Raw genomic sequence first — 72,089 nt, forward strand, 5'->3', positions numbered from 1 at the left:
GAAGTGTTGACTGACCGTGGTGATTCACCCCGACAAAAGAACCACAAACCAAATTATACCTGAAACAAATTACCATGGTCCAGAATGCAAAATCATTAGTTACACCTTAACAAATGCTTCGCATACACCCAATGAAACAGCCAATATACACCTCTGATGCGGATTAGTAAAAATAAATTAATTTCGCATCATAAACAGGGGCAGTTTGTTACCTGTTTGTATTGTAGGTGGTGTCGAATGAAATGACGTCTCCGAAATACTCAAAGGCGGCTCTGCTTCTTGCATCGGCCCAAAAAGCCAGCTTAATCGATTGATCCTCTTCAAGTTGGAGCTCAAAAAAGAAATTCGGATTCTTCTCTTTCATTCTTAACAAATATTTCCCGAATTCCTTTGCATCTTCTTGTTCGGAAACATTCCGCACTTCCCTGGTAATGTAATTCCTCACGTCCTTTTCGATAAAATTTAACTCGCGGTGACCCCCGGCAGCAGCAACAAATGATTGGTAGGTTTTGCTTGGTCTGATACCGGCCTCCTCGTTGTTCTCTATCATACGACGAATGGACATGCTTAGTTCCCTGTGCTGTTTGAGCATCTCTGCTTTGCTTGGACAGCAGGGGTGTGAATGATCCAGCACAACCTTTGAAATGATCCAAGCACCGACATCCTTCAATGTGTGTATCTAAATTCTTGCAGGACAGTTTAGACCGGCTGTCGGATTGGTCTTCTCGGTCGGAGATATTTTAGATTTCCATTTTCCCTCTCTGCTACATGTAATCAGTTGGTTCTTAATCTCGTTTCCCTTCCTATTTGTGCACCGAACTCTTGTAAAGAAACCTGCAGCCTTGGCATAGTTCCTGTAAAATTTTCCAGCATCTTCAAGGGTGGTAAAGGTCATTCCGATCTTTGGAACAAGCTCGTCATCAACAACCGAGAGAGGCTGCAAAATACAGTGTCAGAACTGTGAATACACCCATAGATATGATTCAAATACACCCAATCATGTCTAATACGATACACCCGAACCGCAACAACTCAACTACAGAATGATTTTTAAAGCCATAAACTGTAAATACGCAGGCTGCAGAATACACCATCTCAAAAACTAAAAACACACCCAATCATGTCTGATATAATACACCTGAACAACAACAAGTCAATTAAAATAACAAAAAACCAGTAAAGTGTAGATACACCCACACTTCTAGCTAAAATACACCCAAACAAGAATTGATCTACACCCGAGCGTCTGCTACAAATTCCAGGTAATTAATCACAACTAATACATTGAATCGACAGATTCAGGTAAACGTGTTACTTTCACAGTCAATGTTCAGCAATTTTTCAACTACACAATGCTATACAAATTACTGAAAAAAATTCATACTAATCCTATGTAAATCAAACCTCAGGAACTTCATTAGATTCTGACTCATAATCCACTTCGCCTGCATTCAGCTGAGAATCTGAGGTTGAATGATCCATTATCTTCAAAACGAGATTAAACTTTGATTTCAGAAAACAACAAATCAAAAATAGAAAACGAAGGTCGAGTTGCAGAGAGAGAAAAAGGTAACCTAAACGAAGAAGATGCTAGTGAGAAAAAGAGAGGAAAAGAACGATGGAGAAGAAGGAGGGAAGACGCGCGAGAAGAAGAACAACGAAATCTCAAAATAACGAAAACGAAAAAGGAAAGAAATATTTTAAATCTGGTAGTTAGATATACGCGCGATGTTATATAGCGCGTGTAATCAACGTACCTGAAGCAGCGCATATTTTGATTTTATTGTTTAATGAACTTGTAAAGCATACAAGTCATTAGGGCTTGTATGCAGAGCTTTTTCGTTTTTAATATTTTTAAATTATAAAATATTTATAATAATAATTACTATATATATTTTTTATTTAAATTTTAATAAAAAAAATTTTATATAATTTTACGTATTACCCCGTGCAGAACACGAGAACATACACTAATTTAATTAATTTATTAACTTAACACATTTATTATATATGAATCCCACTATCTTGATTAATAATATATTTTTTTTTCTAAAATCCCAATATAATTTTAGAGGATTCTGATGCTTTTACTTTTATTATTAAAACTTTACCCAACGGATAAAATCGCCCAAATAAGCTTACACTCAAAAATTGAAGCTGGAAGCAGAGTTTTTTTTTTTATTCTTATTATAAAAAAAATAGCTGCAGTGTCTCAGATCAGATCAGAGAACAAGACGAAGAAACAAGGAAACAACGCAATTCAATTTCCCCCTTTCCAATCTAAAATCCTCTTTCTCAAACCCACCTAGTCCCAAAGTTGAGTGGTAAAAGGTGCAACAATGCTAAAAGGCAGATTCTCGTTATTCGGGGCTTCTTCTAACTCAATCAACACCAACACCAAGAATTATTCATCATTATCGAAGGGTGAAGAACTGCGTCCAAAACTGAATCTCGAAACGGATAGGCAAGTATATAGGCCTGGTGATCCAGTCGTTGTGACCATTCAGATCTCAAACCCGTCCAATGAGTACTCTTTTCTCATGGAAAGGCTCGGTTTTGAGATCAAAGGGATTGAGAAATTGGACACTCAGTGGTTCGCTACACCGAAGCCTCTTCCTGGTTCTAAGCAAAGGAGAGGTTCGTTCTTTCCCTCATTCGTTCATTCCTTTGCAACATTGAATTTCAGAGTTTTTCTTGTTTCAGTCTTAACTGCAAATTAGTGATTATTGTTATTATTGGTGTTTTTGATTCATGTAGTAAGCTACACCTTAGTGGGATAAGGCATAGTTGTTGTTCGAGGGTTAGAATTTAGAAGTTCAATAGATTCTTAACTAATCTGGCTAGAGCCATTTGTGTTGCCGAATTGGATGTGTATTACTTGCTCAATTATAGCTTTTTCTTTTTTCTTTTTTTATCTTTTTGGGTCTGGGAATGTTTTCTACTACTTACACTGTTAATTGAATTTTTGCCTTTTTGTTTCAGGTGAAAATGTGTTTTTGGATGCCTCAACACCAGTCTTAGTGGCAAATCAGATTGTTAATTTTGGAAGAAGCAAATCATGTACGTGGCGTTCTAGATTTAAATATATATATGCTCTTCAATTTATTTTCTTCTTTGCTTCTTTAATCCTTCTTCATTCTAGCAGAATAAATCCAAAATTGTTATTGATGATTTTCGGTACCTAGCTCCTGTAGTTAGACAACTTAGAAGAATGGCACAACAAAGATGAACTCTTTGTTCCTATCTAAAAGCATGTCATAAACCATCTCTTTTAAATGCTTAAGCTTTTTTATGAAGGCAAATGAATGCATCTATATATCTATAACACAATTCTTATTAAAGGCTTTTCAATGTAAAATGTGCTTGAATTTGGAAGCTTGTGGACCATTTGTTTGTAATAGCAGTTAGGATTGGAAGTTTAGAAAACTTCATTTCATTCCAAATTCCAACATTACCGAGGAAACTCGAACCTTTATCCATAAATTCAAATAATAGATTATGATGATTCTTAACACTTGGGGCACTATCCATGAGAAAGAGGGGTGGGAGAACACAAGGTCAGCACGTAGGAGAGTGTTATAAAAGGATATATACAAGAGTTGAAATTTGATAAGTGATAATACACGATTCTGAATTGTTGACTATTCATGTGAATAATTGGTCCTCTCTATGATGTATTTGACTAGTGCAAAAATTTCATTCCTTTCTTCAATGCATCATTTATTTGGAATAAGATACGGTGGCTCACATCTATTTGTGCAGAGCTAGTGGCCTTTTTCTTTTTCAAGATTTTCTCTAGATTTAGCTAGTATACCTGCACAGTGATCACATACCTGATTACTTGAAGATGCCATCAGGAATGGATCCAGAAAAGTTGGAAAAAAAAGAAAAAGGGGGGGGGGGTGGTAAAAATATATATCAATAGCTTTGGTGGTGGAAATGGTGGTAGCAAGGGAAGGGGAAATAGAGAATAAGATTTTTTTATAATAACATTTTTTACCCCTTAACTTTTCTGAACTGCTTCAATTTAATTCTCATGTTTCTGGATGGAAAATGGTAAAACTTGAAATGAAAAAGTTGACCAATCTTTGATGGGGAGGTAAAACTGAAACTATTTAGAAACATTGGGGACAAAATCATTGAACTGTTTTCTTTAAGCTTGAACTCTGGAATTTTCTTGAATGTATCCCTTTGCATGTTGCCTACTTATAAGACTACCTTTGTAAACGTCATGATTTAATGGTTGTCTTATTTTAATTGGTGAAGGTTGATTGTATGGGGCATTGTTGATTGCAGATGTTGTACGAATGCTGCTGCCTGACACTATTCCTCCGTCGTACAAGGGTTCAAATATTCGTTATTTGTACTATGTTAGAACTGCATTAATGGGAGGGTGGCTAGTGCTTGAAAACGGGCAGTCTCGTCCAGAGACCACAAATGATGTTAATGATTTGGTTGGTTTTCGAATGAATTCCTGACATATGCTGAAATGCTTGTGCATCACTTTATTTTCATGCTGAGTTATGGTTCTGATGTTGGCATATCTTTTTTGGTTTTTGCATTGTCAGGAAAATGTTTGCCTTTCCCCCATGTTTTATTTTTATTTTATATAATTCAAGCTTTATTAGAGAGCTAATAATAGCAGGAGAGGGAAAGCTCTAGCATGCCATGATGATTTGCACTCATTTTAAGCAATTCCATGGGAGTAGTATGTCATTCTTATTGGGGGATGATTATCAGTCTTATTTATAGATTAGGTGGAAAGTAGCCCAATTGATAGAGGTAGATAGACATGGAGAGAACCTATATATGAAAACCACTAAGGAGATTTTAATTTTAATTGTTGGTCTACCATTACAAGTTTGTTAGTTTCAATGCGAAACCATTGAGGTGCAATCTTGTTTTGTAATCATGAGCCATATGCCAAATTAATGTATAGGCAGGTGGCTTTTGGCCTCAGGTTATGAATTTGAAAAAATGTTGCTAGACTCTTTGCTCAACAATACTATGAAGTTTTCTCATGATATCTGCAGTGCATAAAAATCATGTAGTGGGGGTGCATGAAAATATTAAATTGCAAAAATGTTTTTTATCTTTTAGAGCAATATACAAATCAGCTCCTAAGGAATTTTAATTACCAAATCAGTCTCCAAATTTTTATTTCATAGCTAGTTGGTTCCCATATCAACTTGTTCGTCTATATGGAGGGACTGACTTGAGAATTTTAAAAAATTCTTAGGGACTTTCATATGTTTATTAAATAACAATGGAAACTAATTTGTCTAAACTTTCATATGTTAAGCAGAATATGACATGGGGCTGATTTGCCTAACAAAATAAAATGTTGGGGGATTGATTTGGTTAATTAAATTCATTGGAGCTAAATATCCAACTAAAATTTCTTCTGACTGATATGAAATATTACTCTATTTTTCATTTTATAACATTGTAACATATTTTGATATTGTTGCTTTTACATATTTTTTAAGTTGTTTACTTTCACTTTTGCAGGAAGTACGTGTTCCATTACAAATATGGATAAACCAGAAAATCAATGGCTTTCAATCTGATGAAGGTTACCTGAATAACTAACTTGTTTTTCTATTTCCTATGCATTGTAAACCTGCTAATAGTTTCTGACTTCCATTAACATTTTATTTTCTCAAATTATTGAAGTTAAAAATCAATAGTGATTGATCATTTTACTGCTATCTGTTAGCATATGAGAATGTTATTCATTTGACAAGTTTATTACTTGATTTTGATTTTTGAATGTTAGTGTGGTATTTTCTCATACTTCTTTCAGTTTTTTATTGCTTCTGCTCCTTGCTCTAGATTTTGATTATTATGAATTTTTTTTTTTTACTTTGATTCCGTTTCATTGCTTTTGGTGTGTTGTGGAAACACCTGCATACTAATACTTATATATAGATATATCTTGTTTTTTCAGATATTGTTCCTCCAACTATTATCCAACCGGATTTATTTTGGAAAGAGGTGGATGCAGATGCTGATTGGGTATGCTATTGGTGATATTTTTTAATTGGGTAATTTAAACTTATCTGTGGTGTAGCCTAAACTCATTTGTCACCCTTTCTTTAAATAATCTGGTTTATTTGTTTTTGTAATTGTCAAATATTTTGTGTGCAATATGTGAAATGACTTGATAAATTATGCTCTAAACTGGTTATCTATGGACTATGGGATTTTGGTTAGAAAACAAAGTGGTCCAATGTACAGTTGTTACTATGGGGAGTTTAGATGTACACAACTTTTATCTTCGCAAGCAGTGTCTTTTCAGGAATTGAATCCAGTTGCTATTACACCAAGGTTCAGCTGATTTTGGTTATAAAGAAAGAAAAAACAATGCTCTTTGTTTGGGAAAGTGGGATATAAAGAATGTGAGTAGTGACTAGCTAGGGAAAAAAATTGGGTCATAAATTTATGATTCTCTTGCTTCTATATTTGTTATTTTACAATGCTATTGCATCTCTAAGTTTGTTTTCCTTAAATGTATTATTTTGCTTTTGATAGAAAGAAAAACATTAATGAGAAAGAAATAGTACCAAGGGAGAGGATAAAATATTGTTCAAAGAGTGAAGCAAAATAGAATGTGCAAAATAAATTTAGCTACTTGACCAGGCTGGCAGCATGCAAATCTCTCAGCACACAAGAGTTAGGTTGGTTTATATTTCTTGTTTCCAAAATTAATTAGAAAAATAAAACATTATTTCCAATTTTCCCTGTTTCCAGCATTTTGTAAAGGGTACACTGAAACAAAATTTTGCAACTTCCATTGTTTTCTTCACAAAATCTTGAAACAGGCAGGTTTGAAAATAGAATTTTTATAATGAGTTTTGAAAATAGAAAATGAACATATCTAACAGAGCGAGACCACTGCAGAAATACTCTATCTCAAATGTGGCAAAAGTTTTCTTACAGTAGCAACCGTTGTATCCTGATATTGTTCTATTTTTTCCCTTTTATTTAATGGGCTCTTGTCCTTTGTTGTATCCCTTCATTCATGTTGGAAGTTTGAATGTAAACTTTTTCTATAGTCATCCTTCTTCCTATAAGGATTCAGTGCTTGTTAAACTGTATTATATATTTCAAATCCTCCTCTGAGAACTATTTATTCTTCTTGTTTCTGGTTTTATGCAAATCCCTCACTTGGCATACACTTCTGTAATGCATTCACGTTAACTTAACCCCATGCTATCTTTTTTTCAACACAATAGATATAACATAGAATCATTTCTGTCCAGGTTAGAGCAAATGATTATTATGATGCTGCTGAGGAGGACTATGACAGCTCAAGGGATGATGTGTCCTCTGTTTCTTCTTTTAATTATAACCCCACTAAAGAAAATCTTTACAGAGGGTTTGGAAGTTCATTATCATTACGATCTTCTTCTGCAAGATCATTGAACAGAGAATCTTTTGCTCTAGAAGGTCATCGAACAAGTTTATCTTCAAATATAGCACTTCCTCGACTTTCTGTTGCTGAGGTGTTATCTGATCCTGGTGCCGGTGAGTTAGTTACCCTATACCTGTACTCAGATAGGACAGTTTGTTTGAAACTGCTTATTGTTCTGTTGACAAAGCAATCAGTTACAAGAAGTTTCAAATTATGCTGGTTTATTAGTGTCTCATAGATACGTGTCATCTTTTGCTATTGCTTTCTCCAAGGACCTGCTTTGCCAAATAATATTTCGTTTAACAGATGTCTTATCAAACCAGAAATCACTTGCTATTGCCTCACCAAGTGAGCAACAGAAGTACAGGAAACCATTTTCTGCAGATGATGATGCTGGAGTATCCACGTCACCAGAAGCGGGAGCGAATGAGTCTTTAGCATGTAAATTGATAAATTTTCTTCACTTCGAGTTGATTTTGATATCCAAGGATACATTTTGGATATTAACATTCAATATAGATTCTGCTTAAGCTAATCTGTTTCATACATTTTCCACAGCAGAAGGCTTCACTAGAGGAAGGTCTTATAACATCAAACTGGATGATCAAGTTTTGCTTAAATTTTCACCAAAAAATTCTGATGCAACTTATTACTTCAGTGATATGGTAATGATAGCCTTAATAGAGTTTGATACATCCTGTGCACTTGTTGGAATCTCTAATCACAAACAACTTGTTGCAGATAGGTGGGACTCTTACTTTCTTTCATGAAGAAGGAGCTAGGAGATGCCTTGAGGTGATTGGCCTGTTGTGAGCTTTATTTAAACTAATAACCAACCAATTATTCAGCACGATTGATGCAATGGAAGGAATTTATTATTATAATGATCATTTTGTAGATCTCAGTAACATTGGAAACTTCAGAAACTATAAGTAGGCGATTTATTCACCCTTCTAGGAGGAATTCCCCGACAATAACCAAGGTATGTACTTACTGCTCAAGCTTTTTTGAATCCATGTTAACTTTTGTATGTGTCACTGTTAAATGTCATCAAAAAATAAAATTTCCTTCTTTGATTGAACTCGCTCTTGTTTATTTAATTGTCTCCCTTTAGCCTCTCTTGGTATAAACCTCCTCAAGAGATGCTACTATTGCTTTCTCCCAAGTGAACTTTTGTAAATATGTAGTTACATGTACTTGTGATTATAGGCTTAATGGCTTATACACTTAACATTCTATGCGGATGCGGTGCTTTTTTGGGTCTTGTTGGCACTTTTACTTCTCAATATTCACAACTGTAAAGCATTCCTCATCATGTAGCAGTTTTATAGGGACTCTGATCGCAAATTGCAGATGAAGCAATTCTTTATTTTGTTCTACTTACATATTAACAGTATCTGTCTGCATTATGTTATGTCCTCCGTCTTGACTTTTGGCTTGTGTTCTGATTTTTCATGGAATATCCAGAAAGAAAAAGCAATGAGATCTTGATTTAACTAGTGGAAAACTGAATCTATGAGCATTTAATATTTCAAAATGATACCGAAATCTGATTCTGACAATTATGTTCTCAACTTTGCTTTTAGATTCAGAGCGACCATCATGAGGTTGTTGCAGATTTGGTGCAGACAAGCTTCTTGTTTTCTATTCCAATGGATGGTCCAATGTCCTTCTCCACTTCCCATGTATCTGTGCAATGGGTTCTTCGTTTTGAGTTCTTCACAACTCCAAAGAACGTGGATTGGAGAAGGTATGTGTTTCCCATCTATGAAGGCTTAGCATATACTTTAATATTTTTAATGTATTTTTTAAAATAATTAATTGGAATCAATATGTTCTGTAACATAATTTTCTAGGAATTAAAATATAAAAGTAAAATATTATGAACCATCCCCGGACCCTGCGTTAACGCAAGATGCTTGTACACCGGGCTGTCCTCTCCTGCCCTCCCCCCCAAAAAAATGAACCAAGGGTTTTGGAAGGTTAATAAAAAACTCCTGAAACCCTTACCCCTCGAAAAATAAAATTCATCAACAATGTCAAACCCTCCAATGCCCTTCTCTTTCCTTTAGAACCTCTCCTAAACCAAATTCGTGAACACATCTTAAATGTCCAGTCCTGGGCACGAGGAGTGCCTTTTACATTCTCCATTACTCAAGGATATGACCAACATAACTTCTATGAATATTTTGGCAGCCGACTTGTTTCAGAGATAGATTCTCATCTTGATCTACATTCTTAAGAAAACCTACTAGTCATTTTCATTTCTGTTTATCCTTCATGTATTGTTATAGAGACAATTTGTTTCAAAATGCAGCTTGGGGATGGTTTATGTAGCCTGCATGGAGTAAATTTGCATAAATACGGACAATGAACTAATAATATCCTTATTGATTCTATTATATCCTAATTGCAGATACTAAAATAATATTTGCTGAATCTAACATTGTATCGGTTAAACTTGTATTGTTTCTGAGCCACAGATATGAGCATCCACTTCTGATTGAGGGAAGGGATAAAACTGAATGGATTCTTCCAATTACTGTGCATGCTCCACCGAGTAGAGCTCTTCATTCCGGCACAAGAAATGATAAGCATTTTTCATTGGATCCTTCATGGGGGCACAATTGACAAAAGGTATTAATGAATCCTTATCCAATCTTGTTTTCCGTTTCGTTAGCTGATGAATCTAAGTTAAAGGTCCACATTTCTGCAATTACTTTAATAAAAAGGTTTAGTTGTGTTAGAGTTTCCATAGTTTTTACCCAATTTTCAATTTAGTTCTATAGTTTAGAAGTTTCTAATAAAGCCTTTATGGATCCCAATTCTGTAGTGTAGATCATCCAATAAGATGTTTTTAGTTTGGTTGTCATTCAATAATTGATTTTGGTATTAATTTGTTTTATGCAGCAACAAAGAAGGAAGCTGAAACGTGTGCAGCCTTACCATCTTTGTCTTTAAGTATCATTCCAAGCTTTATCTTTTTCTTGTACAAAATTTTTACAGGAGCCAAAGTTGGCACAATTTGGCATCATTGGTTAACTCTGAAATTGCCAGATTCTTTCAGCATAGTATTTCTGCTTTCTTTGACCTCCTCCTTTCTTTCTTTCTTTCTTTCTTTCTTTCTTTATGGGTTTGGTGTTGACTTGATTACGTCCCATACTCAATTAGATGTTGATTCTCCACCCCCCCCCCCCTTTCCCCCACCACCACCATTTTTTTAGCTTTATCTTACTGGTAAAGGATGATAAATTCCAGTTGTGATAAAAATAACGATTTGTTGCTTAGCGTGGTAAATTGTATTGATGATCAATTCCAGATGTGATAAAAATAATTGATTTGTTGCTTAGCTTATTTAATGTTTTTTTTCCCCAAAGTTACAAATATTTTACGAACAATCCAACCTCCTTTTCTTTCCTGTTATTTTCTTTGTTGGATACCTCAACGAAGATTCTATAATTATCTTAATGTGATTTTGGTACTTGGTATGTTATAAAAGTGATATTTTTATTTAAAATATAGAAAAGTCAAGGGGGTTAGCAATTTTTTTAAATTATAACCAGCATGTAACCAGTAAAAAAAAGTGAGCCATTGGATGAAATCTCATACCAATCTCACACCATTAAAATTATTATTGATGATTATTTGATGGCTACAAATCACAAAAGTTGCTGGTCCCTAGTATTCTTCCTAAAATATATCTAAATAAATAAATCATACTTTTAACATAAGTATCTTTGTGAGAAGATATTTTTGGCATTTTTATTGAAGTAGGTTTTTTTTTTTTTCAGTTTTTGGTTGGAACCCACCTACTTATTAAAAACTGAACATATTCATCTTGGTTAGGAAATGTTGGAATGTGCTAAATTTTCCTTCATTAATCTATCATTATTTTAATATCATTTAAATATGTCATGATTTGTTTACTTTTACTTTCACGTGAATAATTTAATTTAAAATTGATTAATTTTCCACTCCTAATACTTGGTGAAAATAAATTATGAAATGTCAGTATAAAATTATCCCAATGGTGCATATACTTGTCAAGTAGATAATTAATTTGACTCTATTTTGGGGCTTAATCCGTTGTTAATGAAAGAGATGTATTGTTTTCATTATTTTTATTAATAAAACTTAAGAGATTGAGATGGAAAATGCTGAGATAGGTTTACTTAATACAAGTTGAAGGAAAAAAAATGGACATTGAATCGTATGTTAAATTTATTTGTCACCTTAGTGTTATTTTTATATAACCTGCACAGTAAAAAATTTGTATGACATAAGGGGAAAGACAATATCAATCCCCCATAAGAAAGGTTTAAATGTAATTTAGTATGTAAATTAGATAAACAAATTTTAAATTCTTATAATATATTAAATATTTAAAATTAAATTATCTATATCTACTAACATTTATAAAAAAAAAAAAACTATTAATTGTTTATACATATATGTAAGTTTAGAAAATCTGTTTAATTTCTTCAAGCTATTTTTTAGTAGACCCAATCTTAGAGGTGGAGATACTAAACTTTTTCCCAAAACAAACTTATAATGAGCAATAGACCTAAGTTGGAAGTAGAGATTTTTTAGTTGACAAATTTCCTTCCTTACTTCACAAGTTATGTTGTCTAATAAAATTGTTTAATGGGGACATTAAATTAAAAAGGCAATATTTTTGTTTGAGTTATGCTAAAAAATTTTAGCAAATAATTATTATACATATTCATCCAATCATTTTATGAAGTTTACTTTGTAATAATGACTTCATAGTATAGTACTTTATATTTATTTATAGGTTTAATTACTCTACTGGTCCTTATAGTTTCACAAAATTTTCAATTAGGTCCCTATATTTTTTTTTCTTTTAATTGAGTCCTTGCATCAAATTTTTTTTTAAATTGAGTCCCTACACTTTTTTTTTCTTTTTATTTAGGTCCCTGTACCAATTTTTTTTTAGTTGGGTCCCTATAAAATTAAGCCAATTACTACTAAGAGGGACTTAATTGAAAAAAAAAATTTGGTGCATGGACTCAATTAAAAAGAAAAAAAGTATAGGGACCTAATTGAAAATTTCACGAAACTATAGGGACCAACAAAGTAATTAAACATTTTTTATAATAATAGTTTCATATTTTCTATATATAAATTAACACAATGAATACTCAATTAGAATTAATTTTTTATGTTCTCATTAATTCATAGAATTTATTACATTACATAAATTGTAAGATATAACTACTAACACAAATAACTTATGATAATTTAGATATAATGTATAATTAATACAATTTTTATAATATTAATTTTATATCTTTAAATATCATAAACAAATAAACTTAATAGCTGAAATAATATTTAATTTAGTCACATAAAAAAGACTAATTATTAATTATTTAAATTTTAATAAGAGGATTTATTTTTAATGGCCTAAACCCATGATGAATACTTGCTTGCCATATTTTCTCAATGCTAAACATAGCATCTCCACACTCATTAACATCCCATTTTTCTAAGGCATGCAATATCCCTGCAATACGCCATGCACTCATCACCCTTCTTGGCAGCCAATTCTGCAATTGAATTTTGAAATTTAGTTACCGATAAATAATATATTCTAACTTGATTCATATTTATAATCAAATTTAAAAAATAATATAATCAAAATAAATTTATATTTATATTTAAAATATAATAAAAGTTTAAAAATATAACATTGGCTGATTAATAATAACTTTATTCATTATTAAAAAATATGTGAAACACATACACATACATAATATCTAGTGATAGATTTTTTGTTTTTGTAGAGCGTTTTTGATAGTCAAAATATAAATAAAAAATAATTATATTATATACACACAAAAATTAGCCGTTAAATTAGCTAATTATATAAAATACATGTTAAAATATAAAATATACATTGAAAATAGATTAAATCACATATATTTATATACAAATATACGATAATTAATTTGGTAGCTGATTTTTAAGTATGAATTATACCATTTCTGAATATCAAAATAACGGATTCGATATAACTAGCATATTATGTCATAACTCATAAGAACAAATAAATGTTAGCTAAACCTTAAAAGTTATTACAAGACTTACCTCACAGGAATGTACGTTAACTAAAGAAGAGGGAGCTAGCATGGATGGTGTGGTATGATAGAAACAATCTTTGCGAAGTTTCTTTGGAGGAAATTGGGTAAAAGGTATGAACAATGTTCCTTTTGGTGCCTTTTTCTGTTCAGCCTCGTTAATTTGATCTCCTACTAACCATATCTGCAAATTAAATTTGAAACCAGATACATGATTTTCATAATACATTTTAATTTAATTTCCGTTTCTCATGGAATTAACTGATTTTTGTTTTAATTACTCTACTGGTTCTTATGATTTCATCGAATTTTCAATTAGGTTCTTATATTTTTTTCTTTTCAATTAGTCCTATATCATATCAGATTTTGTAATTAGGTCATTGCTGTCACAAAAACATTGAAATCAACTGAATATTCTGTTAATCAAAATAGAATATTCAGTCAATTGTTAGACATGCTCATTTTATTTAACGAAATATTCCGTTAATTCCAATGTTTTTGTCACGACAAGGAATTAATTGCAAAATCTGATATGATATAGGAACCTAATTGAAAAGAAAAAAGTATAAGAATTTAATTAAAAATTCATAAAATTATGAGGATTGACGGAATAATTAAATCTTGATTTCTTTTTTCTTCATGTACCTTTGCAGTGTAGGATCCTGGGAAAACCAAATTCTTTTTGGACTCAGAGCAGAGCTTTGATTGAAGATTATCATAATCATCCTTGTACATTGTTGTAACCTGAAAAGAATTGCATGGAATAGCAATGAAGGAATCCAACTTGTTTTTTCTTGTTTTTTAAATGCACGTTGAATATGAATATATATTGATTATAATAACAAGATTATTGCAAAGATCAAAGTAATAATGTAACGTACCTTGGTACCCCTTTCACATAAAGCACTGACAATAGCATATGAAATCTTGGTAAGTTTACCAGAAAGAAGCACTTGAGTTGTTTCTTTGGGAATGTTATTAAGAACAATAGCCACAACTAAGCTACTTCCATCAACAATCTTTATCTTAAGCTGCGGATAGCTCTTTATGTAAATCTCACCAAGTTTATTAAGCTTATCTCCCTGCATCATCCAATACATTCAAATTATATAACACAATATTAAATTTTTTTTTTGGTCACATACATCAGGAGAGGTTCGAAGAATCAGTTAATAGTCAAATTAGTCCTTAAAAGATAACTCATTTTTTAAATTCATCATAAAAAAATTTATCAATCAAATTAGTCTTTCAAAGATTATAAATTAATCATTTTCGTCTTTCAGTCACTCAATTAATAGTTTTAGTAAATAATTAATGACATAAAATGTTAACTTACATCACACATGATACCTAGTATATCTAATTAGACGTTGAACAAATATATTTATGAAAATTTATCAATTTAGTGTCGTTAAGTTATATTAGGATTAGGGTTTATATAATTGAAAAAATGAACTAAATTGATATATTTTTATAAACATATTTATTCAACATCCAATTAGACATGTTAGGTGTCATATATACTATCCGTTAATGTTTTATATCATCAATTGTTGACGGAAACTATTAGTTAAGTGATAGAAAGATAAAAAAGATTAATTTATAATTTTTAAAGCACTAATTTGATTAATAAATTTTTTCAAAAAGACGAATTTAAAGAATAACATATCCTTCGAAGGCTAATTTCATCATTAGACTCAAATTCAAAACCTCTCTCTATATGGGAAGGGGGAACAAATGCCATCTGAGAAAATGTTGAGAAGTGATGATATACCAAAGAAGCAGGCTTTTGTTAATCATGTAAAAATGATCCTTTTACAAATATGTTCAGTTAGCATTTGATTTAACCATCTCATTAGACTGACAATAATATATCTTAATATATATATACACAAAATAATATATACACATACACACACAAAATAAAAGGTATATATACTTGCCTGGTTCAAAAGACCAAGAGTTAAAACCTTAACTCCTCTCAACTCTGCCTCAAGTATTGCTTCCTCTATCAGTTTGTTTAATGCTTCTCTTTGCCATTTGAAGAAATACTGACAAAATAAAAGAAAAAAAATATATATATTCTTCATTATTTGGTAACTAGAGGTAAAAATAGATGTTAATATTTCTGAATAAATTTTAAGAGTAATGTTTTTCCAATTTTCACACAAAGCTCGTCAACAAAGATTTTCACCGAATTTTACCTTTCAACCAAATACTTACCAGCCTTAAGTTGACTTTCCCCTTTATTAAAAACAAAATAATTAAAAAAAAAATCCTTGTAATTTTTTTTTTTTTGAGTTAGTTCCTATAAATTTTTTATATTTTTATTCATGTCGCTATAATTAATAGATGCTAGATAAGACAAGTTTTGACTGTTTTTTTTTTTTTTTCCGAGCATTACCGAAACCAAAATTTACCAAATTTACAAGGATTTAAAACTTATTTTGCAATAAAAAACCAAAACTATATATAACTAAAGAAATCTTACTTGAACATGGAATCTTGGTATAACCCAAGATTGCAAATTGAGCATTTTGAAATTGTTCCTCTCCAAAACAAATGTTTTGCCATAAAACCAAGTCATCAAAGAAGTCCAAAGTGTCAGTGGCCACAGCAAATAGAGGTACCATTTTGAAGATTGTGGTGTGGATGCTAATGAAGAAAACCCCAACCTAAGATAATATATTGATTCTGGGGTTGTAAGGTGTGTTAGGTGCACCACATCTACTGAACCTTCTTCTCTCTTCAGTGACATTTCATATGTTTTGTCTGAACTCTTGTCCATTGTTCCATACACGTAATCATAAATTGGCATGAAAAGTGAGTAATTAGTTCTGAATTGTGTGTGGTGCAATGAGTGGAACCTGCCATATATATTGCAAATTATATTAGTTAGCGCATGTACAAAATTAAAAACTAAATGTAAGTATTCTTCAAAGATAATACGAGGTTCTTAATTAGATTTGATCTAAAAAACCAAAATTGGCTGCAAAGGTTAAGGGGAAATTTTTTTCAATTATTATTAATGAAATACTTTTAATTATTATTTCACTAATGAGAGCAGAGTTTTTTTCCTAGATCAAACCCTCAAAAAGATTCAAAATGAGAGTGAGGGGACTCAAATACAAAATCACAAAATGTACAACATAAAATATTAGAGTAAAGTATTATTTTGTCTCTAACATAGTTGTTCATAACGTTTAACTCATTCTATTTAAATTTTAAATATTTTAAAATTGTCTCAATGTTATTATGTCGTTAGTGATTTGTTAACAGAGTTGTGACTTAAATAGGATGAAAATATTAAGGACAAAAATGATACATTATTCTTAAAAAAATTATTAAATTAAGTAAAATAAAAATGAATTCTAATAGAATGAATTGCATTATAAATTTAAAATCTTTATTTATTATAGAATGCTTGTAGAATGACTAGTAGATAAATTTTAAAAAAATAAAAAAAATGATACATATACAATAAAATATAAATTATATTTTTTGCCTTTAATATACCGAACTTCTTTAATATTTAATTTAAATAAACTTTGTTTTGAATTTTGAAAAAAAATTTAATTTTATCCTTTAATAATATCAATTTTTTACTTTATATAATTATTCTATTATTTTTAATCATCTCTAAATAAATTATTCTTAACCACATTACTTTTATTTTAAATAAATTTATTTTTTTTAATTTTACTTTTAAAAATTATTACTCATTATAGAATACTTGTAGAATGGCTAATAGATAAATTAAAAAAAAATATAGTATATATACAATAAAATATAAATTATTTTTTTTATCTTTAATATATTAAATTTTTTTAATTAATTAATTAAATTTTATTAACTTTAAAATAAATTTTAATTTTATTCTTTAATAATTTAATTTTTTATGATAGATAATTATTTAATTATTTTTTAATCATATCTAAATAAATTATTCTTAGTTGTATTATTTTTATTCTAAATAAATTTATTTTTGACTAAGAGTGAGATTAAAAAAATAAATTGATTTTTTTTTTCTCAATTTGTTTTTTAGTAGGGTTAGATCTTATCCTCTGTAACTTTTCTCTTTCCTTATCTTATATATATATATATATATACACTGTATAGTTTAATTTCTTGGCTTATTCAATGGATGTTAAAATTCTTATTCAAAGTATACTTAAAAGTTTGACCGGGTCCAGGGAGGAGTAGACAACTGGAGAAATAAGGATACATCGTACATGTCATTATTATTAATATATATACACTGTATAATTAATGTGTATGTGTAAATGTTTATTTGAGTTCAAAAGCACCTTTTTCCATTATTTAAAAGATCGTTATCAGATATATTAAGACAACTTGCAGAGAACTTAGTAGGGTTACGTTATATAAATGGGAAAGTATGAGAAGTCAATAAAATATTTGTATAATGTGTATAATAGAAGTTTAGGAAGTATTAGAGATATAACCATTAGTGTTATTTCTTCTTATCAGTTGAAATTTTTGGGATAAATAGTATCATGACATGATATTAGAGCGCTAGATCCGAAAGGTCAAGAGTTCGATACTTAGTGAACCCCAAAATCTAATCCATTATCTCTATAGCGGGATCCTATCTAAATTATTCAATCACATATGTCTTCCCAGTTCATCAGGTGGTTTCAGTATATATGGAACTATCAATAGAATGATAAGTATTTAATGCAATAATGCATGCAAAGTTATACATAATTATTATTATAAAAAAAATATATCTAACACTTATATAATTAAAAATAATACTATACATTTAAATTTATTTATTAATTATCTAGTGATATGCACTGATTTACAGCCACCTCACGGTAAATAATACACATCATTTTTATTTAATTATTATTAATAATATATTTTTATAGATATTAGTACGCAGTTTGGCTGTGCCATATATTATATGTTTAGATAATTTTTAGTTAGAGAAAATATTATTAATATTTATACTCTTTTTATTTTAAAATAAGTGTTTTTTTTTTAACTTTTAGATTTACTAAAAGAATAAAAGATAGTTATTTTAAAACAAATAAAATAAATTAATATTATAAAATATGATTTTAATCTTCTATAATTTATTTATTTAATATTTTCTTTTCTAGTCTCTTAATGTATAATTTATTATTTTTAGTCATTAATTAATTATTAATATTTAAAAATATAAAATAAAATATGTTGTTAAATTAATAGACTAAAAAAATTAAATTAATAATTAAATAATAAATTATAATAATCTCTTAATATTTCTAATATATATATATATATATATATATATATATATATATATATAAAGTAAAATTTTATATTTAATTATTTTTAATTATCAACTGTGCATATGAGTTTTCGCTATTTAATAATAAAATTTTCACTCAGAATTGACCATTGGTCTTAGTTGACAGCATAATATGATAATACATCTCTTTTCATTTTATCTCTCTTTTTTTTTTAATTTACCCTAAAAGGAAAGTGCAATTAATAACACTCATCCGCAACACCAAAATTCATTAATTGAGTTACAACGCTCTTTGATGATAGTAACAGAAACCCATAAAAGAGGAAAAGTCATCCAAATTGGTCACATAATTTATTGGAATGTTGGGCTTGATGCAGTTTAATGTGTCCTTATTATATAAACAATACTAGTGATGACCACTGCCCACTAGCTACGTACCAAGATGGAATCCCCATATTGCATGGATGCATCTCTATCTATATAACTGGTCCCTCATGGCTCATATATATCTTATCCCCAAAAAAAGGTTATAATAGTAATGATTAGTTTTACTCAACTACTTATTATTTAAAATTATTATAAAGAAATACTCGTATATATAAATCCTTCAAAAAATGTAAATGTCACCAAAAGTTTAATTTTTCTATTTAATATTAGTTACTGTTTACATATTATTTAATTTTAGTTATCAAATATAAATTTGAACTTCAATTTGATTTTTAAATTAAATATTATTTCATGTAAATATGCTTGCATTTTACCGACGAATCTTTTAACATTGAACAAAACCCGTTAGTAAAAAAAAATCTATCAATAATATTAGAGATATAATTATTTACGTATCTTTTTTATTGATTTAAACTTAAAAAAAAAGTGATTTTATGGTATAATATTAGATTTTTATTACTTAAAAATGTAAAGTTTAATCCTTAATAATCCAAAAAAATCCAACAAAAAGACAAATAAGAAGAAAAATAAAGTCTATACAAAAAATTCAAAAAAAAAAAACTCTAACATAAAAAAAATATATTAGAGATATAACTATTTATGTGTCTTTTCATATCAATTTAAATTTTTGAAAAAAAATAATTTTATAACAAGTAAAAACTAAAATTCGTAAATAATTTGCTGTTTTCTAATAGTGACATGATCATGATGAATACATTTATTAGAGTTAATTCTTTTATTATGATTAATTTTTCTATTTTTTTCGTTCAAAAACAGAAAGTATAATATAAATCGCTTTCAATGATCTAAATTCCATACAAGATAAGATGTAATCGTCGAATGAAAGCTACATAATGAACTAAATACAACTATTATTATTATTATTGTCGGTCCTTTAAGAATTAATTAGTAAGAAGAGAAGAGAGAACTTACGAAGGAGTATAGATGAGAAATTTGAGGAAGGGAAAGAAGGAGAAAAGGGTGGTTGGAATGAACTCAAAGTTGCAATGACCCATATTATTCATAAAGTCAATGTAGGCCAAATAGCCAGCGAAGGATGCAATGGAAGCTGTCCTTGTAATCACTGTTGTGTAAAGTGGAATTGCAAATAACACAAAATATGCTATGTGCTCTGCAAATGGATGGATCACAGCTGCAACAACAACCATTTAATCAACCACTATAACTGCATGCATCTCTCACAAATATTACTAATCTTATGATTTGTTAATCGGTTGTTAATCATATCATATTATTATGTGAAAATGATATTATAAATTGTTAGATGATTGGATATGTTTAACTAATTTTTTTTAATAGTTTGTAATATCATTTTAATATAAAGATATCTTTATGAAAATAGCTATATTGTTAATTTATGAATTTAGAGATCTTTTTTGGAATTAACTGTTATTTTTATATTTTAGATTTATTAAAAATTGATATATTTAGTTATTTAAATATTTTTTATTTAAATATATTAATTTTTTAATGAATTAAAAAAACTAAAATAGACAATTAATTTGAAATTAAAAAATCTATTTTTGAGAAAGAGAAAAATATAAAAATTTGGTAAGGTGTAAATTAAAGATCAAAGTTGGAATTTTTTTCCTGTTATTTTGTAAATATAAAAATCTTATCCTATCTATATTTCTTAAATTATAATTATTTTTAGATATGCGTAAACAAGGTAGCTTTCTGATAATAAATTGTTGGGTAGAGAAATATTATAGGATTATTAAAATTTATTGTTTTTAAAATTTAGTTAGCTATTAATATTTAAAAATATAAGATAAAGTATGTTGTTAGATTATTATTAGACTAAAAAAATTAAACTAAAAAATTAAATTAATGACAAAATAATAAATTTTAATAATCCCTAATATTTTTCAGTTCTAATGGGCCCTAATATTTTTCCTTGTTAGGTGTATACAATTCAAGTGGCAGAAGCTTAATTAGTATTTCACTTGGTTAAGCACTAACTTGATTGATGTGGCCTGTTTTATTTAGTAAACATTGATTGATGGACTTACTTTCAATTTAATTAAAAATCAAGGCTTCTAGTTTAATTTTTTTATTCCATAAATTAAACTTCTCTTTCAACTAAAATATAGCAAAATTTCAAAACTAATTCAATAGAACTAAGAGAACTATATATAACTAACTTGAGTTAAGGGAGCTGCTAGATGAGACCTAAGAGAGTTATTTTCATATAAAAAATATTATGAAACATAAAAAAATAATTATCAGATAAGTCATTACATATTTATATATCCGTGTAATTTTATTTATTTTTAAATATATATTTAATATGAGTAGTTAATTTGGTGATGAATATTTTTGTATATGTAGCAATACCTGAGTTTTAAATTGTGGTTGTTATAATATTAGTGAAAATGAATAATTATAAAAATAAGTGAAAGTGTAATAATAATAATAATAATAATAATAATAATAATAATAATAATAATAATAATAATAATAAAAAGAGCATACAAGTGATGGGTTCAGTGACAATGGAGGAATGGTGATGAGAATGGTATCTGGAATAGAGAAAATGGTGATGGAGTGCCCTATGCAACCAATAATAGAGAAACTCAACAGGTCCAGCATGCAACAGAGTTGTAATAATAACACCATCTGTTTTCCATATTGGTAGGTGAGAACCTTCTGGAACCAACATGTAACCTATGTAGAATAATAACCCATTCAACAATATCTGGTCATCCCTGCAACCATTACAATTACATTTTCATCATACCATTTATCAATTAAATTATACCACCACTCATATCAAAACTGTTTTTTTTTAGCTATTATTTGTATAATTTCTAACATTAAAAAATTCAATTATTATTTTTGGATATTTTTTTCGAACAAAAAAAACATAACAAAACTCTGGTTAGATAAGGTATGGTGGAAAACTGAAAACCTGAAAGTCATGGCAGTAAAGAGAATATTGATAACAGTTCTTTATAGTTAACATTATTGCTCCTATTGAATGGTCATTTTTTTTTACTAAAAAGTTTTCTCATATATTAAATAGGGTATGATAAAAGTATATGCTCAAATATGTCTTTTTTTTTATAAGTATATATATAACATTTTTCTAACTTATTTCTTATAATTTTATGTAGGCAAATTATACTGATTTTTCCTTGGGCTTGGTGAAGTTAATTATAATATTTTCTATTTGTTTGTATTAAAGTAATCTAAATTTTTAGAAAGAAGCTAATGTTAAGTATCTTTATAGATAGAGATGTTTAGTTTAATTTAGTATCTCATTTTATAAAAGAAAAAAGTTTACATACTAGTAACTTTAGTTAGCATAGACACATTCTATTAGTATATTTAGGGGTTTTTTTAAACATTAACTTATAAAAATACATTGATAGTTAAGTACTTATAATATTGGTAAAAAAAATAAATTATATTAGTCTTATAATATTATATTTTATATTTTAGTAATATTTTTTTTAACAATACTTTTTAAAAAATATTGTTTAATAATAAAAAATATTATTTTAATTTTAACAATATTTTTTAAAATACTATAATCACCGTAATTATCATAACATAATCATATTAGAATCATTGTTATGTATTATATATAAATAGTACTTGCACTAACCAATTGCTTTCTCGATCAACTTGTTCAAACTCAATTCCTTTGTCAAGGATTCTGCTTTTGCCTTTGGAGGTTCTGTGGCGAGAAAGAGTGATCCAAGCTTGATCATGGAGCATTCTCAACATCATATATGGAAATATTAGAAAGTATCCAATGTCTCTTTCATTTTGATCCTTCGTTATGAAAGAGTAGGTGCTGTGTGCTATCCATGGTGTCAAAATCACCCACTTTCATCCATTCATACACATCATCACAAAACAAACAAACAAAAATTATGCTTTTTTTTAATAAAAATTAATAAAAAATATTGTAATGCATGATCTTTACATGATAATAGTAAAATACAATATGAAGATGATATTATAAATCGTTAACTGAATATATTTGACTGAACTGTTTAATTTATTAATATAAAGATGTCTTTATAAGAATATTTCGACCACACCATAAAATTTGTATGTTAAGATTTCTCACGAAAAAAATTCAAAGATGAAAAAGAATTCAAATACTTATTATGGGGTTTATATATGATTTGTGAGGCTTAAATAATACTATGATATGATAAACATAAGAGAGGTATAATTTAGATTACTAGACAGAATTGTAATAATAAGTGATGAAACCTTAAAACTTCCAAGAGGCTTCCATGGCCAATCAGTGAGAAAGCCAGGTTTGGAGGCCATATCTTTGTTGATGCAAATGCTTGAGCTGTGTATGTGTGATGTGAAGCTTTGTTCATAAGATCTTGGAATCACTCGGGTATATTGGTAGCTCTATTTATAGCGGCCGAAAAAATATAAACATAAATTTATGAGAGTTAAAGATATTTTCAATATTCAAAACCTCCCTGTGGCCCATGCATGGCGTCCTTGTTCGCATTCTTAAATATGGAAGAAAAGCAAAGAATTTAAATATGTGGTGAAACAATAATGCATGAGATGGGAGATGATAAAAATCAGTTCAAATAGTGTAAAAATTATTTTATTTAATATTTATTAATTATTGTTAGAATCATTATATAATTTTAAATATAATAAATATCTAATTACTGATATTATGTATATGAAATTATAAATGTTATATATATTATATAAAATAATTTTAGATAATATATCTCTAATATTATCCATAGTAAAATTGGTAAAGAGATTAAGCAAAGGATTAGTCACTATTAAATTTATATTTTATATGAGACTCATTATTTTTATTTAAGAATAATTAATCTTTTATTTTATTATTTTATTAATTCTCATCTTAGAGAAGCTTCGTCCAAAAATAAAATTACTATGCTACTAAAAATTATAATGAATGGATGTAATGATAATAATTAAAAAATTAATTTCATCGATTATTCGAATGTTAGTAAAATTAATTATTTTCATGAATTAAAAATTGCTTTTAATTATTACCAACGGAAATACAAATTATTTTTAAATAAAAAAATTTATTTATTACCAGCAATGACTATTCTATTTATAAATATAAATTGTTTTTTAATTATTTTTTGATAATTTTTTTTATTATTGACAGTCAAGTCATAATTATAATTATTTTAATATTACCGACGGTTTAAGCCGTTAGTGAATTGAGACCAAATTTTTTGAATGGGTCACTTATCCATATAATTTTACTTGCGGTTGAGTCGTTGATAAAAATAACTACCAACATCGACGTTATTGCTGTTGACAAAACTAAATTCTCTTATAGTGTTTGAATGTTTTTCTGGTATTAAATTTTAGACGTTCAATAATTAGATTATCATAAATCTTCATTTCTATAAATATAATCTTCGTAATTTTCAATTTGGAATTTGCATCCCTAGATTTTCGTACGTGTATATGGATTGAATTTTGGATTTGCATGATTGGAGGTTTAGGGATTTTCAAGAGGGAAGGAGAGAAGTAGTAAAGAGAGAGAACATGAATATAAATATATAATTTATTATGAGAAGGTAGTTCCAATTGTTTAAATTCGACTTGACCAAAAATTTATTGGACACAATACCAAAGAAGTATTACATTTGCAGTCATACTGTGTTATTTCAATTACATATTTTTTTTATTTTTTTATTTTCGTTATTTTTTTAAGTAGTTATTTATATAAAGATGACTACGGGATGAGCACGGATCGCGAGTACCCGATTATATACCTGTCCGAAACCGAACCGAACCAATTAAATTGGTTCTGGAATTAATGAATAATTGGTCCGATCCGAACCAAACCAATAACTCCTTTAATAATTAGTTCGAGTAACGGTTCTGGGAGTGCGAAACCCGAACCAACCCGTAGACCCGATCATATATTAATTAAATAAAAAATAAAAATTTTAAAAATATATATACCTTTTAATATGTTTGGATTTTAATATCTTTAGTGTTTAATATGTTTGGATTTTAATATGTTTAGTTTTTAATGTATTTAGTGTTTAACATGTTTAAATTATTTCTATTAATGTTACATGTTTATTGTACTTACAAAATTTTTAAGATAAAAATTTCATTTTTTATATTTTTTTATGAATTTCTGTTTCATCGAGTACTCAATTATCCGAATCGAATCAATCTGTTTTTAATCGGTTTGATTTGGTTCGAATACAGACAAAAAAATACAAATCTAAATTAAATCGAATCAATTACAATTCAGTTAGTTCGGTTCTAATTTTATCTTAAATCTGAACTAACCTCTAAACTAACCTGACCCATACTCATCCCTAATTATAATTCACTTTTCGTAAAGATACAGACTCAATGATTTTATTTTTTTGACACGTATCATATTGTAGTTCAACAAAAAACATTAACTTGTATTTAATGAGTGATTCCGTTGCAAAATAAAAAAAAAAATCAATTGGTTGGATTAGATTAAAAAAAACCACTTTTTTTTTTTTGGGTCAAGACCCAAACCGCCAAGCCGGTTCAGATGTAAAGAGAAACGGAGCTCCAATTCCAATCCGACCCGAATTCAAATTACACGGATTTGTCTATGAAGCATGCAATTCAAGTTGCGATCTTCATCACCAATGGTGAAGCGCTACTCTTCATCTGCCCGTCACGCCGCCGTCATCTACTTCATTGCCTTCGCCTACCACGTTGATGTCGCCTGCGTCACTATCGTCGGCCGCAACCTTGCCCACGCCTGTGTCGTGGTACTTGCCTTCCATGCCGCCGTCGTCTGCGTCTCTGTTTCCACCCGCAGCGCGCCATCGTAGCCTGCATCACCGTTGTTGCTTGATGTTCGAACTTGCGGACATTGACGAAGTCTTCGCTGGTTGGTATCTGTCGCCATCAGTTCTTCTGAAATGTTTGCTACGATGCCCACAACATCTTCTTCCATTATCGCCCCTATTGAAGATATCTTGCTGTCGAGTTTCAATAAAGCTTCGCGTTTATCGCCCGGCCTGAACGAAGTGATTTGTTCCCTCTCTTCCTGCGCCGCTGGACCTTGCATTGCGTGAGGTCTTCTTCCGTTTTCAAAATTCATCTGTTCTGTCAAATCCGGACCAGTCCGCTGCCTTCCTCTTCTATCTCCGACGGCCAGATTTTTTGTCTCTTGCTGTATTTCTTGGCCCTCGGTTCGATCCCAACGGATACAACTATTCAAGCCCCGAGCCTCTAAAAATGCAATTTGTTTTAGATCTCCCTTCAAATTTCATGTCCAATTTGCCGTTAGTTCATCCTTCAAGCACTTCTTCGCTACTTGATGTGCCAAAAAATTTCCTTCTCTTGGAATCCATGTGAAACCACTTTTTGGGATTTCTGAAGCGAAGCATTGAATATCTCTAAGAATTGGTTCTATCTCTCCAATTCTGGCCTTCATTTCACAGCTTGGACTAAGGTGAGACTATCAGATTATATTATTATTTGCTCTATTTGAAGATTTTTTGCCAAAATTAGTGCTCCTCTAACTGCATGTGCCTCTGCTGCTAGACTAGACGAGACCTTGATCTTCTCTGTTGTTCCGGTGATGATTCTTCCTGTCTGATCTCTGACTACTACCGCTAAGGCACCCTCCCCTGTTTGCTTTTTGGTATGCTGCATCAACATTTGCTTTCATCCCCTTCGTCTTGATTGAGTTGTTGTTATGGCTTGAGTTGTTTCTTCTGTTTTGTTGGCTGCTATGAATTCTGATTCCATCATATTTGCTTTTATAATTGTTACTTGTGGATTGATTTTTGCCTGTTGAAAAGTTGCATTATTTCTTACTTTCCATATCTCCCAGCACATGAATCCAATCCTGGCCATCCTGATTTCATTGTCCTCTCCCCTGTGTTTTTATTTTTCTAAACATCTCCATTAGCCATGCACCAAAGTTTGTCACTGATTCTTTGGTTGGAAAACAATGAGATTGTCTCCCGAAGCATACTGTTCTTGTCCATGGACAAAGCAACAGAACATGTTTGGTCGTTTCCACTTCTTCCATGCAAATTTGACATTTAGGATCCTTAGCAATTCTTTTTTTACACAAATTGTAATTGACAGGAATAATATTATGTACTACTCTCCATAGGAATAATTTAATTTTTTATGGGATCTGAAGACTCTATATATCTTTCCATAATTCTCTAAAATCTGTACTGGTTGATGGAATATCCCCCTCTTGCATTGTTAGCTCTTTTTTTGTCGAATTATAACATGGCACGCGTTAGTTGTCAATTTTCTTTTATGAGAAAACAAATTTAGCCGTTGTAAATTTCTCTTTCTTTTCAAAAAAATTTCTTTGGTCAAGAATAATTATTATAACTAAATTTTTTAAAGAAGTATGCATTATATATAAGGTCTTTATTTTTTAATATAAATTACTATTTATAAAAATACTATTCACCAGGCCATGATATCATTTTTTCAATTCTCTAACACATTCCCCTCATGAATGAACGGTTTAGTATGAAACGGTTAGCCACATTAGTGCCTATGTTCTGTCCATAACATAAATAAATAAGTGGTCCACTAATTTTTATTATTCATATAATAATTTGTTCATAGATAATTTAGATATACTCGATCATTATTTTTCAATTATTTACATTAGGCTTTTTACTTAAATAATAAATTAAATTCAACAATTTAATAATTAAATTAGAATATATTTTAGATAAAATCAAGATACGTATGCTAAATTTTACATGAAAGCTACTTCCATTATTTTTCTTCAACAACTAATAAATAAGGGTTATTTTTTTTGTGAACATAAATAAGGGTTTTTAGACTATTTATATAAATAAAGCAACACGACTTTTTTTTCACTAAATCATTTGTCACTAATAAATTGGTTATTAATTTAACATATTGATTACTAAATCAACCATTATTTGTCATATTTAAAGATCAATCTAGTGACCATATCTAATAGATGAATAACAGAGCAATATTTAAATGCAATAGTAGACACTATTAAATTGGTTCCTCATTTTTGAAATTAATAATCCGTTTAGTTCTTTAGTTTGATGTAAAACTATATTATTTCATATATCTAACATTAGAGTTAGTCACCAAAAAAAACATTAGAGTTAAACTCCAAAATAGTCTCTGAGATTAGTGTCATGCACTAAAATTGTTCCTGAGATTCCTTACGTTCCTAAGATTGGCAAAAATACACCATGTTAGTCCCTGCCTCATTTTTCATTAACGACGTGATGACATGGCTTGATGATTTGGCCTGCTAATGACACGTATCACTCTATGATTTGGCCACATGTAATGGTATGATGATGTGTTGACCAGTGACACATGGCATACTGATATGGATGATTGTGCCACGTGTCGCAATGTTATTTGTCCACGTATCTGTTTGTGCCACGTGTCGCAACCGTATTCGTCCACGTGTCATCTATTATGTCATCATTATAGATGCACCAAATTAGTCCCTCACTTTGCATTAAGTGACTCATTCTAGTCCCTAAAATTGAATGTCGTGTACTAAACTAGTCCCTTCACTAGTTTTTTCTCCTTTTTTCTATAAATTCAAAATTCTCAATATCTTTGAATCCATTAATTCCAATTCTATTTTTTTCACATATTATTTAAATACAAGTGCTTTTATAAAATATATTTTTCTCTTGCGAGTATCCCTAACCGTCGTCTTAGAGTTAACGTGAAGACATTTTAAACACCCCCACTACCATCTCCGACCTCTTTTGAAGATGGTAGTGGGGGTGCTTGAAGTGCCTTTAGTCTAGCCCATTTACACACAAAGGGAAACGCGTTTATTTCATAAGAATCGAAAAAAATGTGTATTTTAATTCTGAATTTCTTGTTAAAAACACGTTTTTTGATAAAAAAAAATGTGTCTAATCAATCGTATAATTCTTTTTTATAATAATATATTTATATATTACAAAATTTATCAATGTTAAATTATTATAGAAAAAAATTATATAATTAAAACTAACATCTTAAAATTTTTTATAAAAACACTTGTATTTAAACGATATGTGAAAAAATAGAATTGAAATTAGTGCATCCAAGATATTAAAAATTTTAAATTTTTTAAAAAAGGAGAAAAACTGGTGAATGGGACTAGTCTGGTGCATGACATTCAATTTTAGGGCCTAAATTAAGTCACTTAATGCAAAGTGAGGGATTAATTTGGTGCATCTACAATGATGGCATAATGGATGACACGTGGATGAATACGATTGCGACACGTGGCCAGATAGCATTGTGACACGTGGCACAACCATCCACATCAGCATGCCACGTGTCACTGGTCAACACATCATCATACCATTACACGTGACCAAATCATGGAGTGACACGTGTCACTAATGGACCACGTCATCAAGTCATGTCATCAAGTCATTAATGGAAAATGAGTGAGGGACTAATATGGTGCATTTTTGTCAATCTCAGGGACGTAATTGGTGCAATTGGAATATCATAAATGTTTTTAGTGCACGACGCCAATCTTAGAGACCATTTTGAAGTTTAACTCGTCAACATTATTTTGATTTAAACCTTTAAAATATAATTTATATGTTTATTATAATTTGTTATATATATGTAATTATTCATGTTTGTTTACCTAATAAAAACTTAAATTAAAAAAAAATAATTTCATAATATAATATTAGAATTTATATGACCAAAAAGTCACAATATTTGATTTTCTTGTATCCAAAAGAAAAAATTTAAATATAAGATAGAGAAAAAAACACGTGTACACAATTCATGTTTTAAATAAAAAAAAAAGAAATTCTTGTGTGAAAAGTATATATATATATATATATATATATATATATATATATATATATATATATATATATATATATCATTTATGTATATATTTAAATAACTTTATTTTTTTTTTAGAAAAATAAATTTGTGACACAATTTTTTTTTTAAATAAATAGTGATATATTTTTTTTGCTTTTTGCTAACAATATTATTTAGTAATGTTTTTCTATTAATATTTAGAAATATATATAAAAATAAAAAGTAAAAATAGAAATAATAAAAAAAGAACATGAAATGAGATTAGGTTAGAGAAGCCAAATTCTTAAATATTGGAGGGAGGAGGTGTTATTTGAATATATAGGAGTTTTAAACTCCAACAAAACTAATTTGAGGGACTATGCAATCGTCCTTGATTCAATTTCTGTAGTTTCCCTTTCAACTAATTATTAAGTGTCGTGTTCTTCGTGAAAAGCTTGTTTGTTACTATTTATTTGATGCATGTGATCTTCCTCACAATCATTTGCATAAAATACATATATTTTTAATTGGTGAACACCCATGCTCATAGCCTAAATTCAACACACGGTATTTTCTTAATCATAGGTATGCAAATTAAATTATTTTCCCATCTAATCTAAGCAATATAATTAATTAATCCTGGTCCGGGTACCAGCAAAATTGATTGATCTTTGAGTTACGTGGCAGGTTTGTGAGTAAGCCCTGTGTACATCTTATCTTCTTATCTATGTAATATAATGGACCATGAAACTAATTTGGGTTGGTCAAATGGTCAGCTCACTCGTCCGCTTAAGTAAGTGTTGGAAATTCGAATTCAGTCTTGTGCATGCAGTAATTCATCGACTAACGACAAATCATAAATAGAGTTCAGATCCGCGAATTGAAAGATATCGTGATAAATAAAAAAAAATGGACCATGAGAACCAGAACATAGAATGCAGTTTATTGAGCTTTGACTTTTTTTTTCTTGTGATATTTTTTAATTTGGTAGAAAAAATGACTAATTCATGACAAATTTAAATTTTATTTAAAATTAATAAATTATTAATTACAAAAGATGAGACTCAAATAATATCGTTATTTGCTTGGACAAGTGAATTCAATAACCACTCGACTTATAACCTAATTTAATTGTGGATTGAGCATTGATTGTGCTAGCAAATTATAGGTGAACCACACTGATCCTATTGCATGGAAAGTCTCCTGCGGATCGATTCATTGATGGTAATTGCTATGGTCGAATACAAAATTTGTTGGGTGGCTACTAGCTAGGTATTGGTCACTTGCTCGTCCATTTAAGTAAACAAGTTATTTTTGTAACTAATTAAATTTAATTAAGTCTTTTTTTTCTTTATGTATCTTCTCTGATCTTTCTTCTTTAATTAAATTTTCTAGTTATCCAAAAAGTTATTAAACTTGCTTGATTGAAATTAATTATCAATATAATTTAATTGATTATATAATATTATCGTTCTATTATATATCTCATTTTAAAATATAAAAGATTTTTTTCATACAATATGTTATTATTTTAATATCGGGTAGAATAATGAAATTTTTTAAAATTAGATAGAATTTTAAATAGATTAAATAATCAAATAGATAGTAATATCTTTTTAATAGAAATAGTAATATCTAATATATATATATTAGATTGTAATATTTGTGATTATGTATATATACTAATTTAAATTTTATTGCTATGTTGTTATTATTTTAATTTTTTTTTATTAAATTCAAATTCAAATATTACCATGCTTATTTAAGACAAAATGTTACGGTCATATCACAGATTCTATAACAACTACAGTAGTATGTAGTACGTTAAGTTTCTTTTTGAAAATTAAATCGGTCGAATGCATGGTTAAAGTTAAAGGTTAAAAGATTTAAAAGATTAAATATAGTTCAACTTGAGTTAAACTTAATATAATAAAATAATATATTTATATATAAAATATATAATTTTTTAGAAAAAAAATTATAATTTATTATTTTAAATAAGTTAATCATAAAAAATTTGCATCTAACTAATTTTTCAGTTTTTGATGATCGATTATTGTCTAGCGATTATTATCTTAAATCAGACCAATTTAGTGGCGGTTCTTAACCGCATCGAACCGGTCGATTTAATCTGGTCTTGAGAGGCTGATCTTGTGAGAAAGAAAGTTGTTATAAATTGCTAAGCCCCTCTTGTTAGTGGTTAAATTATGATTGTCACATCTCACACGTGAACAACTATATGCAATGTCTTATGTATAAGAAACATTATATTATGGGGTCCGGGGATTATTATTGTATGGTCAATGTCATCGTGTCTAGTGGTGTGAAAGGATTATTCTTTGAAAAGAGGGTTAAGAGGAAAAAGGAGAGATTATTATAATAATTTTTTTTTATTAGATTCAATTTGGATAAATAATTCAATTAATTTATTTAAAAAAATAATTTAAATAATAAATAATTATATTAAAAATAACTTATAAAAAATTATTTTATGTTTAAATTTTTTGTTTTAAAAATATTTATTTATAAAATGTGATAAAAAATAATAATATTATAATAGAAATCATTTTTTTTAATTTTTTTTATAAATTCATAAATAGTTTTTTAAAAAGATATAATTTAATTTTAAAAATTACACCAGATATTAACACTACTATTTTTTATAAATTAAAAACTCAAAAAAATTACTTTTAAAACTTTTCAAACGAACTTTTAATTGTTAAATAACAGATTCTGTTTTTTTTTTTTTCAAATTAACAAAATCTGTTTTTCGTTTTGTCTGCTCATCCTCCAATCCCACAAATTCAACGAGACTTTTGGAGCCATAATGTTATATGGTTAAATTATTTTAATAATTAAATTTAATTAAATTGATTTAATAATTTAAAGATTAATAATAAAAAAATAAAAAAAAATTTGAAGATTAACAATTTTTAATATTTTTTATTATTATTTAGTCAATATAAATATTAAATTATTTTTAATAAATAAATTTTATTAATTTATGTATATAAATTTTAAAAAATATATGTACAAATTATATTAATTTATATGTATAAAATTTTAATAAATATAAGTATAAATTATATCTTTTGTGTGTGTAAAATTTATTTATATATGAATTTGGATTCTCTAATTTTAAATTTTCACTTTAGAGGATAAAGTGTGATCTTTCACCCTTAAATAATTTTTTTCGTATTTTTTTTTAGTCCCACCTATAAAATAAATAGTGAGATATCACATTTTACCTTCTAAAGTGAAATTCAAAATTTAAAAGATTTAAATCTTTTATATATAATACAAATTATTACTGGATAAAAATAATAATATTTATTGACTATATAGTATTATTTTAAAAAAATTTAATAAAAATATAAAAATAAAAAAATTGATCGAACTTATTACAAAATCAATTTATTTATCTAGTATTTTTCTTTTTCCAATTTAGTATGTGTCAATGTTTATAAGAGAAAATCATTTGTGGAAAATGCGAATCTGATTCGTCCACTTTCTCCAACAATCAGAATCTATCTACCAAAATGATAAAGTGAGTGTTCTTAATTATCCAACAACTTTTCGTTCCAGTGTGTGTCTCATCTTCCACGCACGTATCACTATAAGATATTTTTCCAACAAAATTAGTCAAATTAAATGATTAGTTCGATCAGACATGATTATCACTCTTTAATTAAGTGCCACGTGTCTTAGTGTTTTTGAATTTTGATGGAGTGACACTAACTCCAAGTCTCCAACTACCCAAGTTTAAAAAAAAATTAGGAGTTTACAATCATTCATATTTTTTTTGGATTTATTTAAAATTTGAGACTAATAATTTTATGACAAAAAAAATAGAATATAATTTCTGTTAGAAACAAGAGACTGTCTGAAAAGTGTATTATTGAGTTGTGTCAAGAGGTACAATATACAAGGGGTATTTATAGGTGCTAAATGAATCAAAGTAATAAAGACATAGAATCATACAATTAATGTACAGATATACTATATAAATATAGGCGATACTAATTGATCTAAATTGATTCTAATGATTCTCTAACATCCCCCCTCAAACTCAAGTGGGAGTTAAGGATACCAACTTGAGTTTGGATAACAAAGTCCGAAAACGAGTCGGGTGATGAGGTTTCGTGAAGATATCCGCAGTCTGATCTAGTGTTCCAACAGCAATGAGACGAACAACATCAATAAGGATACGTTGCCGAACAAAGTGACAATCAATCTCAATGTGTTTGGTGCGTTCATGAAACACATCATTATGGGCGATCTGAATAGCACTGCGGTTATCACAAAAAACATCAGTAGGGGACGACTGAGGAGCACCCAAATCTTCGAGAAGCCAACGAACCGAGATAACTTCAGCAATGGTGTCAGCGAGGGAACGGTACTCAGCTTCTGTGCTTGAGCGAGCAGTGAACATTTGCTTCTTAGCACGCCAAGAAATGAGAGCGTCGCCAAGAAATAAACAGTAACCAGTAGTAGAACGACGATCAGTGGGATCACCAGCCCAATCAGCATCGGAGTAAGCCTAAATAGACAAAGAGGAATGGGCAGAAAAATAAAGGCCATGAAATAGAGTGCCTTTGATGTAGCGAAGAATGCGAAGAACTGCCGCATAGTGAGTAGTACGAGGAGCTGACAAGAACTGGCTAAGTACATGAACCGGATAGGCGATGTCTGGTCGGGTGACAGTCAAGTAGACGAGACCGCCAACTAACTGTCGATAGAGAATCGGATTATCCAAAACAGTGCCATCCATATAAATCGAACATTAGGCTCAAGAGGAGTAGACTCAGTGCGACTATCTGTAATCCCAGCGCGAGCAAGAAGATCTGAAGCATACTTAGCCTGAGAAAGATAGATACCATCATCGGTGGAGATGACCTCGAGACCAAGAAAATAGATGAGAGAACCAAGATCTTTCATCTCAAAGGTACGGTGAAGTGAGGCCTTGAGATCAGAGATACCATCAATATCATCACCAGTAATGATCATGTCATCAACATACAAAAGTAGAAGAACAACTCCACGTTCGCTTTTACGAATGAAGAGCGCATTCTCATGAGGGCTAGAAGTAAAACCAAGACTGCATATGGTAGTGCTGAACTTGTCAAACCATTCACGAGGACCTTGCTTAAGTCCATAAAGTGCCTTGCGAAGGAGATAAACCTTATTAGAAGGACAAGGATATCCCGGAGGTGGTTTCATATAGACTTTCTTTTTCAAATCCCCATTAAGAAATGCATTCTTCACATCCATCTGACTGAGAGACCATTTTTTAACCGCGGTAATGGCAAGAAGAGCTCTAACAGACGTAAGACGAGCGACAGGGGCAAAAGTCTCTTCATAATCAATACCATACTCTTGCGTACAACCTTGGGCAACCAAGCGGGCCTTATAACGGTCAATAGAGCCATCAGAGCGAGTCTTGATCTTGTATACCCATCTACTACCCACAACTTCCTGATTAGAAGGAGGATCAACCAGATCCCAAGTGTGTGCTTTTTCAAGTCCCTGTAATTCTTCTTGCATTACTTGTTGCCAATTTGGGTTTGAGGAGGCTTCTCTGAATGTCTTAGGTTCATGTTGATGAAGAATAGTATAAAAGCAATGGTAATCAAGAAGATGAGGAGGTGGATTCCTTACCCTAGAAGAACGAGCGGGAGGAGAAGGCATGACGGTAGGAGCAGGATCATCGTCCGGTCTGGAATCATCAGGAGATGGAGAAGGCGGAAGAACAGGAGACTGTGGAGGGTCACTCGAGATAGAATCTGTAGAATCATCACTAGAAAAAAGATCAACATTGGGGTTAGTAAACAAAGGTGACTGAGTAGTAGGAATGGACTCAAAAGATGATAATCGAGAAAACATGTGGTGCTCCCAGAAGACAACATGACGAGATATACGAATACGTTTAGAGAGAGGATCCCAACAACGATAACCCTTGTGTTCAGTGCCATAACCAAGAAAACAACACATACGAGCTCGAGGTTCAAGTTTACTATGTTCATGAGGCTGAAGAAGAACAAAACATACAAAACCGAAAACTCGAAGAGAACTATAATCTAGGGAGGTATGATAAAGATGATCAAAGGGAGTAACATTACCAAGAACAGAAGAAGGGAGTCTATTGATAACATGAACAGCAGTAAGAACAGCTTCACCCCAAGTACGCTCAGGACACGAAGAAGAAAGGAGCATTGCACGGACAGAGTCAAGAATGTGACGGTGTTTGCGTTCAGCTCTACCATTTTGTTGAGATGTACCGGGACAAGAAAACTCAGACAAAGTACCCTATTCTGCAAGAAAGGCTAAGAGTTTAGAATCACGGTATTCCATAGCATTATCACGTCAGAAAACCTTAATGACCTTGGAAAACTGAGTTTTAATCATAGTGGCAAAGTTGATATAGATCTGAGGTAACTCATGGCGATTAGTCATCAAATAAACCCAAGTAAAACGGGAATAATCATTAATGAAAACGACAAAGTATCGAGCTCCGCCCATAGAGGCAGTGGGAGCGGGGCCCCAAACATCAGAGTGAATGAGATCAAAAGGAGAGCAAGCAAGAGATGAATTATTGTGAAAGGATAAAGCAGGTTGTTTGGCAGTTTGGCAAGAAATGCAATCAAAAGATTCATTTGGAACCTGACCTAAAACACCCTGAGAGACAAGAGGACGCAGTTTTCCTAAGGAGGTGTGGGCAAGACGCTGATGCCATAAGTGGAGGGTAGAGGGAGAAGAAGCAGCACAGAGATTTGGCACAGGAGGAATATGAAGATTCTCGAGTTCAAACAAGCTTCCGACCTTACGTCCAGTCCCAATGATTTGTCCCGTCCGAGGATCCTGTACACTACAACCAGAAACAGAAAAAGTGACTTCAAAACCCAAATCAACAAGTTGACGAACAGAAATAAGATTGAAGTTTAATTTGGGAATATAATAAGTATCAAGAAGATTAAGATTTGACTGGGATATAGAACCCTTGTGTGTTGCGTGCAAGAGGGAGCCATTTGCAGTATTGACAGAAGGTCCATTTGTAGTGGTAGACATGGACGAGAAAATATTACGCAATGGAGACATGTGATTAAAGTAACCCGAGTCAAAATACCATTTAGAATTACCTGGAGGGGTGAAAAAAGCAGCAGGAGTATTACCAGAAATAGAGAGAAGACGTTGAAGAAGAGATGCAATATTAGAAAGAGAGACAGGAGACGAGTTGAGTGGACTAGGACGTGGTGGGTGAGTAGGACAGACAGTAATTAAATGTCCCGAGAGCTTGCAGTAACGGCAGAACAGTTGTGAACAATGGTAGCTAATATGACCTTTCTGGTGGCATGTGCGACATTCAACAGAAGGACAGTCGGGAAAGAGGTGCCCAGAACGGTTACAGTTTCGACAGAATTTACCCTTTCTGTTGGTGGCAGCAAAAACATCTGGCTTTTCTATGATAGCAGTCACAAAGATCAAAGAGAGAAGAGAAAACGGCAATTTCGGAGCAGAAAATGAGAAATCGGAGTGCAGAATCGGAAAGAGCTCACCAAAAAACCTTAGGGAGGGTCCACTTGTCTGCCACGTCAGCGGTGACGTCAGCGGTGACGTCAGTGCCACGTCAGCGATGTGACAACACGTGGCAGCGCCTGATAAGCGGAAGGAGACACGCTAGCGACTGGGTGGCACGTGGATCAAAGTGAGGGTCGGGTCGGGTCGTCGCAGGTCAGGGTTACCCAGACAGCTTGCGTTGCGATACGTGGACGCTCCAGGGACGTTCGATCTGCACCAAGATCCAACGGCTGCTAAAACTTCTGGATGAGAAAAGAATGGTGGTGGACAGCAACGTTCCGGCGGCGCGTGAAGGCGCGTTCGGTGGCCTCTGGCGGCGTTGGAAAGCTGACGGAGAGAAGAACACGATGATGCCAGAGGTGACGAACCAAAGCGTCGTTAACAGATCGAAAAACGAGAGCAAAGAGGCACGGGTGGAATCTGGAAGGAAGATCAACCTGGTCGTGGCAGTGTCTTTCGGTGGCGCGTGGAGGCGTGTTTGGCGGCGGTTTTGGTTGCGTTGGAATCACGGCGACAAGACGAACAAGATGGTTACGGGGGTGACGAACCAAAGCGTCGAAAAGGGAACGAAAAAAGAGGCCAAAGAACACTGGCGGAAAGGAAAAAAAATGGGCTATGAACTAATATTCATCGAAAAAAAAAAGACTTAAGCTCTTGATACCATGTTAGAAACAAGAGACTGAGAAAATAATCTGAAAAGTGTATTATTGAGTTGTGTCAAGAGGTACAATATACAAGGGGTATTTATAGGTGCTAAATGAATCAAGGTAATAAAGACATAGAATCCTACAATTAATGTACAGATATACTATATAAATATAGGCGATACTAATTGATCTGAATTGATTCTAATGATTCTCTAACAATTTCAATCATCAATACGATTGACATTTTTTTGTTTTTCTCTTAATTCTAACCTCTCTAAATACTAAAGGCATGACACATATATGAAAGAAGGATTAACCATAAAAAATATTTTTGAATTATTCAAACGTTGAAAATAATAACTCTCACTTTAATTATTAACAAAAATAACCTTGAATAATTTAAAAACGTGCATGAAATGTCCAGTCATCAAATGATGTGTTCTCCATTAATAAAAGTATCTGATATGATGACAAACAAAAAAACATATGTGACAAACAAAAATATCTGGCTGAACCTATTTTTAAATTTTCCAATTCATTAATCCTAATTCCCAATTAATAACCTAATTCCCATAATATACAGAAGTTAAAACATTCTAACAGACTAACACTATAAAAAAGGGTCAAAGAGAGTAAAAGGATTAACGCTGAAGTTATTGTCGTCTCTCCATCTTCTCTTTCAGATCGAGTCACCATCATCCATCCATCGTGCTGCGTCGTTGGTTTGGAGAGACATTGTCGCATCTTGGTGGTTGTTCATCTGACAAAGTACACATATTATCTTCTCTGCTAGGAATTTTATGTCGTTTATGTTGTTGTTATATGGTTTTTGATAAAAAAAAAATGACAACTAAGTATGTGACCGTGTTGATTTTTGGGCGTTAAAATTTTGTTTTCAGGTATATAAGTTGTTTGTTGTATTGCATTGGTTACGGTTTCGTTAGTTTCTTTTTTTTTTTATGTTTCGGAAGAATAATTTTAGTAGTTGATTGGAGTTCTATTAGTATTAAAATGTGTCACTTATTTTCTTGGAGTTTCAGATGTCATCACTCATAACATTCATAATGCACCACATGGGTAGGTTAGAGAGCAATCAAAAGGGTGGAAGGCAATATTCTAAAAATATTGTTACTCTCTTAGCAACATTGACAGGGTATGTGTGGATATTTGTAATTTATTTCTGGTAGAAGGTTATTTCTCGATTTAGATTACACTGGAATTAAGAAAGTTTATTGGTTGGAACCTAGTTTTGGCTTATCAAATAGCTTAAGGCCGCTTAAGAGGGATGATGATGTTAGTATGTATGAGACAGCTATAAAAAATGGTAATAGGGTTCACTTATATTTTTTAGTATCCTGTTGTAGAAAATTCTGAGTACGTAGATCAAGTTAAGGTATCTAATGATGATGTAGAAGTTATACAGGTAGATGATGAGGATGTTTGTGCTAATGATGAAAGACAGGGAGAATATGAGGTACTAGAGGATTAGTACAATGGTACTGAAGATGAGGATCAAGAGAAGGGTAATGTTGTTTCTGAGGTGCATGATGAAAACAACAATGGTAAAAAGACCACTAATGTACTGCTAACTGAGACACCCCAAGTTGAGGAAGATCAAACTACTGGACATGAAACCAATGTATTAGGATCTTTTAATATTGTGGAACTAATTTAGCATTTTTTTAGGTGTTAATGAGCTTTTTGGATGAATTGTTTAAGTTGTTTTGGAAGTTATTGGATTAGATTACTTGTGTTTGACTCTGTTTAGTACTTGTTATGGTACATTATTTAGCTTATGTCATCTAAATAATTTCACTTGATCATAGGTTATGTTTGAATTACAGAGAATGTTAATTTATTTTTTTAGGGATTGCTGATAAATGTTATGTAAATTGTTATGGTTAATGTAATCACATACACTATATTTGAATACTAATTATGAAGTTTGTACTACAAGTGTTCTATAAATACACTCCAATAATTGACATTTACTCTTCATATACTATTTAGCATTAGTACAAATCAATTCTTAAATAGAGCAATAAAATTAATGAAGACACCAATTACAACCCCAATACATATCATGATTAGAAAAATTTTTAATTCTCTTCAATTTCTCTTTCAATTCTTTAGTAAAAATAGGCAGCACTATGGAGACTATGTCCTCACACTTCACTGATTCAGATAGCTTTCTAATGCTCTTCTTTTTGAGTTTTTCACGTGAAAAGACCATGGGTTTGTTGTTCCAAGAATATTCTTCCTCTTCAACTATGTATTTCTCTTCCAATTCATTAATCCATTAAAAAGCGATGAAGAATAGTGATGAATCAAAAGGTGCGAAAAAAATATTAAAATAGGAACAATAACGAAAACCCATTGAAAAGAAAAAACAAATCATGGTTACTTTCCACAGTGGGAACCGAAAGAACTATCTTACCGAGTTAGCATTCGTCTTCAGTTTCAGAGCAACACCAACAAGAGAGAAAAGACACGTACTATCATACCGCTTCGAAGCATACTCTTCGCACCTATCGTTGCATTCTTCTGCCATTTGTGCAGACCTTCGCTTCATTCCAACTCCATCCATGCTTGAACCTCTATCTCTTCAAATGCATCACATTCTGATTTTGAAATTGGAAATTAGGGTTAATGAATTGTAGAATTTGGGAATGGGTCTAACTAGGCATCTCTATTTGCCACATATATTTCTCTGTTTGTTACATTAGACACTTTCGTTAACGGAGAACGCATCATTTGATGGCTGGATACTTTGTGCATATTTTTAAATTAGAGTTTCGCTAGGTAGACAATGGAGATTGTAAACAACATGAACAATGGGTTGCATTTCTTGCCCACATAAGGTTAAAAAAAAAAAAAAACAGTCCATCACAAATTACCCTCCCAAAAACTCTACTTTCACCTTCTACACTTTACCATCCACGCACCTTTTAACGCTTTTACCGCCACATACCTCTCCCCAAACCCTCATGCGCCGTCAATCCTTCCCTTACCAGCCAGCCTTAGCGTCGCCAAGCTTCTTCCCCATCAAACCATGGGTTTATAATAAAAATAATCATCCACACACCTAGTAAAATGAACATCCATCAATTTTCATTATATCTACTTAAATCCAATCCAAATTAAATAAATATACAATTTAGAATGAAAAATAACTATCCACATACCTAATAGAATGAACATCCAGCAAATTTCATTATACCTAGTTAAATCCAATCCAAATTAAATAAACATCCACTTTAGAATGAAAATAACTATCCGCATACCTAGTAAAATGAACAACAATTCAAGGAGAGAAGTGGGCGTGAACAGAAATTACCTATCACCATCAACATCACCCACCATTCTCATTTCTTTGTAAGAAATAAAGAAAGAAAGAAAGAGTTTTGTTTATTATTCCCAACAGAAAAGAAATGACTTCTGTTTCAAAGCTGTCAACACTGAATCCAGCTGCGTCCTTGGCAGATGTGATCTGGTCCAGATCTTCTTCTCCCAAATGCTTTCTCGCTTTTCATGATCGCAGAAGAAACTCGTCCATAAAAGGATGAACAGCGGCTTCAGCGTGAGGCTGCAGCGGGGCAGCGGTGCGTGGTGAGGTTGCGGCGGCGTCGGCATGTGTTAAGGGCTTCTACTGCGTCTGAACGGGGTGATGAGGAATGGCAGCGTTCTACTGCGTCTGAACGGCTGTCTCCAACAACGACGGCAAGTTGTGGTGGGGTACCAGAGAGGGACTACTGTGTGGGCTATGCCGCAGACGTCGGAAATGAAGTTATAATGGGATTGGGAATAACTGTACGTAATGTGAATGTATTTGGTTGTTAATCCTAATTTTTCAAATTTAAAATCTAATATTAATTAATTAATTAAGCATCTGAATTTTAATTTTAATTTGACCTTCTTTTTTTAATCCATTATTTGTTTACAATCATCATTATTTTTTTTTATATTTTTCTTTAAATTATTTAAAGTTATTTTTGTCAATAATAAAAATGGGATTATTATTATCAGTGTTTGAATAATTCAAAAATATTTTGTGATTAACCCATGAAAAGAAGAAAAGAGCAATGAAATGCAGCAGAAAAAAATACTATGAATAAGATTAGAAGCATAAATTGAATATTAACATTGAGTGAAAATGGTAACAATACATGAGTAATCAATTCAAAGAATGAACTCAACCTCTCTCCCCCAAATTAAAGTTCAGTACATATGAACGGTCTAAAAGTGAAAACAAAACAGAAAACAAATAACCCATTAAACAGTTTCTTTAACAGTTTCTTGATCACTCTTATGGTCAATTATTGCTTTGCTATCCTCAATAATATGGTGGCAGCTGGAGAGAGAGATGAAAAGGGTGTATTAAAAAATGGGAGTGAAGAGAAAGATAAAAATATTTATTGGATATTTGACCTCTAATTTTATTTATATAACATTTATATATTATCAGTAATATTATATAATTAATAAATATTATTATTTTTGTTAAGTATTTTGTCAACAAAAATTTGTATTCATATTTATAATAAGTATTTACATATATAGATGAAGCACATAATTTATATTTATATTTATCCGAATTTGTCCATTTAAGTCAATACAATTTGTATTTATATTTATATACATAAATTAATAAAAAATTTACTTATTAAACATAAATTGTACTTTGCTAGCTAAAATTAATAAAAAATATAGTTATCAAGAGTTTCTGATTTATTATATCTAAAAATGCACAATTATTTTAGCAATAATTAATAAAGTAATTTTAAGTTGTTTGAATTGATTTTCAATAATGTTAAAAGACAATATCTAAAATTACTTTATTACATAACATAACATCTATAATTTTCTATACATGTATTTACACATTTATTACATTTAAAATTATATAAATTATTCTAACAATAATAATTAATTAATATAAAATAAAAGAACTTTAAGTTATTTGGATTAATTTCTTATTATCTTCCAAACATTATAGAATTTCTAACATGGTTCCCATACATACTGTAATTGAAATTTGAAAGGTAACATAAATATATTGATTGAAGTAGATCTCCGGATATACATACATATATAATATATAGATATAGATAACTACGACCAAATATCCAGCCATCATCACTTGCTTATAATTAATTAACTTCAGCACAATACATAGCATACCATACTTAATTTGATTGTAATTAAGAAACGTAAGGCAATAACTACTAGCTGGGAATAATACCCAGCCACAAAGCATTGATTATATTAATTAAGTATATGGGGTAATATAATTAATTAAGTAATTACTGTATGATTAGGGAGATTGAGAGGTTGGAAACCATGTTGAAGAGTTGCATTCCAAACCATGTCAATGTTGTGCATAGTGTAGCCACATTCATGTTCATTCCATGCTTCTAATGAGTGTACTATTCCAGCTATGCGCCATGCACTCATCACCCTCCTTGGCAACCAATCCTCGCAAGAGTGAAGATTTTCAACAGAATTTGGAGCAACCATTGATGGGGTGTAATGGTATGAGCAATCTTTTCGATATTTCTTTGGAGGGAACTGAGAATATGGAATAAATAATGTTCCTTTTGGTGCCTTCATCTCTTCCTCTTCTGTCAATCCTTCTCCCACTAACCATACCTATATACATATCCAATAAAATTCATTCAAATTATTGAAATCTAAGAAACAAGTACCTTGTTGCTTTTCATTGTTGATACATACCTTATTGTATGTTAGTGGAATCAAGTACCTTAGAATAATTTCAACTTATAAGTTGAACATCCAAAAGTAAAAACTGAGTAAATTTGGGTTAAATTTGGGTTATTATAATAAAATAAAGTTTAATTACTTTGTCATTATCTATAATTTTATCGAATTTTTAATTAAATTTTTATTTTTTTAATATATTTTTGTACTATATCAAATTTTGTAATTAAGTATTTGCCATGATAAAAATGTCAAAATCAATAAAATATTTCACTAATTCTAATATTTTTGTCACGGTAAAGAAATTTAATATGATATAAAAATTCAATTAAAAAAAAAGTATATAGGAACATAATAAAAAAATTGATAAAATTATAGGAATCCACAAAATAATTAATCCATAAAATAATTATTACCGTCTGAGTGAAATTTAGGGCAACGACCAAATTAGCTTCAGAGCTGTTAAACGACTTCTTGAGCTTCACATAATCATCCTCATGCATTGTAGCAACCTAAAACAAAGTTAACAGAATAGAGAAGTGTTTAGATTTAAAATCTCAAAATAAATATCATTGCATTGAAAAATTAATGTATTTAAATATTGTATAAAATTTTAAAGGGTAAAATATACTTTTTGTTTCTAAAGTTTAACAAAAGTTTTAAAAATATCCTTAAGTTTTATTTTGTTTCAATTTTGTTTTAAGAAATTTTTATTTGCATCAAATATATTCTCGACGGCTAAATTTTTTAAAAATTTTATTAATTTAAGACCAATCTAACAATAATACATGAAAATTATGCTTTATTTACTTGTGTTGAGAGTTATTTTTATGAAATTGTTATTGAATTGGTCTTAAATTTTATAAAAAAATTAGCCGTCAGGGATATATTTGATGCAAATAAATTTTTTTTTAGATAAAATTGAAACAAAATAAAACTTAAAGATATTTTTAAAACTTTTGTCAAATTTTAGCACCAAAAATATACTTTACCCATTTAAAAAATTTAGATAAGTTATATGCAAATTAAGGATTACTCTTATAGGGTATATTCTGGAGATAGAAATGTGAGTCCAATATAGGACCCAAAAAATTTAAATGCAATGGGTAGGACATTAGCTACTAATTTATGAGTTTAATTATATATCCAAAATATTTTTTATCTAAATACATTAATTTTTGGATAATATACCAAAAACAATGTCCAACATTTATTTTAAAACACATAAATAAAAGATATACAAATTTAATTGAGAAGCTAGCTAATTTTAACTATCGATTAATAAAGCGGGCTCATTTAAAGATAAAAAAATAATACATGTACACAAAAAATTAGTTACTATATTTATATATAAATATATATAATATATAATAACTAAATATCTGTGTTATTTAACTTATTTTAAATATATATTTTATATTTTAATATATATTTTATATAACTAGCTGATTTAGTAACTAATATTTTATGTACAGATAACATAATTATTTAAATTAGTCATTATGTATTATATATAAATATGTGTGTTTTAATTTATTTTAAATATATATTTTATATTTTAATATATATTTTATATAAATAATTAATTTAATAATTAATTTTTTATATACACGTAATATAATTGTTTAAACTGTATATATACATAGAAAATATCTTTAAAGTTTAGAAATATTTTCTGTGTACATATACTATTTTTTAAAAAATTGACTAAGAAAAGTTGCAACATTTATTTTAAAACATAGGGGTAAAAAATCAAGAAAAATTAGAAAGTTGGCTGACCTTAATGCCTTGTTGGCACAATTTGAAGGCAATGGCATAAGCAACCTTATTAAGTTTTCCCCTAAGTAAAACTTGAGTTGTTCCTTTAGGAATAGTGTTAAGAACAAGAGCAACTACAAGGCTGCTTCCATCAACAATTTTCACTTTTAGCTTTGGATGCCTACTAACATATAAGCCTCCATATATGTTGAGTTCTTCTCCTTGATTCATTAGGCCTAGGCTCACCACTTTTGTGCCTTTTTTGTCTGCTTCCAAAATTGCTTCCTCAATCATTTTGTTGATAGCCACATTTTGCCATTGCATCAAGTACTACACACAATCAAATAAATAAATGATTTGGAAAAAATAAGTTAACCAAGATTTTTTTTTTTTTGTTATTTTTTAAGAGTTCAACGGATATTAATTATTAAAAAAAATATATTTTCAAGTTATGAACATAAATATATATTAAGATTTTTTTATAATGTATGTTGTGTTCATTTTTTTCTAATTTTAATGTAAACAGAGATAATCAGATTGAACTACTCATCTCGGTGTGTAGGGTTATTTGTTCTATTCCATTTTAGTGGTTAGGATTATTTGTTCTATATATTAAAAAATTTATAAATATTTAATAACAAAAATAATAATAAAAAAACATGTAAAACTTATCTTATTTTATTATAATAATTAATAAATATTAAATAAAATAAGTTCTGACTTTTTTTTTATTTTCCTAGCATTACCTTAAAAAATTCAACCCCTTATTAACAATTCAATATACAAAATCAGTTTATATACTAAAATATATTGACTTATAAATGTACCAATCTTTTAATAAACAAATGTTTCAAACTGAAAGAAATAACATATTAATTAGAAGTGCATGTTATTATGTGTAACCCAAAATATCATATTTAGTCATACCTGGACACTGTACTTTGGGATCGCCCAAGTTTGAAGGTTAAGTTTGTCCAATTGGTTCCTCTCAACAATGAAGGTTCGACCATAGACCCATGTGAGGGTCATGGACCACGCTGTCACGGGCCACATCAACCACAAATACCATTTCGTCGCGAAGGGGTTCGAAGCCAAGTACGCAAACCCGAGCCGAAGATGGTAGATCGACTCGGGTTTTGTGAGATGTGTTATATGTACCACTTCTGGTATTTCTTCGCGACGACTTAGCGCTTTGATGTGTAAGTCGTCGGAAGATTTATCAGTGGTGTTGTAGATGTAATCATAGAGTGGCATGAAGAGGGAGTAATTTGTTCTGAACTGGGTGTGGTGCAAAGAATGAAATCTGGGAATAATGTTATACATAATGCATGATTAGAAGAGAAATATTTTTGTTTATTAACAAGTTTATTTTAGAATTCATTAGCTTGTAATCATAGAATGAAATGTTATTTTGAGTAAAATTTACAATTAATTTTAGATAACAAAGCGATGTGTTTCAATAAATAGCTACACATAAAATATGCAGAATATTCCAAATACAAATCAATTCTCACTTTAAATTTTTGATAAAAAAAAAAAAATCAGTCTCTATGTTTTTTTTATAGTAGTAAATCAGTCTCTATGTTATTTAATAAAAATGTAACAGTTGTTAAAAAATTTCAAATAAATTATTCTATATAAACAAATTATTTGATATAAAAATTAATTTATCTAACAAAATACAAGTTTAAAATTGATTTAATGAATAAAATTTACTAAAACTTAAAATGTCATAATACAATTTTTTGAGAACTGACTTAAAATAATACTCCAAAATAATTCTCTTATTAGGAATATCACGTAGATTTTGTCATGAGTTGTTTGACATTAAATCCTATTATAACTGACTTTTTCCCCCTTAAAGGTTAATTTGGTGTATGAGTTGAGATTTATTGGTGTGGCTAGCTAACTCGAGGTTAAATAGTTGTGTGGGGTACATTTTTGTGATTAGGGTTCTTCGTATCTATTTTCTGGTTGTTTATGATATTTTTTAATTCAATAAGTAAAAGATTAATTTGTCGTAGATCGAAGTTTTATTAAGAGTTGTTTGTGATTGGCTAATGAGCTATTGTATACATTAGGCGAAATTAAAATTTTCGACACTTATGTAAGTAGAATAATAAACTAACCACTAAACCAACTCAAATTGATTAAAATTTTTCATATCTTATAAAAAAGATTAGTATTTTTAATTTAAGTTTAATGTTTAATTTTATCTTTTAAAACGATAAAAAATAATAAAATAAATTATAGAATAAATTATTATTTTTACTTATAAATATTTTAAATATTGATAAATTTATCTACAAAAAAATAAAATTAAAATTATACTTATAAAAAATAAATCTAAACTGATAAAAATATAAAATTACTGAAACACTAAAAAGTTATCAAAAATTTTTAAATTATTTCTTTCACAAACTTTAGTTTTATTTTCAAACTATCCTATCCTTAACCTTGATCAACCTCACCCCTATCCACGTTTATGAATCTCATCACACTTGGCATACATATCAATTAGTGAATTAGAGAGTTCTAGCATCATCCACGTGACCCTTTAAGACATCGCCAGTAACCAAATTCGTGAAAGACACATCCTCTCTCAGAGAACTTTTATCAAACAACTTCCTTGCATCACCCACCCAATTCACCAACATTAGTGTGCATAGCAATAATCGACGTGTGTACTTGGGGATAAGATTGAAGTCCAAACTTGACGATTTGTTAGTGCTCACAATACTCATATATAGAAATAATAGTTTATATTAAATTCTATGACTTATCAGCATTTAGAATATTCATAGATAAAAATAATAATTTATACTAAATTTTAATTATTATAAAAGTTTAATAAAATTTAAACTCAAAATGTTAATATTCTAACTTTAAGAGATAATATTCAATTTAATTTTTAAAGCTTTTGAAACAGATTCTTAATATCTGATGTAATTTTTAAAACTAAATTATAACTTTTTAAAAATTTATTTTATGAAAAAATTTAAAAAAATACTTCTCCCACAATAAAAATTTTTTTTATCACATTTTTTTAAATAAATATTTTTAAAATTAAAAAATTAAATACAAAATTTAATATAAATAACTCTTATTTAATTTTTTCTTAAAAAAATTACTTAAATTGTTTGTCCAAATTAAACCTAAGCAACGACCTTAATTAGTTCCTAGACCATCCAAATATTGATCATTAATAACGTATGTTTATATGGAGCCGACATTTTTTGGAGAAAAAGCATGCACATTCCTATTTGTTATTTTAGAGTGAATACCCCACCTGATAAGGATTACGAGGTTTTAAAAAAAAATATCTAATTCGGTCTCTAATATTATTTTTGAGATTGATTAATTTTTTTACAAAAAAAATAACATCAACTTTTTTGACACAAAAATTAATTAATTTTATAAAAATAAAACTCAAAAATTAAATTGAATTTTTTTTATTAAAAAATTTGTTGTTTTTCGAAATAATTATCAAAAGCGTTTAAGAGTTTTTTTTTTTTTTTGGTTATTTTATGTCATCCAAAGAATTAATATTTAGCATTAGATTAAAAAATCTGAATATGTAAACTCTCTGTTGGACCAACGAAAGCTACATAACCTGTATATGTTTTGACCAATAACTCCCACGAGAAACAATTAATATGATGTCTGGTAATTAATAATAATAATAATGTTTTTCTGTTGTTATAGAAGGCTGCCAGCAGTGACAGTTAGGGGGATCCTCAGAAACTGCATTTACTTAACACCCAACCTCGTGATATTTTAAGCATGGCCAGCATGGCTTTCTAAGCCATTCGGGTTACATATATTCTTTCCTAGATAATCATTTATATACTTTTATTTAAAAATTTAAATTTTTAGATAAATATATATTATTATGATATAATAACAGAGATTTGTATTAAAAAAAATTGGAATACAATTTTATTATCTTATAAAAAAATAATTAACATAAAATAAAAAAGAGATAACTACTAATTTACTGTAACTATAATTCTAAAAGCCTGATCGAATCGATTTAATTGGATTAACCAAAAATCAAACATCTAACTGGATCAATTTAGTCAAAAAATCTGTTGCAAAAGATGGATAAAAAAAGTTTATAAAATAGGTAAAAAAAATTGATGAACCAATTGAAATAGGTCTAATTTTTGGAGAAATCGATTAAATTGTTTTTTAAAAATATTATGGTTCTGAGAGTCAAATAAAATCGGCCAGTTCAACTTGGTCTTGTTCACATTAAAAATCAATCAACAATAAATCGATTAAAAAACAAAAAAAAAATTAACAAAAAATTGGTTGATTGATCGAAGTGATACATTTTTTAGCGGTTAATTAATTTAAAATAATAAAATGTAAAAATTAATTTTTATAAAAAATTATATATTTTATATAGAAATATATTATTTTATTATATCCATTTTAACCCTAATTGAATATTTAAATATTTGAATCTATGATTTTACTAATTCAATGACTGAATCGATTTTTAAAGTTATACTACATGACCAACAAAATATATATTTCCACAAAGGCATATTATTTTCTTATATCGGACTGATACCACATAATCAACAAAATTTATTATTTTTGACTTTTTGTCCAATATTTAGTTGACACTTTAAATTCAAACTACTAAATTTTAATAGTATAAACATAAAATATTAATTTCTTAATATTTGTCATGCATGCGATTAAACCTTTAGCTTTGCAATTGAATTTTGAGAAGGTGGATAAAAAGTGAGGATATATGTGATTAGGAATAAATGATCATTTGTATTCATAAAAGATGAAAATGCTGACATATGTATTCATATTAAATCGAAACTAAACTTGTACCCACGCAAGATGTTCTTCGTATAACAAAAGTATCCTGTCTTTGGAGGGTTGAAGTGCCGCGTAAGATACTTTTGTCACATAGAGGACATCTTGCGTGAGTACAAATTTAATTTTAATCTAATATAAATACATATGTCAGTATTTTCATCTTTTATAAATACAAATGGTCATTTATTCATGTGATTAATAATGAAAGAAAAGAGACTTACGAAGGGGTGTAGAGAAGAAACTTGAGAGGAGGAAAGAAGGAAAAGAGGGAATGGGGAAGGAGCTCGAAATTGCAGTGACCCATATTGTTCATGAAATCAATGTAAGTGACATATCCAAGCATGGCCCCCACTGATGCTGTTTTTGTGAACACTGCTGTCAGCTTTGGTATCGCAAACAGCATAAAATACGCTATGTGTTCTGCAAATGGATGTATCACAGCTGCAATCATTTTAACATTAATTAATTCTTATGTTAATTATTTAAACATCAAACTTTTCATGTAAACCACACCAACTTCTGTTATCATTAAATCCCTAAACCCTAAAAACTCTTATAATATGGAAAGAAATTAAAAAAAAAATAGTCGAATAAAAACTAGGAGCTAATTAATATAAAGAATTTATAAATCTAGACTCCATCTGCGTTGGACAACTTACATTAGAACATATCTCTAACACGTCCTTTTCTTTTGTCAATAAAATTCGAATTCTAACCTTTTTTATTATAAAAATTTAAATATTATATTATAAAATCACTTTTTTAAATTTAAATAGATAAAAGAAGATATATAAATATTGAATACTTATACCTCTAATGTAATAAACTTCTTGTTTGTAGAGAATAAATGAAGGAAAATATTAGCCGAGATCTTTTATTTAATTAAAGAATGGTGGATTTTAAGATGATATAGAATAATATTACCTTATAATAAAATAAGATATTTTAGTTAGGTTTAATTATTTTGTTAGTCTTTATAATTTTATAATTTTGTAATTAGATTTTTGTATTTTTTTAATTAGATCTCTATATTATTTTTAATTTTGTAATTAGGTCATTTTATGTTAAAATCATTAAAATTAACAGAATATTTCTTTCAAAAAATATGTTATCAAAAATCTAATTAGGTTCTTAATTACAGATACTTTTAATTTACGAAAAAAATATTTAATAAACTCTAACATTTTTTATACTATAAAAAATTTAATTATAAAACTAAAAGTAATATAAAAATTTAAAAAAATCTAAAAACTTAATTAAAAATTTGATAAAATTATTATAAAGACCAACATACTTTTGGTTAATAAAATTTATCATTCTTTTATTGGTTTATGATTATCTTTTCTCATATAGAGCATAATATCCCCACCCCCTAAAAAAATTTAAAAATAAAAATATATTAAATAATGGCTAGATATGGCCTCGGAAAAGGCCAGGGTAATTTGTCTTGAACTACAAAATAAAGTTTTAGTTATAATTATGTAAATAGACGATGAAATATCTAGAATTTTAGTACAAAATTACCTTTGTTAATTAATCTTTTTTTTTTATTTCACCATACTTCTTCATATTTATTAAGAATTTTATTCTAAGAAATAAAAATTTAGTTTTTATGCATTGTAAGTATAAAATATTTTAAATAGATAATTATTATATATTATCATATAAAAAATAACTAATTTTTAAATTTATTATTAAAATATTATCTAATCTAATTGGATATAATTGCATAATTTTTTTTATCAAAAATATTATTCGTATATTAAAATTAGCCATCAATATATTTATATATAAATACATGTGTGATTTAACTTATTTTTAATATATATTTTATCCTAATGACTAATTTTAGTGATTAATTTTAACATATACCTAGCATAGTCAATTTTTTGTACATATAGTTAAAGTAAAAAATAAAATAATATTATCTAATTGCAGGAGAAACATGTCTTAGAGAAAGAAGCAATATTCATATGGAGTGGTCCGTCACTATGATAAGTAACCTTCAACAATAATAACAATGACAGAATGCAGTCTGTGTTTCTATGAAAAAGGCATAACAATCCATCAAACCATGCATCCATAGAAATCAGAAATTCAGAATATAATGCATCACACTCGAGTGCTATAATAAGAATTAGTTAAGAGGGTAGAGTTGTTACTCTACTTTCAATTATCATATCTAAAAGACTCAAACAATTAATGACCTCCTGCTTTTAAATTGTTATATTGCTTTTCACTGTACGTCAATAATACGCAAATGAAGATAACTTTGTGCGAGTTTTTGTCATTATTTATATCATGGTTTAAGAATTTTTAGAATAAAGTATAAATTTGTTTTCAAATTGTTTTGAGTAACAACATTAGCCTTTAATATTTGTTTGTTGTTGAAAAAGTTTAGAGAATCAACTACAATACAAACCAACTCAAATCAATTCTTTATATTTCTAGTTTTAAAATTAAAAAAATTAGGATAGTGAGAAAATTTTTTTTATATATAATAAATTTTTTATTTTTTAACTAATTAGTTCTAATTTACTACCTTTCTAATTGATTTTCTAATAGAACTGTTGTTTATTATTCGTTAATTCATTTATTTTTAAATTGTGAGATAGATAAGTCCTTTTTTTAATTTAGAATAGACACTAAAATAGCCATATTATAAATTTAAAATTCATCATTCTCATGAGTTGAAATTTTAGAAGCTAATGATGACTAGTAAATAAATTATATTAAATTAAGATAAGAGACTATTGACCATTAAAAAATTGTGAGGGTCAATTTAAGATTTTACTTAAACTTTTCTAAAGGAAAGAGTCTATTCAATCCATGATTGTTTGTGGTTGCATTTTCTAAATAAAAGTGTATTTTTATAATTATTTTTTTTATATATATTTTTAATTTTAATATTCAAAATAATTGATAAAAATTTATAAAATTTAATTTCTATACTATTAAAAAAATATATAAAAATTATACAGAAAATAATACAAATAATTTTTTTTTTAAATAAAGTTGAAAATGAGAGTACTTACAAGTAATGGGCTCAGTGACAACAGAAGAATGGTGATGAGAATGGTATCTGGAGTAAAGGAAATGATGATGAAGGGCTCTGTGGAGCCAATAATAAAGGAACTCGACTGGACCCGCATGGAGAAGGAACACCATAATAACTCCATCTGTTCTCCACATTGGAAGATGTGATGCCCCATTCAGTGTGTACGCTGCTAGGTAGTATAGAAACCCATTGAATATTATCTGGTCATCCCTGCATCCATGCAACCAACAATTATCAAATCATTTTTTCTTGCTTTCCTATTTATTAAATAATATATTTAATTTTGATGTATGGGAAGTATAAAATTTTTTTATATGCATATCTAATTATGTATTCAATTACGTATTATTATATTAATAAAAATAATTATTTTTAATAATTAATATATGAATAATTATTTAAATGAATAAACATAAATAAATGACGGAATAAAATAGTTTATAGTGTGAATATATCAAAATTAAAATTTTAAATATATTAAATGAGTAAAGTATTAAATTTGTTCTGTATTGATCCTTAAGATTTAAAGTATTCTGTTTGAATTCAAAAAAAATTTATTTAACTTCAATATATTCTCACTATGAGATTAAAGTTAAATAATTAAAGAAACAATATCCTACATAAAAAGATATAAAACAAAAAAATATCACATCTAATTTAAAATTTTAATATATCAAATTAATGTATTTCTTATCTTATAAATTTTTATTTTTTATTTTTTTTAATATGAGACTAATTTTTTATGTTATTTACACTTACTACTTAACAATATATAAATAATACAAATGAGACTATATTTTTAACATATTTGTTTGAGTGATGGAAGATATTTTAACATTAGAATCACGACAAATATATTTGTAGATCGATGCATGGCATTTAAGAATGTATAGTAAAATAATGGTCTACAATTTTTAGGTTACCTACCCATGGTCCATGGATAACATGAGGTATTACCCTATGAGTTCTGTGCACAACTTAAAAGTGTTATGAATACAAGTCTCACTATCCCAGCTACCCTCAACTAATAACAGTGAAGAATTGATAGTCAACTAACATAACATCAACAATTACTATAGCTTCTTCAAAGGGGAAAAACTTATACACCAAATCAATTTTTAACCATTTAAATATATAATAATCAATTTTTTTATTATATATTTTTTCAATTCTATTTTTTAAAAGATTTAGAATTTAGTATTGAGATTTAAAATTTAAAAAATAACTGAAATTAATAAAAAAATAATTTAACTTTTTTGTTGAACACAGAATAAAAAGTAAAAGATTTTAATCGTATGTTTGATAGCTAAGGAATGAAGTTCTATTTAAGAGTTTGTCGTTGGTCAATACATTATTGTATGCAGCTTGTCGAATTCGAATCTCCAACACTTATTTAAGTGAATTAGCGAGCTAACCATTAAACAAACTCAATTTAGTCGTATATTGATATTTTTGGCGCATCATAACCTATGATGATATGGATCAAGAGGACCATACTACGATTTAATGATATAAGGGGAAAAAGTATCAAATCTTAAATAGGAAAACGAAAATAATGAACATGGTCCAGTTATTCTTCTCCGTGCAACGAAATGTACTATTCACGATGAATGCAAAATTTCTTTTTCGTATATAATGTGGGGGCAATTTCTATCTCCATACATTAATTCATAAACGAAAGAAAAAATAAATCATATATTTTTAAATGTTCATAAATGTAACGTGGCTTCCAATTGTTGGTGGAAAAACCTACGAATATCTTCTTCCTTGAAAAATGTGATGCAAGTAAAAGAAGAATAAAAAAATTATAGTAGTGGTCCAGGTAAAAATTAATTAACTATGTAGATCATATTAAACTTTTAAAATTTGTAATATAATCAATACATTATCTACCTAACATGTTTATCTTTCTAAGACAAAGTTTCTTAATTTAATTTAATTCTTTAATTATTGTATCTTATTATTAGAATATATAAGGTACGGGTTAAGTTAATATTAATTAATTATACTAATTAATACTATCAGTAGGCAAAACATCTCACAATTTAGTGAATTTGTTAGAGGCATCATTTGGCCCACTAATAATAAGTTAATAACAGGCTAATAATGCGTCTATCTAATTAATCTAATAAAGAATAATTATATGGAGCATGGACATTTATAAATAAGTTAATAGATTTTAATATTATCTTAAAATTAATTGGGTTTAATTTAACCTAAAAATCAGAAATTCTGATGGATATTATCTCACACGGATAAACTTTATAAAAGACTTTATCCCTAATGGATGGATCTGTTAAATATATAATTATTTAGTAATGTATTTCATTATGAGAAATGTTAACCAATTATCATAATTTATTGTTTTTAATTATCATTTAGTCATTAATTTAATTCTTTTAGTTTTGTAATTCAATAACATATTTTATCTCATACTTTTAAATATTAATGGCTAACTAATAAAAAAATAATAAATTCTGATAACTTTCTAACATTTTTTTTTATTATATCAGATTAAATTTTTGAGAGAAATTGTTTATTTTATTATATAATATTAAAACTTGATCGAAAAGTTTGAAGTTTGATTTTTTTTTATCCCAAAAGAGAAAAAAAAAACCAATAAGGCAAATAAAAAAATATTAAGCAAAATTTTAAACAAATCTGAAAAAGTTTTTATTTGAGAGATCTGATAGATATATAATGTAATCATTTATATATCACATCCTATTAACTTAAATTTTTGAAAAAAATAATTTACGATAAAATCGACTTATAATAATATTGCTAATAATTAAATAATATAAGATTTTGTGTTCATGCATGATGAGAGGTATATACGACGATAAAATATAAAATATAAAGTGACAAGTTACCAGTCTCTTTCTCTATCAACTTGATCAAACTCAATTCCCTTGTCAACAATTCTGGCATTGCCTTTAGCAGTTCGGTAACGAGAGAGTGTGATCCAAATCTGGTTGTGAAGCATCCTCCATAGCAAAAATGGCACAATCAGAAAAGTGGATATATCCCTTTCACTCTTATCCTTCACAAACATGCAATATGTGCTATGAAACGCAAATGGTGCTAATACCAGATACTGCAAAATTAATTAAAAAAAATATTAGTTAGAATTTCTATATTCTAAAAAAATAATTCGGTGCATAAACATTACGCGTTAATGCAAAGTTTAAAGAACGACAACATTTAATAAAAAATATAATGTATACAACTTAAACTGATAATTATAGCTGAAATATATATGAGAAATTTTTAAAAGACGAAATATACGATGATACGAGAAATTATGTCTGATAAAAGATTTTAAATTAAAAATAAAAGAACACAATATACTTGAGTGTCCCTACAAAATTTTTATAATTCTCTCTAGTCATTATCCATTAAATATTTAAATGTGATGTAAATCATAAATCATACATATACATACCATTGTCTTCTATAGAATCTTGAGCTAGAAAAATGTGACAAGGTACAATATAGAAAAGTTGCATAACATTATTGTCTTCATTGAACACAGTATGTAGTGTATGTATGTGACAAAACATTATTGAAAACAACACAGCATGTATGTGTTTATGTACTTTGATTGATCTCTTTGAAGATGAAAATAAACCCTAAATTCATCACACACTGACAATAGTGTTGGTGGGTGGGTGCATTATAAATGAACCAAAAATATATAACATCTATTTTGAGATATATATAAGATAACCTTAAAGCTTCCAAGAGGCTTCCATGGCCAATCAGTGAGTATTCCAGGCCTTGAAGCCATTGCTTAATTTGTTTGGGGAGAATAATGAAGATAGATAGTATATGTAGTGTTCTATTTCAATCTCAGGTCTCTGAATACAAAAGAAAATGGAGTGTGATGGCTTTTATTTATAGATGGAACTTGTTAGAAAGAATGCTACTTCATGTTGGAATGGGTGGGTGATTTTATCTTTTTACCTTTTAGGGTTAATTACTAATTTAGTACTTGAAAAATTCAGTGGTTGACAAAAAAGTTTTAAAAAAAAATGTTCCTGAAAGATGTTATCAATAAAACAGTTTTAAATGACTTAAAAATATGTCAAAATAAATCAATAAATATTATACTTTTTATAAGTAATAAAAAAATTTTATATTTGACAACGACTTATTCATTAGCTTTAAAATTTTGTAACAATATTAGAATAAATTTTTAGAAAATGCACAAAAAAATTTAAAATAAAATTTGATCTCTAAATTTTTTTATTTTTAAAAAATGTGGTCATTCACAATAAACAAATTTAAAAAAAAATTACTTGACAAAAATTATAAAAATTTAAAGATGAAAGATCTTATTTTTTTAATAATAATTCTAAAAATTTGTATCAAAATTTAATTTTTAAAGTTAATTTTTTAAATATATATTTAATATCTAGTGCTTTTTGTCATTCTTTTAGAGACTTATTTATTATTATCATTTTTTAAAATTTATTTTGTCAATAATACAAATTTTTTACTATTATTTTAATAATTTACTCTACCTTTTACTACATATTCAACAATAACGGATAAACCACTAAAGTTGTCCCTGTTTTTTTTTAAAGTTGATAAAAATATCCTTTATTTTTGATAACCATAAAAATATTTTTAAAATATTATAAAATATGATAAAAATAACTAAAAAAATATTATTCTTTTATAAATGATAAACGATTTTTATATTTAACAAAGTGCTTATATAGTTGATCTAAAATTTTGTAAAAATATTTGAATAATTATTTAAAAATACATTAAAAATCATAAAAATCAATCTCCATATAATTTTTTCTTTTTTTCTTATCCATTAACAAAAAAAAATTGCAAAAGAATTATTTAACGTAAAATTACTAAATTAAAAAAAAATTCCCTATTTCTAATCATAGTTGCAAAAATTGCACTAAAATTTAATATTTAAAATATTTTTTGCAAATATATATTTAACATTGAGTATTTTTTTATCATGTTTTAAAACGTTCTAAAGATATTTTTGTCATTAATAAAAGTGAAAGATATTTTTATCAACATATTTAAAAATTGGAGGTAATTTTAACAGTTGACCCCAATAATAATTTACCAACCAATCTTAGCAGCCACATTATGAACCATCACATGGGTAACAAGGCAATGTAATGCTTTTCATTTTTCCACAATATAATAATCCATAATTGATGCATATATTATAATCTATAATACTCACTATACGACTTTCCTGAATTTATTGCCATTCATAAACAAATTGAGATATGCTATGATTTCTTTTTGGTAGCAACTAGCATGATCTTGTTGAGAAAGTGAGATTCGTTAATATAGCATGTGTTTTAATTGTTTAATTAAATAAGAAAATATGTGTTGAATATTTTAATGAAAAGAAATATTGTTGAGAGTTTTTTATTTTAATTTTTTTTATAGAACCTCTAGTTTATCTCTTACGGAATTAGTTGGAAATTTTTTAAATAAAATAAAAACATTAGTCGTCCTTTATATTATTTTTTATAAAGAAAATGTTTTTAAATATATTCAGAAAAGATTTAAAATTTTGTTTACATATAATGAATAACAACTTTTAGAACTTATAATTTTGGAACTCTATTTAACAAATTAAATTTCCTACTGAAATAATTCAAAAAAAAAAAAATAGGTTGTTTGAACAGGGAAGCAAGCTAATATGCTATGTTGGATTGTTGGTAGGACCGAGATTGTAATATAGAATTAATGAATTATGGGATATGAGTTATTATCATTTATTGGCCTCACCAAATTCCGGTATGGGTTGGAACGAAGAAGACTGCAGAATGGAGCCATTTAATTAAAAGGCTACTACTTCTAGTTGTATATTATAGTTTTCGAAACTTATTTATTTTTTAAATGTTTGTAAAATTTTTTTAATTAAATTTATCTTTTAAAAATTTTAAATGAGTTATTTTGTTGTTTCTGTTGTTAATAATGTTAAAATTTGTTGACGTGACACATTAAATGACATCACAACACATATATATTTAGTATACTACTCCAAGCAATACACATATAGTTTTAATTGATGGCTAACATGATAAATTTATGTAATTAAATTAAATCAATTAAGATTTCAATGCTTTAAGTTTTTCTTTTAAATTAGATTTTGATTTGATCTAATTTCATAAACTTATTACGTTACTAGTCAATTAAAATCCCTATATATGTGTTGTAGTATCAATTAACGTGTCTCATTAATAAATTTTGGCGTCATTAACAAGCAATTAATTAAAATTTTTAAAAGATGAATTTGATTAAAAAATAAGTAATCTTTTGAGAACAAAATTAATCTTTTTTTTTTATATAATATAGATACATTTTATCTTAATCTACTACGATAATTACAATAGTTATAATATTTTAAAAAATATTACTAAAAGTTAAAATAATATTTTTTATTATTTAATAATATTTTTTAATTTAAAAATAAGAAATATTATTAAAATATAAAAAAATATCATCTTAGTTTTAATAATACTTATATAATCTACATAATCGTTGTTTCTACTAGAATCCACGTATAATATACATTCTTTTAATTAAGTGCTACACTTTTGAAGACTACTCACTAGTTACGTTATTCCGATCCATCACTTTCACACTTTTGCGAGAAGAGTTCAATCATATGAAAATGGTGAGTAATATCTATCTATTCCCAATTATATATGACTCATGTTAATTCATGTATGACCATACTATGTTTTTTCCCCTATAAGGATAACATTATTTGTGTTGAAATATCAAGTGTTAGATGTGAAAAATTATATCAATTCAGAATGGATTAAGTGAAGTGTGCAGAAAGACCCATAGATTTTTGGGTCAAGTTTTTTTAATCTTTGGTAAAACTCTTGATAAGATTAGACCCTAATCATACTTAAATCTATTAGTATGATTGATAGATTTTGATTTTTTACTTTAAAATATTTCTTCATCATTACCTCAATTTGTTATTACTGTTTCTAATAATACATACTTCTTTACTTTTTTCAACCAAAATTTATTAAATTCTTATTAGGCTAAATAACAAATAATTATCTGGTAAACAAAGATTTTGTAAAATAACTTTAGTATATTGGAGACTAAAATTCTGAAACTATTTATACTTAGCTATTGAAAAAGCTGTGGTGTACTATGAATTCCAACTCAAGGCTATCTTTACTTTTGCCATTTTTTTCTCTTTTTCCTTCAATTTTAGTTTTCAATTTTCCCTTTATTTTAATTTTTAAAAAATACATATAATAAGTTTATAATTACAAAAATAAAAATAGGGATCGATAGCAATGAATGCCAAGCTGTTGGTGCTTACCATAAATTCGCAACAAATCAAATGCCTTATAGAAGACAGACAAATGTCAAATTCTTTGCACTAAAAAATTTCCTTTAAAATATATCACAAAAATATTAAAGAGTCATCAGAATTTATTATTTATTATTATTAATTAATTATTAATATTTAAAAATATAAATTAAAATATATATTAAATTATTAAATTAAAAAATTAAATTAATAATTAAAAATTATTATTAATAATAATAAATAATTAATAATAATAATAATAATAATAAGTAATTAATTATAATAATTCTCTAATATTTCTCAATTATATATTAAATGAAGAACACTTTAATAAAAATATTTAAAATATTTTTTTAAGACGTTTATATATGTCATGATATTATTTGACATCTTTATTAAACCAGTTAATAATTTATTTTTTAATAAACTAAGATAAAATCGGTTTATTATAGCAACAATAATAAATTTAATTGTCTATATTATAATTATTAGATTTGATTTGATCCGATCAATTTACACAATCTGAACTGAATTATATTTAAATTTTTTGATAAAAAGATAAATATATCTCTAATTTTTGTTTTAAAAAAAAAAAACAAAAAAATCATAATCCAATGAATTTTATAAATTAATCGGTTCAACCAAATCTGATAATAATTGAATTTATTATTGTTGTTATAAAAAATCGATTTTATTCTGATGTATTAAAAATTAAAAAATAATCAATTTATTAATACATTGAATAATAATGCGACACATAAATATAAATATCTTTATAAAAAATGTTTTATATGTGTTTATGGAAGGATCCTCCATATTAAATACCGAATTATTCACAACTCTCCCTTGCGTCAAAGTTTCGTAGAAATTAAGGCAAACATATCCACTTTTTCTAATATATTTCCTTCGATATGTTTCCATCATTATTGTTATTTTAGTATTATTAAATCTGTATATATCCTTGCAATCATTACAGATTTACAGTACATCATCTATCACATGCATCTGGTTGCTTCTACAATCAATTTCCCAGCAACAACATGCAATTATAGTAATAATAATAATTAGCGTCTCTTTCTATTATCATGTGCAATGGGGATATTGTTCTTATAAATCATTACTTATCACCTAAACTGACGCAACATCAAATTAAAGCCGTCACAAATATATACTACTATTATATATATCTAGTAGTTAGATTGTTACCTTTTCTCCTTATGATGATGAGTGCATGTCCCTTATCTTGTTATATATTCCCAATAGAAAAAGACTGGATATTCGGATTCACTATACTAATTATTCTTCTAACTTTTAAATAAAAAATACTTTTTAATCTTTTTTTATGTTTTTCAAAAATAACATATATACATTTGAATAATTTTTATTCTTTTAAATATTAAAATAATAATTAAGACTTCTAATCATTACTCTTTCTAATAACAACGTAATTAAAGCATGGAATGATGGAAGAAGTCAAAATCGTGTTGATAATAATAATAATAATAATAATAATAATAATAATAATAATAATAATAATAATAATAATAATAAAAAAGTATATTTTTTGTTCCTGATATTTGACAAAAATTTTAAAAATTCTAAGTTTTATTTTATTTGTTTTAATTTTGTCCTAAAATTTTCGATTTGTATTAAATATACCACGATGACTAATTTTTCAAAAAATTTAAGACCAATTCAACAACAATTTCATAAGAACAACCCTCAATACAAGCAAATCAAGCATAATTTTCATGCATTATTATTAGATTGGTCTTAAATTTTTTGAAAATTTAGCTGTCAAAGATATATTTGATGCAAATCGAAAACTTTTGAGATAAAATTGAAACAAAATAAAATTTAGAGATATTTTTTAAACTTTTGCCAAACTTCAAAGACAAAAAATATACTTTACCCTAATAATAATAATAGTACAACAGAAAATAAACTCCAAATAGTCAAAATTAGTATTTTGTACTCTTTAATTAAAATTTATCTTATTTTGTTTTTTTCTAATTACTGTTAAAATAATTAAATAAAATTAAATATAACAAATATATAACTATAAATATTATATACATAAAATTATAAATATTAAATTAAATAAAATAACTTTGAATTATTGTGTAACATTACTACTGTAATAATTTAACAATATAGGATGATGGTTGCTATCTTTTCCATAAATTTCTATCAATATCTATATTATTTTAATTAAATAAGATGAAAATAGAAGTTAAAGTTTAATAAATCTTGAAAACATACGTGAGAATATATATATATATATATATTAGTCCGTTAAATGAGTCTCAAATTAAAGGTCCCCAAATATGAGGAGTCAAAGGACAACGTGCTATTAGATCTGGTGGCTTCTTTCGGTTTTGAGTTCTTTAACCTTTTCAAACCATGTTAGAGGATCAAGATTTAGTCCACTATAACTAAGATGCCCATCAAAGGAATAAAAATCCATTAAAAAAGAAGTTTTCATGGGGCCAAAAAAGAAAGGAAAAGAAAAATGCCGAAGTAATTGTGCCCTATAAAAAAGAATATCTACTATGTTGGTTGGATGGGAAAGTACATAATAAATATATGATAATGAAATGTCATATAAATATCCAATGCATTATTCAGTTTCGTAACTTTATTCAAATGAAGGTGGTTGTGGATTGTTGAACTTGAAATTAATACATGTATGTATGTATATTACAAGTTGTTTACGTAGTTCAACTGTATATCCATTTCTGGAAAGTTTCCTGAATATATTATTGGCTTATTGCAATATATGCCAATATTGGATGACTTCTCCAATCTGACAAACTGCATACAGTATAATAATAATATTAAATATAATTATAATATATGTATGGTTAATTAAGTCCAATATGAATTAAAAATAGAGGAGTGTTAGGGACAGCAACTTTTGTGATTTGTAGTCATTAAATAGTCATTAATGATAATTTTAATAGTGTGAAATTTTAGTTAATGGTTCAATTTTTTTTGCTAGTTACATGCTGGCAAGAATTTAATAAAATTGCTGGCTCCCTAGACTTTTCCTCAAGAATTTGAACAGACAATTAGGTTAATTAGGGTAAAAATGGGTTACTCCTTATTTTTAATTCATATTGGGTTTAATAAACAGCCTATTATAGCCATTGTATAGATACTTCATTGGTTGGAAAAATCTAAAATATTTAAGAGTCCTGCTAGGGAGCCAATGACTTATTTGTACAATGTATACTGGCTATATGAGTTACAAAATGAACATCACCCATAAGCTGATTTTAGGATTCACCAAGGATCAAACTCTTGACCTTTCGGATCTAAAACTCTAATACCATGTCATGATACCACTCATACCAAAAGCTTACGCTGATGGGAAAAGGTAACACTAATGATTATATTTCTAATACTCCATAAACCTCCATTGTACGCATTGTACAAATATTCCATTGGCTCCCCATACTTTTCCAATATTTAAATCTGAATCTAAAGCTTGCCAAAATCTGAATCTGAAACCTGCCAAAATCTAACAAAAAGAGCCAAATTCTACATTATATGATTTGATCTTGGAAGATTCAACTAGGATCCTACTTTTTTTTTCACTTCTCTAATCTATACTGAAACTGCACAAACTTTAACTACATTAAATTAGTTTCAACTTTCAAGTTATTCTACTTTTCTTTGTTGCAAGAAAGATAAATCAGAACTGGGATCACAGTAGAGCAATTTGGCTTTCTGACTCATTCGAAAATATTTCTCTCGCGGTTGCCTTCCTCTTGTGATTAACATCAGTTGGCAACCTGAAAAACAAGAATCAAATATTAGATTAGAGTCTACAAAGCAAGTAGGTACATGAACATAAAGAATAATGGACTTTGTATGCAGCAAAAATCATAGAATAGCATGATTCTTATGCAGCTTAGTTGTAAATTTGGAGGTCGAATATAGGTCCCGAATCTCCTCTTTCGTTTTCTATCTAGGTAAGCAGTCAACTTAAAGTAAAACACTTTACTTGCACTAACTATAAACATCTAAATCATATGGAAATAACCTTCAATTAACAATGTTTCAACGAACATTAGTTGCTATCCTTATTAGATTACTAACTCTCGGCGACGAAATGGTTGGGAGCGTTTTCATGTGGCTTCAATGAATTGTGATCACCGACGGGAGATGAAATATGACACAGTGGTTGAACGACATGGCACTCCATTTAAGAACGTCCACGCGGTGATGGACATATCAAAGGACAAACACTTGTGATCCCTTTCTCTGTGCCGTCAACGTCCGGAGGAAGGCACACGCCCGTTGCGACGGGGTCGTTCCAGGTCTGGGTTGATGCGGTGCCGCGAGAAAGACCCACCAAATTTGCAGGTGCTGCTGGGCGTTCGCGGGTGTGGACGACGGCGTCAGACAGAACGTCTCCCGACGAGAAAGGACGAGAAAGGGAGAGAATGAGGTACCTCCGTTGAGAGAGAGAGGAGGTCTTCGTTATTAAGTGGCAACACTATTCAAAGAGAGAGGGTATTAGTTTTTGTTTTCCTATAATTGACGCAATCCTAACTTATTTCAAATTTTAAATTAGCAAATATTTAGAATTAATAAATTGCTTATAATTTAATTTTAATTTCAATTTAACCCATTATGTACATTATATACTAATGATATTAGCTCTTCGTACTTTCGGTATTGCAATATATGCCAATATTGGATGACTTCTCCAATCTGACAAACTGCATACAGTATAATAATAATATTAAATATAATTATAACATATATATGGTAAATTAATTGAAAAAATTTTAAGTGTATCGAGAAACATCAGTGTTCCAGTTGTTTTAACTGTTAATCTGAATTATAAAAAATATATATTAATTAAAATCAATGATTAAAATAACTGGAACATTGATATTCTCGATACACCTGAAACTCTTCCTAATTAATTAGTTGGTATAGTAGTGTTAATAGTAGTCTTTATAATTTTAAGCATTTAAAATTTTCTATTTTTTTTAACTAGGTCTAGTACCACCAATTCTATGGCGAATATCCAACTCATTTGGAAAAGGTTAAAAATCTTACTGTTATAGATAGGGTTAGAAGTACAGCTACGTAAATAAAATAGAATTTGAATTTAAAATTAATTCTATCCGATCTAGTCACACGCTTGATTTGTTATTATATCTTATAAAAAAATTATTATATTATTATATCTAAACTAAAGAGAATTGAACACACATCTTTTTTTCTTTGTTTTTGTCTAAGTAATGCTAAAAAGACCATCATAAAAAGTTATTTTATTTAATTTAATATCTATAATTTTATATATAACATCTATAATTATATGTTTATCATATAAAATTACTCATTTACTCATTGGACAAAAAGAAGATCATCGGTTTCTTTAAATTTGTGATGCAAAATGCACAACAAATTTTCACAGCCATGTATATTTAAGATATATAATGTAATACTCTACCACACTGATTTTCACGTTTAAGTCGTAAAATAGAAGTAGTATGGTATTACGATCTCGAAAATAAAATGTGTACATATAATAGTAGAAAGATTATAATATACTAGAAGTCTTAAAGAATAGAGGAAATAAAAAAAATCGCGAAATAAAAGCGCAATGTCCAGAAAACGAGTTAACTTGCGTACAAAGAAAACTGTAGCTGTGAAGCATAAGATAACAAAAGTAGAAATAGAGGGCCAAAAATACAGAATAACAAGCTCTTAACTCAGTCCGCGAAGTCAAAGCTGGCCAGAGAATATATACATATATATATATATATATATATATATATATATATATATGTCCAAAACCTAAATTTACATAAACAAAATCCTGTTTCTTCGTAAGCCTCTAAGAGGATAAAAAAAAACAAGTTACGCGGAGAGAAAACGAAGTCCATGTATATGTATTACTATACAATCCAAAAAGTAACCCGAAAACCACTTCGCTTCAAAAGTTCAGATGCCTAAGGAGGTGCCTCTCGACCTGCATCTGAAAAACAAAAACACAGTATGGGGTGAGAACCAGAGGTTCTCAGTATGATAAAAGTGCCACACATATAAGATATAAGATCTTGGGAATGCCAGAGGCAATCCTAGAACACCGACACTCAGATTATAGAGCTTAAAGTATTAAACAAAGCCATAAAAGGTGGTTTACTAAGAGTATCTAAACCTAACTTAACTTAATCTTGAATCTGAGTCCTACTCTCTTTCCTCCATACCTCCATCTCCAACAATATTTCACAGACAAATAAGCAGATAAAAGCAAACACAAGAAGGTTACAAGTACTGCAGGTAGCAAATATACATTTAACATATTAAATGCACTTAGGCACACCCAGTTACAGCACAACAAGTAATTCAAGTAATATGCATATGAGCATATGATGCATGCCTGTCCTATGGCTGATGAGTCTCATCTGTCGGTTATCAAGCCAACCCGACAAGTTCGGTTTGCTAAACCATTGGACTGTCCCCCAACGTGCATCCCCATGAGTCTATGCATAGCTTTTTCTCATATATATATATATATATATCGAATCGCTCAATGGGGGTACCATTCCCAGGAATTTATAAGTGCCTGGTCACCCTTACGTCGTAGGGTCAACAGAGTATCGAGTTTTCAACCTGGTACACGTGGTGGCAAGTCACGGTACTTTACACATGGAATCTCGTATCTCAGATCATTTAATCATTCAAGCCAAGTTTCATACATGATCATTCATTTGATTATCAAGGCAAGTATTATACATGATCATTCGTAATATTTCATAATCAATTAATCATGTTTCAGCTTTACTTCACCTCCAAGTTATCCCCATTTCCTAGCTTCATCTGATTATCAGGTTTAATACTACTATTTATGACTAAAGGAATGAAAATAGAGGTTTAGAAATTCGAAATAGGATTTACAACTAAAAAATTATGTTTGCTGGATCAAGGGCCACGCGTACACGTGGGAGTGTAAAAATGCAGCTCGCGCGCGCGTTCCCTTTTCATGCGTACGCGTGGACATGCATGTTGGTCCACTATGCGTACGCGTGGATGTACGTTATCTAAAAAAACAGATCACCCAGAGAGCTGCATAATCAGGAAATGTCACCTGCATAACCACATTCCATACCAAAATTTCTGACGGGCATAACTCAATCGTTTTAAATCGTTTTTCTTCCGTTCTTCGAACGGCATAAACTTTACGAACCCAATTTTCATTTAAAACAAGTTCGAATCAATTTGGGGTTCCGGAAGCAAAGTTATAGCCCGCCGAAGTTCAGCCCAAAACCAAAGTTCTACAAACCTCATAAACCTCATTTCATTCAAAACTCTCAATTTCCATTCATAATCATACCTACAATTCTCAACACAACAAATCCTTCTTTATCATCAAAATAACCATCATAACAACCTATTCCTTAAATCAATAGTAATACACATACATTTTTCTAAATTCCATCAAACATTACCAACCAACCAACAAGCATCAAACCACAATAATTCATCAAATCACCAATTATCCAACAAGCCAAATCAAATATGTCCATTGTCAAGATACTTAACATTAAATATAAATCTGCATTCCAACTTATCCTATGGTCATCTAGCCTAAGTTTTCACAGAATATTATATATTAAATGCAAGAAACCTAAACCATACCTTGGTCGATTCCCACGTAACGATCAAAATAATTCACCTAAAACAAACACAGCCCCAAAAGCTCAACAAAATACCAATGACTTATTTGTACAATGTATACTGGTTATATGAGTTACAAAATGAACATCACCCATAAGCTGATTTTAGGGTTCACCAAGGATCGAACTCTTGACCTTTCGGATCTAAAACTCTAATACCATGTCATGATACCACTTATCCCAAAAGCTTACGCTGATGGGAAAAGGTAACACTAATGGTTATATCTCTAATACTCTATAAACCTCCATTGTACGCATTGTATAAATATTTCATTGGCTCCCCATAATTTTCCAATATTTAAATATGAATCTGAAGCTTGCCAAAATCTGAATCTGCAACCTGCCAAAATCTAAAAAAAAGAGCCAAATTCTACATTATATGATTTGATCTTGGGAAGATTCAACTAGGATCCTACTTTTTTTTTTTACTTCTCTAATCTATACTGAAACTAAACAAATTTAACTACATTAAATTAGTTTCAACTTTCAAGTTCTTCTACTTTTCCTTGTTGCAAGAAAGATAAATCAGAATTGGGATCACAGTAGAGCAATTTGGCTTTCTGACTCATTCGAAAATGTTTCTCTCGCGGTTGCCTTCCTCTTGTGATTAACATCAGTTGGCAACCTGAAAAACAAGAATCAAATATTAGATTAGAGTCTACAAAACATGTAGGTACATGAACATAAAGAATAATGGACTTTGTATGCAGCAAAAATCATAGAATAGCATGATTCTTATGCAGCTTAGTTGTGAATTTGGAGGTTGATGGGTTTGGAAAACTCTAAATTAATATTTGTGATGACTAAACATTATTAAATACAAAATTATTAATTTGATTTTCATTTAACATATGTTAATTAATAATTTTGTTACAGGTTTCTAAATTGGGCCGAAATAAAAAGAAATGTTGCTAGCCCAATGATTAAAATATTCAGCATTAATATGAGTTAGTTTCTTGTGGCTGAACAATTTTTTTGGGCCAGAATGATTTTGGTTGCTTCAAGCCTAATTGTGTTATATGCTTAAGATCCAATGCTTGATCTAAAATCTATCAGGAAAGCAAATGTTATTATTGGGCTAGATTAAATGTTGTTGCAACCAAGTCTAATTTTATATTTGATGAAAGTTCCTCATGCATGATCCGAAACCAAAGAAGAAAGAAAGCAAAATTGCTTTCAACGGATCCAAGAATTCAAACATGTGATGGATTCCACAATTCATTCAATTGCCATTTATTGCATGGGAACTATGAGAGAGAATATGAGTGACTTTGATTTGATAGGTATCATTAAGCTACACATTGCTCAGTAAAGGGAAGTGGACATTTATTTTTTGCTTTATCAAATTACATTAGTTAATGTTCAATTTCTCTTTCTTCTCTCTCAACTCTCTTTCTCCTCTTCGGTCATTAACCAGGAAACCATGAAAGCAAAATGGAGCTACCGAAGTGAAGGAAGAACACTCTACAAGACCATCACAATGATGGCAAGAAAACATACCAAAATAAAAGTATGCTGTGACTGAGATTTTCACCAAATATGGTTAGATTTGGTGAAGTAATCTCGAGCTCTTCATGCTCAAAAAGGAAGAAGAAGATTCGGCCAGCAAGGTGAGATTCTTGGAGGCATGGCTTGTCTTTGATTCTGCTCAACCACCATAGGAAGTAGCTAGAGTGGCGAAGTGATGGTAGAGGCAGAGATTGAAGCAGATGAAGTCATCATCATCATGAAGCATCAAGGGCCAGAAATCCATCTTGGAGAGCAAGCCAAGGATGGAGAGCTCGGATTGATGAAGAGTGATGATCAAGGAAGGACTAGAGGTAATTGCATGTTGGTTCTTGCATGGTTATCTCTTCTCTCTCTGTGTGGCCGAACCGGTTATGTGTGAAGGAAAAGAAGTTAAGCTTGGATTTTTGGCTTCAAGTGTGGAGGCTTCCCTCTTCTATAAAAAGAGTGAACAACCACTGTTTGGAGCAAGGAGTTAGAAGTAAGCAGTGAGAGTGCAAGGCACAGGATTCTCAGAGCTACCTAAGCTTACAGATTTTCTTCTTCTTCAATGTATTCTGTTTTGTATTTTTCTGTTTAATTTTGTCATGTCTTGAGTCTCATGGAAAAAGGCAAACAGTGAGGTTTTTATGAAAAAGCCATAGAGCGGAAAAAGGCAGAGAGTGCAAAATTAAAAGAAAAAGCCATAGATGTCTTAGAGTTCCTTTGTTCATCTATGTTGTGTTTCATGATTCTATGGGAATCCCCTTGTGAGTTGGGTTAGCACTTTACAGATTGTAATTAGGAAGATTATAGTGAAATTCCATCATGTTTGTGATGGAGACTGGATGTAGGCTGCACTGTACTTAGCAGCTGAACCAGGATATATCTGGGTGTAATTTTCTCTCTTCTCTACTCCAATTCTGTTTCTATTGTACAGGAGCTCAAACTGAAAAATATCTCGTGCCAAGTGACGAGACAAAAAGAAAAGTCTCGTGCCAAGTGACGAGATAAAAACAAAAGTCTCGTGGCTAGGGACGAGACAAAAATAAAAAAGTCTCCTGAAGTTATCTCAAAGGCCAGCAAGTGTTACTAAGCAAAAAAGGGGCTAAGATTCAACCCCCCCTTCTCTTAGCCACTGAAACCATCAATTGGTATCAGAGCTTGGTCTCAAAGAGATCAAGCTTTGCAGCTTGGAGTAAAGATCCTCATGGCAGAAAACAGTGGCTCAAATGTGGTGTCCTACAATCTGACCGAAGGACAATCAAGCAACAGACCTCCTCTTTTCAATGGGAAAAATTATACCTATTGGAAGGAGAGAATGAAGATATTTGTGCAAGCAGTGCATTACAGACTGTGGAAGATCATCTTGGAAGGGCCTCAATTTCCAACTAACACAAGTGCTGAAGGAATAGTCTCTCTCAAACCAGAAGCAAGCTGGACCGAGGAAGATAGGAAGAAGGTAGAGTTAAATGCCAAGGCAGTAAACCTGCTCAACTGTGCTATCAGCTTCGAGGAGTACCGACGGGTATCACGATGCACAACGGCAAAGGAAATCTGTGATAAATTGCAAATCACTCATGAAGGAACCACCATTGTAAAGAAGACTCGGACAGATCTGTTGAACAGAGAGTATGAAATGTTTGCAATGAAGGAAGGAGAGTCTATTGATGAGCTGTTTGAACGATTCAACATCATCATTGTTGGCTTAGATGCTCTAGGAATTACATATCCTGATTCTATGCTTGTGAGAAGAGTGCTGAGATGTCTCACAAAAGAGTGGGAAACAAAAGCTTTAATTATTTCTGAGAGCAGTAGCTTAGACTCCATGACTTGTGATGATTTGAGAGGAAATCTTCTTGCTTTTGAAAACACCTATTTGAAAAAAGATTCAAAAAAGAAAGGAATTGCTTTTTCTTCTATGACTAAC

At 29.0% G+C, this 72,089-nt stretch overlaps 3 protein-coding genes across 3 annotated transcripts; 1 reads left to right on the forward strand and 2 right to left on the reverse strand.

The window, feature by feature from the left end:
* Positions 1–2,120: 2,120 nt before the first annotated feature.
* On the forward strand, positions 2,121–10,771 carry LOC112776198 (uncharacterized). The gene is made up of 13 exons (XM_025820249.3): positions 2,121–2,637; positions 2,983–3,060; positions 4,297–4,454; positions 5,512–5,575; positions 5,951–6,018; positions 7,266–7,530; positions 7,724–7,858; positions 7,976–8,082; positions 8,159–8,212; positions 8,316–8,399; positions 9,004–9,167; positions 9,901–10,054; positions 10,328–10,771. Exons 1-12 carry the CDS (start codon positions 2,340–2,342, stop codon positions 10,046–10,048), a joined length of 1,623 nt encoding a protein of 540 aa, XP_025676034.1. The 5' UTR covers positions 2,121–2,339; the 3' UTR covers positions 10,049–10,054; positions 10,328–10,771.
* A 1,805-nt stretch (positions 10,772–12,576) lies between these two features.
* LOC112776197 (very-long-chain aldehyde decarbonylase CER1) lies at positions 12,577–23,638 on the reverse strand. Its single transcript, XM_025820248.3, has 10 exons — positions 23,474–23,638; positions 22,854–23,077; positions 21,719–21,951; positions 20,156–20,375; positions 16,010–16,385; positions 15,462–15,569; positions 14,400–14,600; positions 14,164–14,262; positions 13,529–13,702; positions 12,577–12,987 (listed from the first exon to the last, which is right to left on the reverse strand). The coding sequence occupies exons 1-10, from the start codon at positions 23,531–23,533 to the stop codon at positions 12,811–12,813; spliced, it is 1,872 nt and encodes a 623-aa protein (XP_025676033.1). The 5' UTR covers positions 23,534–23,638; the 3' UTR covers positions 12,577–12,810.
* Positions 23,639–43,290: 19,652 nt separating this feature from the next.
* On the reverse strand, positions 43,291–57,519 carry LOC112779428 (very-long-chain aldehyde decarbonylase CER1). The gene is made up of 8 exons (XM_025823695.3): positions 57,369–57,519; positions 56,512–56,735; positions 53,616–53,848; positions 50,802–51,021; positions 46,666–47,041; positions 45,760–46,068; positions 44,397–44,492; positions 43,291–43,911 (listed from the first exon to the last, which is right to left on the reverse strand). The coding sequence occupies exons 1-8, from the start codon at positions 57,426–57,428 to the stop codon at positions 43,558–43,560; spliced, it is 1,872 nt and encodes a 623-aa protein (XP_025679480.1). The 5' UTR covers positions 57,429–57,519; the 3' UTR covers positions 43,291–43,557.
* Between the last annotated feature and the right edge of the window lie 14,570 nt (positions 57,520–72,089).

Source organism: Arachis hypogaea, chromosome 19 (genome assembly GCF_003086295.3).
Source record: "Arachis hypogaea cultivar Tifrunner chromosome 19, arahy.Tifrunner.gnm2.J5K5, whole genome shotgun sequence".
Classification (NCBI taxonomy): Eukaryota; Viridiplantae; Streptophyta; class Magnoliopsida; order Fabales; family Fabaceae; genus Arachis; species Arachis hypogaea.

Coding starts and splice junctions, on each gene's coding strand:
- LOC112776198 (XM_025820249.3), top strand. CDS start 2,340: ATGCTAAAAGGCAGATTCTCGTTATTCGGGGCTTCTTCTAACTCAATC. Junction 2,638..2,982: donor TGGTTCTAAGCAAAGGAGAG/GTTCGTTCTTTC, acceptor TTTTTGTTTCAG/GTGAAAATGTGTTTTTGGAT. Junction 7,859..7,975: donor AGCGAATGAGTCTTTAGCAT/GTAAATTGATAA, acceptor CATTTTCCACAG/CAGAAGGCTTCACTAGAGGA.
- LOC112776197 (XM_025820248.3), bottom strand. CDS start 23,533: ATGGCCTCCAAACCTGGCTTTCTCACTGATTGGCCATGGAAGCCTCTT. Junction 14,601..15,461: donor CTCTTGGTCTTTTGAACCAG/GCAAGTATATAT, acceptor TGGATGATGCAG/GGAGATAAGCTTAATAAACT. Junction 12,988..13,528: donor TTAACGTACATTCCTGTGAG/GTAAGTCTTGTA, acceptor ATTCAATTGCAG/AATTGGCTGCCAAGAAGGGT.
- LOC112779428 (XM_025823695.3), bottom strand. CDS start 57,428: ATGGCTTCAAGGCCTGGAATACTCACTGATTGGCCATGGAAGCCTCTT. Junction 51,022..53,615: donor TGTCACTGAGCCCATTACTT/GTAAGTACTCTC, acceptor AAATGATTGCAG/CTGTGATACATCCATTTGCA. Junction 46,069..46,665: donor TCCCAAAGTACAGTGTCCAG/GTATGACTAAAT, acceptor GATTGTGTGTAG/TACTTGATGCAATGGCAAAA.